The 72,089-nt window shown below is 39.6% G+C and overlaps 2 protein-coding genes across 2 annotated transcripts; both read left to right on the top strand.

The window, feature by feature from the left end:
* The first annotated feature begins 401 nt into the window (after positions 1-401).
* ltb4r2a (leukotriene B4 receptor 2a) lies at positions 402-22,189 on the top strand. The gene is made up of 5 exons (XM_079807078.1): positions 402-653; positions 14,911-15,543; positions 19,457-19,657; positions 19,734-19,777; positions 19,863-22,189. Exons 2-5 carry the CDS (start codon positions 14,920-14,922, stop codon positions 20,170-20,172), a joined length of 1,179 nt encoding a protein of 392 aa, XP_079663204.1. The 5' UTR covers positions 402-653; positions 14,911-14,919; the 3' UTR covers positions 20,173-22,189.
* A 3,715-nt stretch (positions 22,190-25,904) lies between these two features.
* On the top strand, positions 25,905-37,651 carry ltb4r (leukotriene B4 receptor). Its single transcript, XM_079807087.1, has 4 exons — positions 25,905-26,228; positions 30,058-30,579; positions 33,455-33,728; positions 36,752-37,651. The coding sequence occupies exons 2-4, from the start codon at positions 30,092-30,094 to the stop codon at positions 37,121-37,123; spliced, it is 1,134 nt and encodes a 377-aa protein (XP_079663213.1). The 5' UTR covers positions 25,905-26,228; positions 30,058-30,091; the 3' UTR covers positions 37,124-37,651.
* The last annotated feature ends 34,438 nt before the right edge of the window (positions 37,652-72,089 follow it).

Raw genomic sequence — 72,089 nt, forward strand, 5'->3', positions numbered from 1 at the left:
AATGTATCTATTAATTGTATCTAATTTGCATATTAATGTGTTCTTGGGGCAACATGTAATGACAAAAGAAGTGTATTAATAGAGTAATAATTGGCAACATTTTCATAATATATAATATTTCATAGGAATATTGATCAATCATCTCTCGCTTTTCATTTGTGTCTCCCTAAAATTCCCGTAAACATGCTGTAAGTCCTGGTGTCTTCTACAGGGGACACGTATGCGCTAACACACGTTTGTACAAGCGTCTGTGCGCGTCCAGGATGCTGATTCACAAATTCCTAACATAAATTGCTCTGACCGGTGTGTGTGTGTGTGCGCGCGATGTATTTTCATTGGAGGTGTGTCACTGCCAACTGTATTTCGAAATATATTAGGACACCGATCAAATGATAAGATACGATGACAGCGAAGGCAGGAAAGAGAAACTCCACCTCTCCATGCTTACAGACAGACAGAGAGACAGAGACGCACTGATAACACGCCGAGACACGAGACTGCACAGAATGCAAAAACAGTCCGAGAACTATGTGGACTATTGAGAGAATCAGGAAACACTGAGTTACCTGTGGAGGAACTGAGAAGGAAAGAAAAGAGAACGCATAAACTTCGCTTTCACTGGTAGCTGTTTCAGCCACTGGAAGTCCCAGAAGGTAAGAGATGTTTGAGGCTTTATGCTTGAAGTTCACGTTAATTATTATCATGATTACAGCGACTGAGATGTTGAGAGAGCTGTTCAATTCATCTTCAGTTGCTTCATTTTTATTCACTGTTAATAGCAATGAAGCAATATATCTATATGATGTACCCTATCTGTGTTTTTTAATGCACAATATGATTGTAAATTACTTTAATGAAGTTTACAAAAATGAAGTAGGCTACTTGTATTTGGATTACATTTTAAAATACTCATAAAATAGACACAGTTCTCTGATGTCAGTTAATGGCCATGCAGGTAAACATTTATTTATTTGTATTTAATTAAAACAATATTTTGTAGTAAATTTTTTATTTTGATTGTTTTTATTTTAAAATGACTTAAAGGATTAGTTCACTTTTAAATAAACTTTTGCTGATCAAATTTGATCGTGGTTATAGATATATCGATAGACCTCATTGTACTGATCCGTGCAGTTGCTAATGAGGCATCTACGTATACATGGTAAATGGACTGCATTTATATAGCGCTTTTTAACAGACCAATGGCCATCCAAAGCGCTTTACACATTGCCTCACATTCACCCATTCACACACCGACGGCGGTGTCATCCAGCTCGTCGGGGGCAGCTGGGGTTAGGTGTCTTGCTCATGGACACCTCGACACTTGGTCAGGTGGAGCCGGGGATCGAACCACCAACCTTCCAGTTTGTAGACAACCTACATGAACCACTGAGCCACTGCCGCCCCAAACATCTATGACCACGATCAAATTTGACCTCACTCTCCGGAAGTTATGGCTGAGCTCAGAGACGATCGCGTTCCTCTGTTAAGAGGTAAAATATAGCAAAAATACTGCTGGGTTTCTCGCAGAAACTGATCGTTTCGCTAGATAAGACCCTTATTCATCGTCTGGTATCGTTTAAAGCCCCTTGAAGCTGCACTGAAACTGTCATTTGGACCTTGAACCGTTTGGAGCCCATTGAAGTCCATTATATGGAGAACAATCCTGGAATGTTTTCATCCAAAACCTTAATTTCTTTTGCAAAAACTGCAGACTGCAGAAAGAAAGACATGGACATCTTGGATGACATGGGGGTGAGTAAATTATCAGCAAAAAGTTTATTTAAAAGTGAACTAATCCTTTAATGCACTTCATGTTGTTGACAATAAATACATATTTTCTTTATTTTTGTACTTGTATGTCAATATAGCAGGCCTACAAGATTATCCTATTCAAATCAATGTGATAAATTTTGCACTCCGACTGAGCCTGGTTTCTCCCAAAGTTTATTTTTCTCCATTAGGTCACCTGATGGGTTTGGGTTCCTTGCCACTGTTGCCTTTGGCTTAGCTTGCTCCGTTGGGGACACTACATTTTCAACTAAATATCCAAATAAATTGAATTACTAAACTAAATTAAATACATCAACTATCAAATATAATCAATATATATCAATAATCAAATTCTGTTTAACACTGTGGAGCTGCTTTGAAACAATCTGCATTGTAAAAAGCGCTATATAAATAAAGTTGACTTGACTTGATAAATGAGTTCGGTCAAAAGTAATCCAAAAGTAATCAGAATCTAATCTAGATTACATTCCTAACTACAAATGTTGTCATGTAATTTGGAATCAGTAACTGACTATAATGTGTAAGTAATCTGCCCAGCACTGTACATTTCTGCCTTTACCAGGTGCTTTATCCAAAGCATTCAATGTGTGTGTGTGTGTGTGTGTGTGTGTGTGTGTGTGTGTGTGTGTGTGTGTGTGTGTGTGTGTGTGTGTGTGTGTGTGTGTGTGTGTGTGTGTGTGTGTGTGTGTGTGTGTGTGTGTGTGTGTGTGTGTGTGTGTGTGTGTGTGTTTGGGAATCAAACATATATGATCTTGATGATCACCTACCATACAGAAATCATTCTTAGAGTAAGAGAACTTTATTACTTTATATAGCAATGTTACAGAAGACATGCAAATGTATGTTTACATTCATTTGGATAGAAAATAAAATTCATAGAGTAAGAATTCAATTTGATTTTGAGTGAGCTGCTTGTAGATTGATCAATCTACCCCCCGTTATACATTGAATGTTTTTTGTCTTTTACCTGAAGACTTTAATTAACCCTTAGAGACAGAACATTTTCGGGGCGCCTGACTTGCCTCTACTTTTCTTTGTTTTTCTCACCCATTCTAGCAGTTAGCATCAAGTTAGCATTGAAGTCCCAATATTACATTTATTTAGTCTGAGAATGGACAAAATTATTAGAATTTTAAGAAAAAATGGCAGCAAAAGTGTGGTGGATTTTACTGTGAACTTCATGCAGTTTGGATATTTTCCTTTAGGAAAGTTAGACTTGGTTGTTTTAGACTTCCAGATTACATTTTGTCTACATGTAACAATCCCTCAGCAAGTTACAGCCATTTATTATAATATTATTCTAGGTGTTTTTGAGTGAAAAGAGGTGCATTTTATTCACTGACAATGTAGATGTGTCCAAAAAAGTTCAGGGAGTAAAGTAAATAGAAAGATTGTTATACAATAACAGATCAATGAAGCAAACATTTTTCTTCAGAGAAGTATATTATCATTTGAAAAAGCTTATAGATTATGTTCTGAAACAAATTCTGGATAGCTCTTTTTCCAGTGTGTTAAATAAAACTACAATGTCCAAAATGTCTAAACTGTTAGTACGTCTTGGATTACAACTCTGGTCCTTACAAACTTTAGCTTTAACCCCAATCAAACACCTGAACAAGGTAATCAAGGACTTCAGGATTACTAGAAAGTCACAGGCAGGCGAGTTTGGACAGGTTTGGAGGTATTAACACTGCAAGACTGTGAACTGAGTATATCCAAGTTAAAGGTGCTGTATGTAAGTTTTTCACTTTACTAAAGCATACAAATACCATAATGTGTTTGCAGATATGTAGGAAACATGCTAAATTCACCTACTCGTTTCTCTGAAAGACAATGCTACAGGCAGTTATTCTACTTTGAAATGTGCATTCTGGGTCGTAATACCTGTTTTTGTTTTGGTCTGTGCGATACCACACGCCGCCAGTTTACCCAATAGCATTTCGACACCACAGGTTGCAAGTTGGCGGAAAACCCATTGTATCGCAACCATATAGCCAGATCACAGATTCTCCCTGACCTAAAAAGCCTCAGCATTCATCTAAAAATCTAAAAAATCACATTAAAACGCACCAGCCCCTTTACCCCTTTCCACCAGCATGAACCGGACTGTGGGTGGTGAGATCCATCAGCGCTGAGTAGACCGATCAGCGTATGATATCAAAGTCTTGCAAGAGCGATTCAAAAGCATGAGTCTTATAAGTATGCTCTCGCTGTACTTTGATGTCAATCAAAGCGATCGGTCTGCACAGCGCCGATGCATCGCGAACAAGCCTTCCGCCAACAATGACGAACGTTACGTTACTATTGACGCACATGGCTTTATGTAAGGGTGGATCGCCTACAGTGGTTCAGGCTGCAGGGTTGCCGAATGACTAAAGAAACATTATCAGCAAGATTGTAGGAAACTGTACATGAACATGGGGTAGAAAGAGACAAAGAGAAGGCCCCAAGAAAGAGCCAGAATCAAGAGAGTGGGAGGAACAGTTACAATCTTCTTTTTATCTCTTCCTTGACCATGTGACTGAAACCCTAATGTGAGACATTCAAACTGACAAATCAGAATAATTACATCTTCCCCCACTGTAAAAGTGAGGCACACATTTGGCCTACAGGCCTTCAGCACCTCTTTGTCTTTAGGAATTCCAAATGGCCCTTCTGATAAGACTGATGGGGGTTGAAAACAGGAACGCAAATGTCTTTGTTCAATTTCAAATATCAAATATCTTCGATTATTTTCAATCCTACATTTACGATCCTACAGCGGCATCAAAACACAGCAAACCCAACGCATTCGTGCAGCTCGCCGTAATTTGTAAAGACTGAGATTACAATCGAGACGCTATTAGCTTCATTAGCTGCTATTTCAAAAATGGCGGTCACAAGTTTGTGTTGGTCTTGTTGGTCACGGTAACCCCAGCCCCTGACACAAGCGGTTCTTACTTCTAGACCAGCAATGTTTTGGTGCTACTTATGAACTACTTTTCCTGGTTCGGAGCTGGTGCTTTGGGTGTCGAAAGACAAAGAACCGATTTGAAACTAGGCTCTGACTCCGAACCAGCACTCAAACTGCCTTTGTTGAAAAGGGGTAAGTGTGGCTTTCATTGTCATCCCGTGTGAGCGTCGAGTCTGAGGAGGAGGGAGCGGGGGAAACAATGCCCTCCAATATTTTTAATTTTTAATACATTTCAGTCCTACATACCGCACCTTTAAACGGCTTCTGGAACAAGAAAAAATGTAGGACAGGGCCTGGTTTTGACCATGGGAATTGATTGGGTGGTTGTGGTTTGCCATTGGTGGATGTCATGTGAGTGACAGGTTGCCCCGCCCTCACATCAGTAAACACATCAGAGTAAAGAAGAGATGCTGCAAGAGAGAGGGGAAGTTATTCTTATTCAAGATTACCAGGAACATAGATTTAAAATGATAATGAAGTGCACGAGTATATCACTCATAATAAAACCCTCGACTGCGATTAGGGTTCGATGGGGATTCCTGTGTAAATACATTTACACTCCTGTGTGCTGTAATATAAAGCCTGTAAACACGGTTAATGATATGTCATTAAAAAGAAATGCACCACTCTATATAAACAGTAATAATTAAGTGTAATAAGTTAAACATAATAAAAGTAATGCAAATCAATAGCTGTGCAGACTTGCATCTGATGCATGACAAAATATGCAAAAACAATGCTTTCATGCTACTATTTTGGACATGTGCCAAGTCACTTTTTGAAATATCATAGAACATAGGTTATGAAGCACATCATGATCCATATTTGTGCTATATTTGGACTGTAGTCAAAGTCAATGTTGTTGTTTTTAGTGCGATCACTATCAGCAATCCAGGATAAAGTGTGACTCAAGCCAGCACATATCTAACAGATATTATCAGTGCACATCACTTGAATATTGTCATCTGTGTAAAGCGTGTTACGACATGCTACTTTCTTCTCATTGCTGTGCAGTACAACATCTGCTTAACCTGAACTGCTTGATTTGTTCTGAATAACGTACACTGTAATTATTTTTTGTAAAAGCTGGAATTGCATGTAATCCGTCTGCGGTGTTACACAAAGCCACACATGCGTGTTTATTTGTGTAGTGAGGGTCGAGCACATGCTGTGATTTGATTCAGAGTCAGGTGTGTGTACAGGTGTGTGTACAGGTGTAATCGGCCGCTCATTACTCTAATGTGTTCTCACCGAGGGTGTGTTTGTGTTTGTAGTGGGTGTGAGAGGATTTTCACGTCTGGTTGAGGTGTATGTCTCAGACTGTGTCAAATCTCTGAGTCGTGCGCTTGACAAACACTGCACACAGTCCAAAGACTGGCCACATTCAAATGGGAATGTCACAAAGTCAATCCAAGCGTGTTGAACTTTACTTGAGCAAATCTCGCCATCATCCTACCTTTCTTCCTTCTTATCCCAGTTTTGCTTGGCTTTGGTTTTGTTGGAATAAGGAAATAATTGTGAAAGATTTCTGGAGTACTAGCAGTGTTCATGTCTGGTCTCGCTATAAGGAAGTTACAGTTAAGAATATTGCCAGTAACATTTGTCCCACTTTCCCATGAAACAAAGAAATGACTTGTACGTATGGTTTTGCAATACTGATTTATTGACTGTTTATAGCACATCAAACTGTGATGTAATTTTCTGACTTTTATCTGTAAATGTAAGGGTTTTCTTGAATTTTCATTTCGGTGCATCCCTAGTCCAAATGGTCATGCCTATCTTTGGGGGATGGCAGTAAATGGTTATCAAAGATCTTTGTTGAGGCTGTTTAAATGCAGTTACCTGGCAAATATAAATAGTAAAATCGGGAAACAGAAATGTGCTATATAAATAAACTTGCCTTGCCTTGCCTATTCTGATTTGTTCTACTGATGCGGGAACAAAACCTCTTTACCAGTCGTGCCAAAAGTATTTATATTGAGCACAGATAAACAGCTTGTGGCAGTATCTGTGAGATTTGCATGAGGGCCCTGAGGGGAAGGAGAGGGTGAGATTAGATTGGGCCAGGTGGGGTCTTGTGTTTTCTCTTGTAGATCTCCTTTTCAGATGAGTGAAGTTAGATTTCTTGAGTTCATTCTTACACAACAAATGAAGGTGTTTTTTTTTTTTAATTTACAGCGTATACCTAATCCGTGTAAATTGTTTACAACTGACTCATCGAAACATACAAAACAAATCAAAATTTCTACATACATGTGTTTGTTAGTCAAATCTACAGTACTTTTTGAAAACCGTTTTTATAGGCAAACACATTTAGATGCTGTGTGATTTATAATTTGCTTCTACACGGACATTTTTCTATTTTCTGTTTTCTTCAGTCTTTGTCCTGTCATATTCCTACTTGTCTTTATCAGTGATAATGAATGACCCATTTTGCTCTTTTTTTTCCCTTCTAATAATAAGTAGTGCATCCCCAGTCTCCCATACAAAGACCCGTTTGCTTTTCTTTCTTGTGTGCAACACCATGGAGATCTTTATCTAAGCTGTTTCCCACACAACAAAAGCAGCTGTCGAGCTCATGAAAAGTGAAAACTACATAAACCTTGTGCTTCTTTTCAAGCACACTTTAGTTCAGTTAAAGGGGTCCTTGAGTATGATTTTTTAACTTTAGTTAGTGTGTAATGTTGCTGTTAAACAATGTGAGCCTAAACAACATCTGCAAAGTTGACGACACTCAAAGTTCAAAGCAAAGGGAGATACTTTCTTATTCAGATTGTTTTTTAAGGACTACAACAAACGGCTGGTAGGGACTACAACGAGCTTCTTTACGGGCTAGTGACATCACTAATGTTTGTTCCTCCACAAATCACCATTATGGCGATCAGTGTTTCCTGTAGTTGGGCTCTTGGCCCTTGAATGTTGTTAGATTTTCTCTGGCTGATGTAACAGTGTGTTCAGAAAACACATTACATGTATCAGAAGAACTCAAGACTCCTCTAAAGCTGTGGCTGAAGTCAGTTGTAGTCCTCATGTTTCTCTTTCCTTCAGTGATTCTGCTTATTATCAGAAATTAACAGAATGTTTGGAAAATTAGAACAAAACATGAACTGATTGTAAAGTTGTTTGAATGTGTATGAGATTTGAAAGCTACATTGGATACAGTTTTGTATACATACAGTAAATCCCCACAATCCCCTTTTGTGTTTCACAAAAGTAAGGTTTGAAGAAACACGAGAGTGAGTGAGTAACTGATGACAGCCTTCAAATCTGAGTGAACTGTCGCTCTGATGATTACAATCTTTGTCCTCCTCAAGACTCTTGACTAACCTTGATAATCTCCCCATGGCGTCTTATCATAATAGCTAACCACAAAAGCTTTGCAGCATTAATGCTAGACCAGACAGCTCATCCCTGAACGATGATTAAATACAAACGCTTTTATGACAAACTACACATGCAAAGGTCAGGAGGAAATAAAGTCTGCTTGCACAAGCATCATTTCTACAAAGCTTTTCAGAAATGAAGCCCGTCAGAGTGGGTCGTGTCACATGAATACAGTGATTGATTGAGATCTCTGATGTGGTCTGCTGCAGAGATGAGGCTGGCTGTGAGAATGTCATCTGTAGAGAGTTTCACAACTTTGAAAACACCTGAATGTGTTTTTCATGATCTTTAAGGCCTTTGACTTGCAGGATTCAGTTCAGCTTCGTTAAACTGTTAAACAGAGCCTATTTATCAGACCAAGTCAGTGTTATTAGTATTTAATGGGACATTTGAAGTGCATAGTGGGAATGCATCATGTTCCTCCTTCAGTAGTGTTGGAAAAAAGCATCCCAGAATCAGTTCTTCCCTAGACAGAGATATAAAGGTCAAGCTTCTTTACATCATTCCCATAATTCCCTTTGGTGTTATTTCATAATTTTGATGAATTTACTGTTTGCTATTGTTGCACAGACATGTGAAAATATTATTTATTTGCATTTTGTTGGCAAGGCAAGTTTATCTTTATAGCACACACTGGTAATTCAAAGTGCGTTACAAAAAAAAATACATAAAAAAATAGCAACAATAAAAATTTATGTTATTAGAACATTTAAAAAAATACAATGGTAGTAAGAAGTAAAAAACAAAAAATAATTAAATAGTTAAAATTACATTCATTTTGTAGTACTTTTCAATTTTATGGGCCCCTTATTTTTTTATTTTTTTTAACATCTCCATTGTTAAATTGTTGTTGTTTTTCTATATCATTCTACATTAACTTCTGCCATTTGTTGACATAGAAGAGTATTTGTATCCAAATATATCTCTTGTAATTAAAATTAGGATTTTAAATTATTGTTAATTTGTTATGTCTTTTTGAGCATTATTTTCAAAACAATGCATTTTGATGAGGTGAAGAAGTTCAAATATAAAAGTTTCCAGTTGTGTCACGTATTTGTCATCACATCATTCCCATAATTCCTTGTTTTATTTCATAACTTAATTTACTATTTCTAACAATGTTACACAATGTTTTTTGTATTTATATATCATTTATATATCATTTATATATATATATATATATATATATATATATATATATATATAGTATAAAGAATACTAGTTAAAATGAAGTACATTTGGTAGTACTTTTCAGTTTTACAGGCCTCACAGGTTTTTTGGGGGGGTTTTTTTCATTTAAACTGTCCATTACCAGTTAAATTGTTGTTGTTGTTTTTTCTTTATAATTCTACAGTAACTTCTGTCATTTGTATTGAAAAACTTGTATTCAAATTGTATTGTACTTTTTTTATCCTAATATATCTCTTGAAATTAGGATTTTAAAATATTATTATTATTTTTTATTTATTTTTTATAAAGTCTTTTTGAACATGATTTCCAAACCAATTGCATTTTCATGTATGGGTTGCGTCACATGTTTGTCACCACATCATTCCCATAATTCCTTGTGTTTTTCATAATTTTGATGACTTTACTATTACTAATAATGTTACGCAAAAAATTTGGAAATATTATTTCTTTGTATTTTGTAGTACTTTGTTCAGCTTTTGCTGACCTTACCGCTTATTTCTAACGTTTGAGCTGTCCATTACTGATTGAATTACCTTTTCTATTTAGGTCTACATTAATTTATATGTCTCAAATAGAATATCTCTTGTAATTAAAAATGAGTACTTAGAAATATTACACTCTAAAAAATTCTGGGTTATTTTAACCCAAATGCGGGTCAAATATGCACAAAGCCAGCCATTGGGTTACATTTTTACATTACATTTTTAATCCAAAGTTTGGGTTTGTCCATATTTGACCCAAATTTGGGTTAAAGGTGCACTATGTACAAATTTTTCAATAAAATATCCAAAAACCACTGTTATATATTTTGTTCAGTTGAGTACTACAATATCCCAAATGTTTCCAACTATTTATAAATCGTGAAAACCGGGACGTGTGAGGGCGTCGCCTGTAAATTGCGTCATATCTGCGTTACCCTCGGTTTCCGGGTTTTGCAGAAGCGCTTTACTCTTACTACAGTGTGTAACAAGTGTCATAGCAGCCGCCGAGCGAACACACAGAGTAACGTCATAACATCATTTTCAACACACTCAGATGTATCTAATATGATAAACAGAGCTGCGTTACCTCATACTCATGACCGGAAAAGTGGAAATGGTGCCGGCGGCTGTGGCATAATAAAGGTCCCGCTGCTCGCGAGGCTTGTGTTGCGCTCTTCTTATTAACAATCGCTCCTGCTTCTGCTTCATTCTACAGTAACGTTAATAATCATCACATCCATGAACATGATTTCTGCCCGAGTCCTATCCCGATTCTTTCCCACTGGCTGTAAGGTGAAGTCCACATGTCAAAAGATTCTGCGCTCAAAGTTGGCGTCATCAAACTACGCCTTTGTTTTGAATAGGCGACCTCTAGCGGACGGAAAAGTTACATAGTGTAGCTTTAAAACAACCCAACGTTTTTTAGAGTGTATAGTCTTTCCTAGCATGATTTCCAAAGTCATTAGCAAATGTGTGCAGTTGATTTAATGTTCAGCAAGGCCTCAGAAACTACATTTCACCAAAAATGTGTTTGCTTTAGAACAATTCACAGGAAAATGTGTTTTTGGTTGCAGTATTAACTGATTTTAATTATAGAGGTTAAGTATAATTTAGATTTATCTACATCATAACTCAGTATCTTCTAATGGTTATGAGCGTGAAGTCAAAGGCAGCTTTTTGAGATGATGCTTAAATGCTTATGTGTAACCGTATAGTCAAACCCCCCCCAGTCAGCACAAATGTTTCACAAATCATTTCCTGTATGAGCTTCCTGTACTGATGAACACACAGTTTGTGGGCATGTAAGTGGGCCTTCATGCAAACACTCCCACACTGAAGACTTGTTTCCATTGTCAATTCTTCACGTCAGATTCACTTTGCCTTTATAGCTTTCTAGACATTTCCTTCCCTCGATCTGCGTCTCTTGTCTTCCCTGTCCCCGAGGGCCTCTAATGGACGTGGAGTTTATCTGTGTTCTGCTCATCTGTGTTCTTTCACTCTGTGTCCCGCGCTGGTGCCTCTTGAACGGATGGTTTGCGGTCATATTGAATTTGTCCGATGCGATGCGGAGATCTGGTGTGATGAGATAATGATCACGTTACGCAGACCCCTGAAATCACTTCAGCAAAATAATGTTTTTGTAATGCATCAGGGAGCCTGTCAACATATGCCGTGTGCTAATGCGTTCACTAATGTACACTGAGTGGCTTTGGGAAAGTGATTTTTTTTTTAGTCTGCTTTTTTGCCGGCCGCCACTGTTATCTAAAGACCACAGACATAATTTACGGTGGTGCACTCCCTCTTTATGAGAGCCTAGTATCTAAAGCATCTCCAAAATGCAAACAAATGTGTTTGCTCTCGATATACATCCACTGATGTTCAACTGCAATATTTGGTTTTCTAACCCCTCTTGTTCGAACCGCCTGGGTCCACCGGCATGAGAGTCGGACGCTCTAACAAGGAGGCTAAAGGCTGCAACCTCTAGCGTCAGTCACTAGAGCGTCTCTTGAGATCAGAGGAGTGAGGTTTACTCGCACAGCAACTACTAGCTGGCCTCCGTTACATTTTATCAAAATTAAATGTTGTATTAGGGCGGGATTGAACCTGGAACAACTTCACCAACGAGTCATCCATCATATGCAGTTATTTCCTCCATAAGTCTAGAGAAATTGTATAAACCTTTCAAGACAGACCAACCATGACCTCTGAGGTTATTCATTCTTGTTCTATGCTTCTCTTCAAATCCATTTGTCAACTTTCATTTGGTCAAGAGAAGTCTCTCTAAACTCTCAAACTACTTCTATATGTTTGTATAGGATATATGAATATTGTGCAAGAAATTTAAAATGCAACTAAAAACCATGACTGACACTTTCATATTGTACAGTTGTTTCTTATTCAGTAATGCCATGTGCAATCCTTCAGTTAATTCCTGCAGAAAACATAAAGTGCCTTTTTTTGTATAATTTTGTAAAGCCGTGATTAGTCTCAGAGCTGGTTGATTGGGTTAATTACTTAAAATCTCATTTATTGAAGGTTTTTTTTACCAACATTTTCTGGTGGTAAATTTTTTTCTCCCTTTTCTTCCACTCCAGATACGGTTATACTATATATATATATATAAGATTATTATTTATTTTATTTTTTTTCACCTACAAATATATTCATTTAATTTCTGTGTTATTCTATATATATATAATTTTTTTTTTATTATTCACCTACAAATATTTTAATTAAATTTCTGTAAAGCACTTTGAATTGCCTCTGTGTATGAAATGTGCTATACAAATAAACTTGCCTTGCCTTAATCGCAATTAATGGGAAAATTGAACCAAAATGGCTGTAAAGTGTCATTGCTCAACTACGCTTTTATCTACTGACTTACAAAACCTTAGATTGAACGGATGTCATTATCAAATTAAATTAAACATTTTAAGAAGTTCATTCGAGCATATCATTTGATCAGTAAAATGATGCTCTATCAAATTACTGAGTAATGAGGGAAACAATTCTGAAAAATGACTGTGTGCTATTGAACATGTTTTGGGGCATTTCAATTTGATTATGCAATCCGTCTGATTTGTCATATTTCTTTGCGACTGTATTATGTGAGCACAGCTGAACTCGAATAACATCTGATATTATAGTCAGTTCTTAAGAATGTATATTTGTAAAATGAACAAGGGACAGAAATGTTACTTGTAAATTAACAGCCATAGCAGGAGATGACATCACCTTCAATAAGCAATATAATTAGAGCTTCATCTTCAAAGTTTTGAGAAATATTTAAATATTATATCACGCTTTTACTTTTATATATTCATTAATTCATGTTATTGAAAGAAGTTTATAAAAAAAGCAAGTGTTCAGCAAGAACACATTTAAATGTAATGATTAAATTCCTTATTACTTTAGACCACATGGTGGCGCTGTTACCAAATTGATGTTGTGCGGTCAGTTTGAGGAGACAATGACACATACAGAGTTTGGTGTCATTATGCCGAAATTTTGTACAGCCTCAGAATCAGCTTGGCACCATGCCATGAAATGTGTTGAGGCATTTTATCGAGAGTGGTTTAGTCAATCAAAAAGCTTTTAATAAATTTTTGCTGGCATGGTCTGAAGATGTTCCGAGCCAATTTTGGTAAACATCAGACTAACGGTCTAGGAAGAGTTAGAAAAAATAGGTTTTCAAAGAAATTAAAAAATGGCGGACAGCAATTTTGATCTAATATGGCATAACTGGTGACATTGTTCTCTGTATTACTCAAGGAATCTATAAAGAGCAGTTTTTGATTAAAATAGGCAAAATAAATCAAAAGCTATTAGCATTTTATAAATTTCATTATACATTTTGACCGGAAGGTATGCCACAATATGCTAATGCAGTGGCCAAATTCAGCATTTTATGATCAAATTCAAAATGGCCGATATGGGAAAATATGGGTTCATTTGACTCGGTATGCTGCACTGAGGGCGCGTGTCCAATGTAAAATATTTGCTCTGGCTCTTGTTTTAAATGATTTTGTTCTGTTATTATGCTGCTTGTTTTCATCTGTTGACGTTGTACAAGCAGAATGAATGTGGCGGTTGGTTGGTGTTGTATTTGTCCCACCCCTCCTCCACTGTGATTGAACGCCTGGGTGAAAAGTGACAGTGATGAGCACTGCGTTTTGCTCAAAGTTGAACATTCTTCAACTCTCGCGACCAGTATAAAACGCAGAGCGGCCAGCGTTTGAGCGTGAAATACTCGCTCAGCGCCTCGTTACACTCATGAAGTTCTAAAAACGTGGCGCTCCCTTTGAAAACAATTGAATACGCCAGTCATCCGCGTGAAAAACGTTTTGGTGGACACACGGCCTTAATCAAAAGAGCCGTTAAGAAATTAAAAGCAAAAATAGCATGTTTTTCATATCTTCTCACCAGTAGGTGGCGCTTTGCCAAAGAGCTTCATGTAACCTCAGGTCTTGCTTGTGGTGATACGTACCAAAACCCGTCTCGTATATAGCCTCGTATCCAACTCGTTTGTGCGTTATCCGAGAACGGTTGGGTTTATCAAAAAGCTTTTAAGAAATTTTTGCCAGCATGGTCTGAAGACGGCGTGTGCCAATTTTGGTGGGTTTTCATTGCTTGGCCCCTAAATATATTCAAATAGAGTTATTAGAAATTGTAATAATATTTTCATTTGTACAGTATTTCTGATCTAAGGAATAGAGCCTTGGTGAGCATAAGAGACTTCTTTCAAAAAACTCCAAACTTTTGAATGAACTTGTGTGATGCCACAACCAGTATGTGTGTATACATTATGTTTTATTAACAAAGTTTGAGAGGAACACTATGCAATCAGTACAAGAGGAGGCCTATACATGCAGCCGAGTCGCCTATGTTCCTGAACGGTTTTCAGCATCCCTACTCCACCCCATCTCTCACCTGGTTACTATCCTGACCAGATATATGTGGAGAGTACTCGGAGCCCTCCCCTTTGGACTGGACAGCCACCAAATATGCATACTTTTACTCTATCTGATTATTTGAACTTGTGCAACAGTGTTTAAAACAAGCAAGACAGCGACTTTACTGACAAAATGCTCTTCTTTTCCTCTTCAGATTGCCGAGATGGCCTTGAACCACAGCGAGTTCTCCTTCTCCTCTCCTTTCCCAGGTGTCACTCCGTCCCTAATCCCAGTTACCATTACCAGTCCGTCTCTGAGCACGTCATCACAGAATTCAACCAACTCCAACATGACTGGCAACATCTTGAGCAACAGCATCGGTGTGATTGGCGGCGCGACCATCCTCAGCCTCGTGTTCCTCCTCGGCGTTCCCGGGAACATCTTCATCGTCTGGAGCATCCTGGCCAGAGCACGCCGGCGCTCCGTCACCACCCTCCTGATCCTAAACCTGGCCTTCGCCGACGGGTTCCTCATGCTGCTGACGCCCTTCTTCATGGTTTATTTGATTCAGCGCAGTTGGATTTTCGGTCTGGCGTTGTGCAAGGTGCTGTTCTACCTCTGCTGCACCAACATGTACGCTTCCATATTCCTGATCATGCTGATGAGTTTGCACAGGCTGGTGGCGATAGTGTGGCCGAAGCGCGTGGCTGCGCTGACCGACCGCAGGGCGCTCACACGGGTGCTGGTGGGACTCTGGGTTCTCGCTCTGGGACTCTCAGCGCCGGTTTTGGTTTTCAGGACCACTGACTCAAAGACGTGCAGCTGCGAACACCCACAACCACAATACGTGAGTCTGTGCTGCACTAATATTTCAATATTACACACATATTAAAGAAGTGCCTTTGGATTCAGAACTTTCTATTCATAAAGGAATCATGAAAAATACAAATATATTGTGGTTTCCACAAAACTATGAAGCAGCAATAATCATAAATGTTTCTTGAGCATCAAATCATCATATTATAATGATTTCTGAATGATCATGTGACACTGAAGACTGGAGTTATGATGAAGAAAATGTACAGTTTTTACAAATACAAATACAGTTATTTTACATTGAAAAAACATTTGACAATATTACAGTTTTGACTGTATTTTTTTATCAAATAAATGCAGCCTTAGTGTGCATAAAAGACATTTAAATCTTAAAATATCACTTCTCCTCATGTGAAAATAAACTTGTTTTTATCATAATACATAAACATTCACCTCAGCAACAATAACCGAGTGTAATACACACATTGAAATTTGCTGTAGTTGCTGAAAAGTGCTGTATTTCGTCATTGTTATATTGTGGTTCATGCTCTTTCGCAAGTGTTATTCACCCTACCTAACATTTCCACATTTTCTAGTTTTACAACAAGGAATTATTGGATTTGATTTATATAACATGTTTGAATGTGCAAAATATTGTTTTGGTGTGACCTAAAAGTTAATTTAGCCTTAAGCAGCATTTGCTGGCTGAATATGCATCAGTTCTTGTATCTTTGGCTGCAGCTCAGCGCGTTCTGGGAATGTTATCAGTTTTGCTCACTTTTTGGTCTGGGAATTTTCCTTGGAAGAAGGGCTCAGGCTCTGTCAGGTTGGAAGGGCCTGCGACTGCAGTCTGGTTGCGCTTTAACTGGGCACTTCTGCTTTTAGATCATTCTCATGCAGATTTGGCCGTTTGAACGTTCATGTCTGTGAAGAGCTTCTCCATATCATGACACTGTCACGCTACATGAAGTTCCTTCCAAAAATAGTTGTGTGCCAAAGACATGGCAGAGAACTATTTGTATGTTTGTAGTGTGTCCAACAAACCTTTCGGCAAATATTTTTTATAACCAAACCCAAGATGACGCCTCACTAAAAATATTCCAGACTTGAGCCAACAAAACTCTTATTTTTTTAAACAGTAAAACTTTTGTGCTTGTCATGTTGTCTAAGTCAAATAATAAAACACCATTTATCTTGACTGTAGTGCAACAAGTGCAGTTTGCCTGGACTGTTTTATATACATTACTGTTAAGAGGTTTGGGGAGGGGTACATGTTTTTTTTTTAATGTTTTGAAAGTCACAGCAAGGCTGCATTTATTTGATCAAAAATACAGTAAAACAGTAATATTTTAAAGTATTATTACATCACTATTATGTCACATATTATTTCACATCACTAAAATAACCGTTTTCTGTGTGGATATATTTTAAACTGTAATTTATTCCTGTGATCAAAGCTGAATTTATCATCATTACTCCAGTCTTCAGTGTCACATGACCCTTCAGAAATCATTCTAATATGATGATTTGATGCTCAAGAAACATTTATGAGTATTATGAATGTTGAAAACTGTGATACTTTTTTCATGATTCCTTGATGAATAGAAAGTTAAAAAGAACAGCATTTATTTGAAATCTTATTTTAAATTTGTTTTAAATCAGTTATTAGAAAAAAGAAAAAAAAAATATATATATATATATATATATATATATACACATTGGTCAGGCATAACATTATGATGTTGGTCCCGCTTTTGTTGCCAAAACAGCCCTGACCCGTCGAGGCATGGACTCCACTAGACCCCTGAAGGTGTGCTGTGGTATCTGGCACCAAGATGTCAGCAGCAGATCATTTAAGTCCTGTAAGTTACGAGGTGGGGCCTCCATGGATCGGACTTGGTTATTCAGCACATCCCACAGATGCTCGATTGAACGTGATTCATCAGACCAGGCCACCTTCTTCCATTGCTCCGTGGTCCAGTTCTGATGCTCACATGCCACTGTTGGTGCTTTGGGCTGTGGACAGGCTGTGCCCCCCCTTACACAACAAACTGAGATGCTCTGTGTATTCTGACACCTTTCTATCAGAACCAGCATTAACTTCTTGAGCAGTTTGAGCTCCAGTAGCTCGTCTGTTTGATCGGACCACACGGGCCAGCCTTCGCTCCACATGTGCATCAATGAGCCTTGGCCGCCCATGACCCTGTGGCCGGTTCTCCACTGGTCCTTCATGACCCTGTGGCCGGTTCTCCACTGGTCCTTCATGACCCTGTGGCCGGTTCTCCACTGGTCCTTCATGACCCTGTGGCCAGTTCTCCACTGTTCCTTCATGACCCTGTGGCCAGTTCTCCACTGTTCCTTCATGACCCTGTGGCCAGTTCTCCACTGTTCCTTCATGACCCTGTGGCTGGTTCTCCACTGGTCCTTCATGACCCTGTGGCCGGTTCTCCACTGGTCCTTCATGACCCTGTGGCCGGTTCTCCACTCCACTGGTCCTTCATGACCCTGTGGCCGGTTCTCCACTGGTCCTTCATGACCCTGTGGCCGGTTCTCCACTGGTCCTTCATGACCCTGTGGCCGGTTCTCCACTGGTCCTCCATGACCCTGTGGCCGGTTCTCCACTGGTCCTCCATGACCCTGTGGCCGGTTCTCCACTGTTCCTTCATGACCCTGTGGCCGGTTCTCCACTGGTCCTCCATGACCCTGTGGCCGGTTCTCCACTGGTCCTTCATGACCCTGTGGCCGGTTCTCCACTGTTCCTTCATGACCCTGTGGCCGGTTCTCCACTGGTCCTTCATGACCCTGTGGCCGGTTCTCCACTGGTCCTTCATGACCCTGTGGCCGGTTCTCCACTGGTCCTTCATGACCCTGTGGCCGGTTCTCCACTGTTCCTTCATGACCCTGTGGCCGGTTCTCCACTGGTCCTTCATGACCCTGTGGCCGGTTCTCTACTGGTCCTTCATGACCCTGTGGCCGGTTCTCCACTGTTCCTTCATGACCCTGTGGCCGGTTCTCCACTGTTCCTCCATGACCCTGTGGCCGGTTCTCCACTGGTCCTTCATGACCCTGTGGCCGGTTCTCCACTGGTCCTTCATGACCCTGTGGCCGGTTCTCCGCTGTTCCTTCATGACCCTGTGGCCGGTTCTCCACTGGTCCTTCATGACCCTGTGGCCGGTTCTCCGCTGGTCCTTCATGACCCTGTGGTCGGTTCTCCGCTGGTCCTTCATGACCCTGTGGCCGGTTCTCCGCTGTTCCTTCATGACCCTGTGGCCGGTTCTCCACTGGTCCTTCATGACCCTGTGGCCGGTTCTCCACTGGTCCTTCATGACCCTGTGGCCGGTTCTCCACTGGTCCTTCATGACCCTGTGGCCGGTTCTCCACTGGTCCTTCATGACCCTGTGGCCGGTTCTCCACTGTTCCTTCATGACCCTGTGGCCGGTTCTCCACTGTTCCTTCATGACCCTGTGGCCGGTTCTCCACTGTTCCTTCATGACCCTGTGGCCGGTTCTCCACTGGTCCTCCATGACCCTGTGGCTGGTTCTCCACTGTTCCTTCCTTGGAGCACTTTTGATAGAGACTGACCACTGCAGACCGGGAACACCCCACAAGAGCTGCAGTTTTGGAGATGCTCCGATCCAGTCGTCTAGCCGTCACAATCTGGCCTTTGTCAAACTCGCTCAAATCCTTACGCTTGCCCATTTTCCTCCTTCTTACACATTAACTTTGAGTACAAAATGTTCACTTGCTGCCTAATATATCCCACCCACTAACAGGTGCTGTGATAAAGAGACTATCAGTGTTATTCACTTCACCTGTCATAATGTTATGCCTGATTGGTATATAAAAATGTGCACATTTCAAGAACAAAAATCAAATATAATTTGTAGTTTCTTCAATCTCTGTTGTGGCTGTGATATCTCATGACCGTTATTGTCCATCTGTAGGTGGTGATGCAGTACTGTATGGAAACGGTGCTGGCCTTCTTGTTGCCGTACAGTGTGATCATAGGCAGTTACATATGCATCTTGCGCAAAATCCGCAAGACGCGCTTTCGCAGACGCATGCGCAGCGAGAAACTCATCCTGGCAATCCTTGTCACCTTCGGACTGTTCTGGCTGCCGTACCACATCGTGAACATGGTGCAGGTGTGTGCTATACGTCAAATGCTTATTCAGAAGTGTCTCAAATGTGAAAGCACCTTAAAATGTTTTCCTCACACAGGTGGCTGCTGCTTTACATAAAGAAACTTCTGATGCAAAAAAGTGGTGAGTAACTTTAAGAAAACACTCACACTGGTACCTCAGTAACAACAGTTAATTTACAAACTAATTTCTGTGCTTCCTCCGACAGGCTTGATAAGGCCTGGACGTCGCTGCGAGTGCTCACCTCCACTGTGGCCTTCGTCAGCAGCTGCATCAACCCAGTCCTCTACACCTTTGCCGGAAAGTCGTACATCCGGAAGGAGGGCCTGGCTTTCATGGCGCGGCTGTTTGAGGGAACAGCACTGGATTCGACTCGTAAGATCCGAAAGAGCAATCAGAACAGCCGAGAGAAGGAGACAGATGAAGGAGAAAGTCTCAAAGACAAAGACTACGATTCCACTACCACCCCTAACCTGAGCTCAATTATTAAAGTTGTGCCACAGAAAAACGGAAAGTGAGCGTATGGCTGTGAAATTCAATTTACAGTGAGAGTTGTGCTGTACTTTGTTCCAGTGTTGCATTTTGGGTTACTCAAGACAGCTTGTGCTTTTGAAACAGATGAAAGTGAAACCAAGTTTCTTTCATAAAATCAAAACTCTGCGCCAATTTGTGTACTAAAAAACACAAGAGAACAAGGAGACCAGTGCCTAACTCAAACCATCACCTGATGCAGCCACAGGGTCTTTACTTTTCAAACAAGGAACAGGTTCAGACACAAAAATCCACAGAAAGCTGCATTTATTCCAGTCCTTTCAAAGATGTTTGAAGATGCTTCATGTCTTTGGCCAGTAGAGGGCGTCACACAACTGAGAGACAGGTGAACGTTATAGAAAGAGTCTGCTTGCTCATCACCGCTAACGGTTTGCATGGTTGTAAATAGTGATCATAATTATTCATTTTGAACAAATCTTTATCATGACTCGGGAACATTGAATCTGACCTCACATGCGCAACATCCCATAGGTTCTGTACAGCAAACAGAAATGATTAATTCATCTCCCAAGACTTTGTGAATTTATGTCATGATTGTTCTTTTCCATAAATCGCGATGAACGAAACACTCAGACCCCAAGACTCGAGAGGTGAACTGATCATTTCTGTTTCCGGTACAGACTGTATAGCTTCAGACTTGGGATGTGACATGACAAAAGAACAAAGGACTCGGATCGGGAGGTGAGGTGAACTAACGACCCAGCTAAGCTCATAATTTGGACTTTTTTTCTTTCCTAAATGTGACATTTTCTTAAGGAGATGTGTTGGGGAATTTGTCTATTAACATGTAGCATTTCAATTATATTCTGCTAAAATGAACTAAATGGCTTGAAAACAAGATTTGTTCATTTTACTGAACGGAACTCAGTAAATGATCCGAACTTTCCATCACTAGTAAACAAAGATTCAAGACTGACCAATGAGACAAGTTTGGTTCACTACTGAAATTTGAGAGGGAGCTCTTTCATTAGAGCTCGACATGGACATGGAGTCCCTTTTTTCTTTCAAAATGTATTTTCATGTCTTTTCCGTGAAATTTCCAGTGCTGTATGGTTGTTGTTTTTTTGTTTTGTTTTTATTATTATATTTTGACAAAGATTGCACTCATTTGTGTACAAATAAATACTTCACAACTGAGAATTAGTAGAAAATATAGAGAGTTTGATGACATTTAATATTCCCAGATAGTTTCCTCAGGCCCATTTGAAATATGATGACTGTAAAAGAGGGTGTAATCAAGAAATTAGGGTTTAATTGAGACCATGTTGTCATGGCAACAATTAATGAGATAAGTTTGAGGATTTATGTGTTTGTCCGAATCACTGAACAAATGTTTACACTTTTCATTTGTAATTATATATAACAGCATAATTCATATTAAATGATGCACTGATGTTTTGTGAGCTTAGCTGAGAGATGAAATGAGAAACTGAAGCACTTCAACTATGACCAGGCTAACACATTTTTGTTCTGTTTTATGGAAATGTTAAAACGTCCAGTTTCATTAATGTTGATTGAACGGCATTTAATGATTAGTAGGATGTTCCTGTTAACCAGCAGAATCACTGAAGGAAAGAGAAACAAGAAGAACACAAACTACAAATGACCGCCAGCCACAGCCTTAGATCAAATCAACTGAAGACAAAAGAAGACTTACATTTCCAAAGATCTCACCAGAGGACGATTAAACTACTGCAAAAACAGCATTACCAGTTTCATTTATTACAAACTTTATTTCTCTCATAGAAAGTTACAGAATACATCTATGTATTTAGTTATTTTTGAAAATTAACAGAGGTTTAGATGATGTTTGGTTGAAAATGTTTCATTTGAAGTCACCATTATGGTGATCCGTGTATTTCTTTTGTTGGGCTCTTGACTCTTGCTAGTTTATTTCTCTTTCAGCAATTTCAGGTGTTTTCAACATGTATGTTTTAATGTCAAATGACTGCATTAAAGTGGTTTAAACAACTGGCTTAATTTACTATGGAGTTGAAGCATTGATGAAAAAAGTAATAATCAAGTTCAGCCGTTGATACAAACTCTTGTGTAATAGTTGAGGCACACTAAGACAACAACAGAGACATTCACTTGCATAATTTATTTGTGCTGCAATGCATGCTGGGAGCCATGAAGGAGATTTGTATGCTGGGATGAAGCATATTTGCATGTCATATACTGATTGTTTATGTCTGTGTTTATGTCTGTGAGTGTATAAATAGCACTGTAGTTAATAACTTCCTACACCCAACATGTTTTTCACAATAGTATCACAATATTTAAATTCCCCCTGTAGTCAATAATTTTATCCCTTGAAACTCGAAACTTTGATCATCAAAATGACATTTAAACGTATTTTTTTCATGTGAAAAACAATTCCTCATGCCTTAAAATAGCTTAAAAAAACCTTGATTCTTTTAGTATATGCAAATTAGCCCCGCCTCCACTCACTCACACCAGCTCCAAGATCCACTCTGCCAAATTTACTGTAGTAATTACTTAATTATCCATATATGTTTGAACCAGAAACTGATTCAGAAGTGGAAGAGTGAATTATACATGCTCATATACAAGTCCATGTATCAGAATAGTTAGCCTTTGGCTTGACTATGTTATCAAACAGCTAATAATGTGTTGCTAATGTTACACAAACCATGTTCCTGTTCGACATCTCAGAGTCAAACAGCGACCTTCTAAAAATCAGCATCCTTAGAAATGCTTTGAACAACTTAGAACGTCAGTGAAGAAAGACATATAGTTCATTATAACATTGTAATATACATCATCCATAATTCACCCTCTATATTGCTAAATGTACCTGATTTTTCATATCAACAGCAAAATATACCTGTATAACCTGACTTCCCTTGAGGCTCCCCTGCTTCGCAGCATAGTAATGGCATGCTAAAACCCGTCCGCTCATTGACGTGATCGGTTACAACGTAGTAGATCTTATAGAGTGCGTAGGCTAAAATTCAAGCCAACTTTCATATTTTATAAAAAAAATATTTAACGTGGAAAAGTGCTTAGCACCACGTCAACGCAGACTTTTCTTTGTGACTGAGAGTCAGAGGTATTTGCTTGCCATTCTCAAGTAAAGGATTTGGATATTGACTTGTGCTCTTTTACATTAATTAGGTGGTGTTTACAAAGCAGAGATTGGAAACCATTCAGATGTGCACAATTTTAAGATCATTAGCGAATTATAAATTTCACTTCTGGAAGAGAGGCACACAATTGAGAAATGATTGTAATATGAAATGTTGGACAGTATTAATGAGGCCCCAGATAACGTTAAACAAACATTATATTAACATTATTCAAAGAATGTTTGTTCATAACTTTGAGAACCTTGCCAGAATGTTCTGAGAATGTTCCCTGTTTGCTGGGTATTGGATGTTAATGTGTGAATATCAGTCATGTGGTTTAATATCTGTCAGATTCATGTAGCATTTTGTGTGTTTGTGAACTGTAAATCTTATTGAAAAATCAACCGTTCAAATTATTATTGTGTCCAGATTGTAATATAAAGATGATAAACAGTGATTTGTAAATTTCTGAAAATGAGGATTATCACGCCTGTCTGAGATTAATATTTTGTAAACTGGTAAAAAAAAAAAAAAAATTGTGCAAACAAAGCCCTCGTGCTGCTTTAAACCACTGGAGTCACATGGATTACTTGAATAAGGCTTGAAAGTGGTAGTTGCATAGCTGTCAATGGAGGGACAGAAACCTCTTAGATTTAATCAAAAAGACCTTCATTTTTGTTCTGAAGATGAATGAAAATCTTATGGGTTTGGAACGACATTATAAATAATCAAATATAGTAAAATAGTATGCATATTTGACATGCGGTTTGAGGAGAGGGCTCCCGTATTTTGGCCCAAACCCAGAGTACTCCTCCCGCATTCCTGGCTGTGATGGGAACCAGCCAAGAGTGAGGAGTCGGGGTGCCGGAGGGATGCAGAAAACTGTTGAGGAACGTAGGTGTGTATATATAGGCCTCCTTTGGTGCTGATTGGATAGTTCATTTGAATGTTTTCCTCACAAATTGTATTAGTAAAACATAATTTAACGTGTTTACACTTAATAATCAAATAAGAGTATGCATTCTGGCGTGCTGTCCAAGGAGAGGGCTCGAGCTCTGTATACTGGCTGGAACTTACGAGTACTACCCTCAAAAAGTTGCAAAACCAATGCAGAACAGCAGCCAGGAAGTGATACTGATATAGGAGATATCACTGCTGCGGCCATGAAAGCAAGTTGGACGGAGAAACGGAGCTTCTGTGGGAGCGGAGGAGATAACACTGCTGCGGCCATGAAAGCAAGTTGGACGGAGAAACGGAGCTTCTGTGGGAGCGGAGGAGATAACACTGCTGTGGCCATGAAAGCAAGTTGGACGGAGAAACGGAGCTTCTGTGGGAGCGGAGGAGATAACACTGCTGCGGCCATGAAAGCAAGTTGGATGGAGAAACGGAGCTTCTGTGGGAGCGGAAGAAATAACACTGCTGCGGCCATGAAAGCAAGTTGGATGGAGAAACAGAGCTCCTGACTTCTTTGCTCGCTGTTTTGCTATTATTCTTGTGCATTGGCTCATTCACTAATCTGAACAGCCAATCAGAGTTCTCTCTCTCACCGACGGTATTTCTACATGATGAATACTCCCAAAAAAACAGATGCCGTCTGACTAGAACCACCATTGTGGAACACTCCGGAAAAACTAAGTCGGCCGATGCTCAAAAACGGCCCAAAAGGTTCGGTCGATTGTCGGCTTGGTGTGTCTGGGGCTTTAGGCGGAGAGGAATCGGCAAGATTCCTTGAGGACAAAATATTCTTCATCGGACGGGAAGAGCTTGTTGTTGGGATGTTGGGATGTCTGCCAAATGCAGAAAACCGTTGAGGAACAGTGAGTCAGCTGCGTAACAAGTCCTACTCTACCTGCTCTGAGCGAGATTAGAACAAGGGTCTCCGGCGTAGGAGGCGGACACGTTAAAAAGGGCGCTAAAGACTGCAGCCGCTAACGTCATCCGCTAACACGCCTCTTGAGGCCAGGGGAATGAGGTTTACATGCTTAGTTCTTACTGGCCCATGTCCGTTACATATAGGCCTCTTCTCATGCTGATTGGATAGATCATTTAGATCAATGGATAGATGTTAATAAAATATCAATTTGTGATAATTTACTTTTGTTAAAGACTACGTTTTTTGAGCATATAGAGGAAATAAAAGTATTAAAGCAATGACATGACAACAGATTAAACGCACAAGTCTTGCAAAAGCAGGGTTGTCTTTCTCTGAGGCCGTTTGAATGATGACACCTATGTAGAATTCAGAATTAGGAGGATGGAATTATGTCAATCTGATCTTAAAGGGAACCAGGATCAGTTTGTGTTTGTAATATACAACCGCAAAGAAAAAGCCTGGTCGGTTTCATTCAGATCTTATAAAGCCAAAATCCAGTAAACTGCAGATTCAAACAAAACCCTTCAGAACTGGTAAATCAGTGAAAATTAATCCACTTCTCAGAAATCACCTGCATTTGTTTAATGTTGCGTGTGAAACGTCCTGCACTGATTACGACAGTCTGTGTAAACGGTCACTCTCCACTGTTATGAAAACAATGTGAGTCGTTTGGAAATCGATGTATACACTGCAGTTATCAGTGATCACATGACTCCTCTAAATGCATTCAAAACAGGGAGAAAGAGGGATAGAGCAAAAAAAAGATGGAAACTGGGAGGACATGCAACGGAAGGAAAAAACACCAAAATAATAAATGAAACAGTAATGACATTTTGTATGTGTGTTAAGTGTTCTTTTCTCTTTCCTGTCTGAGGCAATTGGTTGTTTCTCAAGTAGCGCATGTGAAGAGGAAGCGATGATGAAAAAACAAAAAAACACTATTTAAAAGATGTTAATGATAAGGAAACCTCTGAGACACCAGTTAGAACTGATTCTAAACTGATTACTACCACGCTAAAGTCCTACAAGTCCATGTGATTATACGCTCTCTCTCATTGAGGTAAGGCTTTTTGATGTCTATATACTGTTTTGTGTACATCTATATATATTAGTTACGTTAATTACATTTCTCATGTTTACGCTTAAAATGTTCTTCTGTAAGAACATTACAACATTTAGCGTTGCTACACGAGCAGAGCATCTTAAAATGCACATAAATGTGTCTAAAACATGGATACACAAAATACCTATAACACCAGCTTTAACCAAAATCTAGGTCACTATAAAGATCACAAAAGTGCAAGAGCTGTAATGATAAGCATATTTCAATTGAGCAACGGTACCAGTGGAGCAGACTGTGGTGTGCTGAGTTGGGAAATAAAGTGCTAATAAACAACATGTAGGGTGAATTCAGGTTGAATGGGACACTTTTTCCAAGTCATCTCAATTGTAAAAAATGTCAGAGTACTTCAGCCTCTCGAGCTACTAGTTTCTCCAATTTGAATGTTGTTATTCGTCCCAATGTAATTCCCAATAGTGTGTAATGAGCAAACACTTTTTTTTTTTATAATACCGTATAGCAGCCATTTCCAGGTTATCAGCTTATCAGGCATAAGAGAAAGAGCGAATGTTTGTGAATATAAAAGATTCATATTATTCTTACTGTGAATACCCTGGTTTCCAAGTAGACTTGACAAATAGACTGTGAGTAATTTCACTTGTGTAATACAATGATTCATAAAAAAATGGGGAGTTAACATCCTCAGAAAGAACATAGCAAGACTTGTGGCTTTCCCTCAAGTGTGTGTCATTGTTAGGACAGTGTCAAATAAAATTAAATATTAAAACGGTCCTTTTATGGAAAAGAGCTGTGTGAAAATTATATTTGCCACGTACACCAGGAAAGACTAGGCAAATTATAACAAAGTGTGCCTTGTATCATGTATTAATGTAAATGATAAGCACAACAAAGACTTAAAACACATCTCCAAACCCCTGCATTGTGTTGTTGTGCTGTACTCGAAGCAAGGATTATGCTTCAACTCTGCCTGTTTGATGAAAAGTATTTTGCAGGAAATAAAAAAAGGAATTGCTCCTTGCGTTGAGCAATATTATCACCACTACTGCAAACACGGCAAAAGACCATTTATACAGATGATGGATGGATGGTTGGATGGATCTTAGATACCAACATTGTGTCTGCCCAGATCCAGCCCACACCTGGCACTTGTGGACTGATGATCTGGCCCACATACCGCATGAATGATAGCATATGAGCGGTCCGCGCCTGTTTGCCAGTTCCGGACCATAGCAAAAGCCACATGTCAGCCAAGAGCAAAGAAATAAACCAGAACTGGGCCACTAAATCTGTATATTGCCATCTCAGCCTTAACAAGCCTATTGTGCTGTGTGTGGAGAGGTTTAATCCTCCTCTGCTGAGATCTTCAGAGATTTAATGTCTGCTTTTATCTTCAGTTGATTTCATCTAAAGCTGAGGCTGAAGTCAGTTGTAGTTCTTGTTTTTCTGCTCGTCTCTTTTGTATGTTCCTTTTTTTATTCAGTTATTCTGCTTGTCAACAGACTTGTTGATGTCTATATATATGTGACATATTATACCCAACAATTCTTCATACAGTGACTACCAGTAAAATTGATAAACAAACTGGGACCAAAATGATTCAAACACTTTGAGCTGACCATGTTCTGCTTAAGTGTTTTTTCTTTAATTGCTAATGCGACCTTTGACACCACAAACTGAACAAAAATCCTTGCTTGGTCATTGGTTGAGCTAAATTGGTATTATCTAATTGTGTACTTAAATTTAACAGCTGATTAGTTGATTGTAATCCATTACACACCTTTCTATCAAAGTTATCTGAAATTATCAAGATGAATTTGTTTTGACACAGTTTAACTCTTGAGTTCTTGTCATATTTTTTTTGACATTTTCTAAACTATTGCAAGTAAACTGTGATAATGTGAGAAAATGCTGAAGGTGTCTGAATACATTTTGGTTTGAGTGCCAAGTGTGGGCCGGACACAATGTTGCCATCTGGGATGGATAGAACCAGTGACAATCAAATAATTCACGTCATATTTTCAAATATGTAATCACATGGCAGTATACGTTTACTGGAACGCTTTAGTCCATATCCAGTTTAACCCTTGTGCACTGTTCGATTTCTGGTTACACTCGTTATGGTCCGGGTCAAATTGACCCTAATTGAATTCAATACAATTCCCCAAAAATCACTAAATGAAAAAACACATATAATCAGGTACAAACAATTCACTTTTAATATCAATACTTTTCACACATTACAAAGAATAAATCACTGAATTTACGATTTAAAAAATACTTTTAACCACTATTTTTAAGATTGGTCCTTAGGACACTTGACTTTACATTTAGAACAATAATATCTTAGTCTAAACCTAAAGAAATCTTGACCAACTATATAGCATTTTAAAGCTTTCAGACTCTAATTTTCATATTTGGTGACTGATTTTCAAAAGAGATGACAGAGCAGTTGATAAATAGTGATAGATTCGTCATTTGTGATGCGGTGCCAAACTATAACGCACGCTCTGACTCTTATTTTTTTCATATGCATTTTAGAGATTGAATTCAAATCAAATATTTACATTACTGCCCAAACTTCTTCTGAATAGGATGTCTACTTCATAGATATTTTGAAAAGTATGAAAATATAATGTTCAGATCACTCAAACCATATATGAAAATCGAAGAGTCTACATGTCATCTAGTGGAAAACGTTGGTACTGCGCACAAATTTTTTTTTTTTTTTTGAGATGTCAACCTAAAATTTGGCACAGAATTTGTTCAGATATTTAGCTTTGATTTCCTTGAGGTTTTAGAATTGAACATTGTTTTGTAAAATGTATATTATATATATATATATATATATATATATATATATATATATATATATATATATATATATATATATATATATATATATATATATATATATATATTACATGTTCATAAACTTCTATAACTTGTTTTAAACTTTACTTTTACGACTTATATGGTGATGACCGATTTCAAAACATTGCTTCATGTAGTTGTTAATAGTTGAAGAGCTCTGAGATACAACAAAGTGTTTTGTATTTTGTGTCTGTACAGTTGCTTTTGAATAGCTGTCCTATATGGGTCAAATTGACCCACAAACAGCAAGAGTGTATACAATTTTGATATATGCACATTTCACAACATATCATGTTGAAACTTTGCATGCATGTTAATGACCCTAAATGAGAAAAAGTCACACAAGTTCAAGAAAAACAATGTAGGTTAGATAGTATTTCAGATAAATTGAAAAAAAAAAATTATAGCTAATTTTTACCATTTGTGGCATACAAAAAAATATTTCTGTATTGAAATAAATGGGGAAAAGCTATTTTTTTTACCTTCATAGGTTAGTAAAAAACTAAAATAACAAAATATAACCAAGACATTTTATTATTTTGGGTCTCTACAGTTGCCTTAGAACATTAAACTATGACCCGTGAACATCACGAACGTAACAGTACTTTTGTGTGTATATGTCAAAACACATCAGCGTGTTGAAACTTTGCATGCATGTTCATGACCCTAAATGAGAAAAAGTCACAAAATTTAAAGAAAAAAAAAAACATAGGTTAACTGATATTTCTGACAACTTAAAAATCAAATGGGTCAAATTGACCCGCAACATAACACAAGGGTTAAACACGTTTAAAAACGAACTGTATTTATAAGCTACATAAATATTTTTCTTAGTGTATTTTCCATATGTGCATTTGTTTATCATTTCTTTGTAGGCACAATGGAAAGTGATCTTGGCTTTATTTAGAATTTCTTTCTGTCGGTTTACTTTCCACAGCACACACGAGAAGCAACAGTCAACTTTGAATCAAATGGCCACTCTTGAGACCCCCGTCCTGTCTGGAGCACCTCCCATCCAGCCTTCCTCACTACCCTTCTCCCATCAGATCGGGATTGCCATCCTTGTCATCGCCTTCGTGTTTGGTTTCCCCGGCAATATGTTCGTGGTGTGGTCGGTCCTGTGTCGGGTCCGTGTCCGCTCCGTCACCTGTCTGCTGATTCTGAATCTGGCCGTGGCTGATGCACTGGTGCTCCTCAGCGCACCGCTGTTCCTCAGGTACCTGGCGGGAAATAAAGGTTGGGAGTTTGGTGCCGCCGTCTGTAAGACAGTCCATTACCTGTGTTGCGTCAACATGTATGCCTCAATCTACCTGATCTGTCTGATGAGCATGGACCGCTGGCTGGCCGTCACAAAGCCGTTTCTGTCTCAGAGATTGAGGACCAAGAAAAGACTCCTGTCTGTCATGTTGGCCATCTGGGTGATGGCTTTTCTGATGGCTTTGCCCATGCCATTCTATCGGTGAGTCCGAGAGATTTTTCCATTCACGCTACAACACAAATCACACTTTGGATTAAGCAATAACAAGAAGCCATGGTATTGTAAATTTCACAAGCAAGGACCACACCACAACCATGAATGTTGCAGAATCATGTATTTAAGACGTTTAGGATGAATAGGGAGATGATGAAGGGGAAGAGAGAAAGGGATGGTAGTCAGGCTGATCTGGTGTTGGCGGCCGGGAGACTCAAAGCATCATCTCAGTTAAATGTAGGCCGAATGATTAGGACCCCCCGATACAACCTGAGAGGGAAGAGAACACGGGATGGTAAAGATGGTTGAATGGATGAGAGAGGGAGGGGAAGGGAGGGTTCGAGAGAACGAGACAAACAGTACTGTAAGGGGCGGCCCGATATAAGAAGGTTTTGAGAAGTAAGGTGATTGGTTGAGGCGTGGCCCCGCTCCCGAACATCAGTTAACTCCATATAAAAGGAGCTGCATGATACTCAGCACAGCAGATTCATAATACAGCACAATATTAAACTGATAGATCTGATTGGTCCAACCCTGAAGTGGACATTCTCACTTCCAGGCCCGGTTTCACAAACAGGGTTTAGGGTAAACTAGGATTAGGCATTAGTTCAATTAGGACTTTTAAGGAACTTTTATAAACGTGCGCTAGAAAAAAACATTACTGATATGCATCTTGAGACAAAACAATAGCACTGACATATTTTAAGATATATCAGTGCAAGTTTCTTTCAGTTAAAACAACTCAAACATGCATTTTAGTCTAGGACTAGCTTAAGCCTTGTCTGTGAAACCGGGGGCCAATGTGTTAAAAACTGAAGCATGGTCAAGGGATATTAAGACACTAGGCATAACTATATTGTCAAACCAGGAACGCCATTGATTCCAACCGCTTGCCTCATGCATCAGATCAAGATGCATTTAATTCTTTGCATACATTTGTAAAAGCAGAATATATATCCGGATGCAGGTGCTCATGTGGCAGTATGCGATCAAAGGTTTAATACCATGCAAATTACGGCACTAATTCGACTACGGGACCCATCAAGTACACAAAGCACACAGATACGTAGTGGCTGAGTCAGTTATCAGACAACGATGAATGTTTCATACAATTTATTCGACAACACCATATGTTAAAAATACAAAACTGGTAATTAATGTAGAAACATTAAAATATATATACATCAACCATAAAACACACACTCATAGCCGCACAACGTTACCACTTCAGAACCTGGGGGTTTATCCTGCCTATCAAATCACAGCAACCACTCGTGCTCTCTCATAACACACCACCCGTAGTGAACACTGCAGACTGTCAGTCGAACCACCACCACACCCAGGCTAGTACTGGTACCTCAGATTCTGAAGGGAAGAGAAACACAATATGAGGCACAACATACAAACACATACACGTTCCACGTACTAGTATGTGAAGTAAAACACTCTTTACATGCTGGCAGAAGGAACCAGCCTGTCGCTCAATACATGGCAACCGCTCACTGACTGGTGTTCATTGTTGGCCTGCAAAGTGTCCCTCAATTCTAGTACACCAAAACACTCAAAACACAAAGAAACATCACTTCCAGGACCCCTGAAGATTGCCCTCTGCTAGACGTCAACCTCGTCTCCTTTTATATCCGCGGAACAGACCATATTTAGCCCTTATACATGTAATGGCTGATCATGTCACCACACTATGAATTAATGAAATATTCAAAAAAAACTTTTCAACCATATAAAACATGTAACAGGCAGACAAAAGTACAGTTGCAAGGATTTATTGCAAAAACTGACCCAAAAAAACACAACACAGGCAGTCAACCTGTGGTTTTTTAAAGTTTCTGCCAAAAAAGCATTCTTTTATCTACATTGACCAAATTCAATCGTATTATCTGTATTATCTTCATACTTCACACCTTCTTCAAAACTGCTCATGTTGTCAGAAATGCACAAAATAGGTCACAGAAGTGATTACTTGACTATTTGCTTCCTGTGTTCAAAGCACGTTTGGATGACAGGAACAGCTCTTCTGTTGTTACCGTAACCAAGCCTTACTGAAATCAGGAGACTTACCAGTATCCTACCAACCAGACTCACCAATTTCAACCAGTTCACCAATTTGGACTGAACCGCCTGAATTTAATATATATATACTTTTTTGAACCAGTTCCAGTGGACTGAACTGTCTGAAAGAAGAAGTCCAGATTGAACTTCCATAATTAATAAGCAATTTAACACTTGCTCACATGCTAAGTGTAACTTTTGAAGTATGAAGATATATTTAGAAAGTAAACTATTTCTGCTGCATGGCAACAACACAGTTGCTTATAAAGAGCAACATACAGCATAGTTGCATTTAATGTGGCCACAAAGCCCAACCACACTCTCTACTCTTCAGCACATTGTAACCACAAAAACCAACACCTGGCGGAAAGGTTTTGACATGTCAGTTAAATCCACAGTCTAGTTTCACTAAATGCAACAAAACTCATTCATGTTGTCCAAAGACAAATGGATTAAGTTAACTGACGTCATAAAATTGAGGGCAATCTTAAGTACAAATTTAAGATTTGTGTTGTTTTAGCTCATTTTAATTAAGTATATTGAGCAAACAGATTTTTCTTAGCTGAGTGGTTTGACCTATTTTGGGGACGGACAAAATTAACCTTTAAAATTGGTCAGAGCTATAGAAATGTTTCTTCATATTTACAAGTAAAGCTTCTTCTCTACACAAACAAAGCCTTCTTTAGTATCGGTTTTACACTTAGTCGTACTGTAAATCATCTCCTTTGACTTATCTCTCTCTCTATTTATGTTGACCTCTTTCATCATGCTTTTCATTTCTTTTTTGCACCGGCAGTTCCTTGATGCCACTCCGTCCGGGTGTGCCCATCTATTTGTGTAATCCATACCACTGGGAGAGCACCTCTCATCAAATCTTTCAGTACCTGTGTGAAACTCTGTTGGGATTCCTGCTGCCCTTCACCTTCATCCTGTTCTGCTACATCTCAGTGATCTGTCGGCTGCGTAGTGCCATGTTCCAGCGCAAAGGAAGAGGGAACTTCCTCATCCTCCTCATCATCGCTGCGTTTACTGTCTTTTGGCTGCCGTATCACCTAATCAACATTCTGCAGGTGAGTAACACTGTACCCAGACAGCAACACAGTGTCGACCCAGATCCGGCCCATATCTGGTACGTGTTTCATCCACATGTACCAGATGTGGCCCGGATATGAGCCCACACTATGTTGCTGTCTGGGTATGATGCCATGTAGTTCACTAGTTAAAAATTGGACATGAATGCCCTCTCAAGTCACATTTACCACTGGGAAGCTTTGGGATAATAATATCATTTTAGCATAATCAAATTTTCCTATTAAATAATAAAGTGGTGTCCTCCATGATTCCTGTTTGTTTCTGACAGTGAAGCATGTGAATGCGACAAGCTCGTAATCTCGACTTCAGAAGTGGGAAGTAAGACAATTTCGATAGAGGTCGACCAATAGTGGATTTTACCGAAAAACAATAACTAGGTTGGACCGTACTGGCCGATAACCAATTAATATTTTTTTGAATGGATACTGAATGAAAACAAACAAAATACTCCAAGTAAGTGAGAGTGCTGCCTCCAAGCACTCCCTCCACAACGATAAAGTAGGAGTTACTCAAGGTGGTGACTTGTGCAGTGGCCAGATTACAGCGAGACTGGCCATAGGCGCAAGAGACTATGCACTCAAAGTTAGCGCAGATTTTTGTCCGGTGGCCAATGGGAGGGGGCTCAGCAATGATCTCTATCCTTCTTTGAGGACCTCTATGACGAGGTAACTTGATAATGGGGGAAACTTGATTCTTCACGTGTCTTTGTGCCCTCGACATAGATTTATTTGAGTATCGTGGGTGCGAGGACACGTGATTATAAGATGATGCCCCAGGTGGAAGAGACACTCATGGGCTATCTCTCCCCTGGGAGCCTCCCTACCAAACCGTGCAGAACAACATCTACGCTGATGGGGAAAGTTTTTCAGTCAGCGGGTCAGGCTGGTGGTGCTCTGCACACTATGGCAGTGTTACAGGCACACCAGACTGACCTGCTGAAATATCTGAGACTTCACAACATCCTTGTTCCATCCCGCCATCTTCCGTGTTTCTAGAGGCAGTGGTTTCCAGAGTGCTCATTTGCTTCCTGCTATCTCCCAGAACATAGAAGATTTAACATCCCCCAACAAGACGAAGAATCGAAATGAGTGCCCCTTTGAGAGAAGTTGGCAGCCCCCACTACGGTGAAACCGGAGCTGGTGCATTTGCTGTCACATAAGCTGCAAACTATTCTGAGTGTCTTGAGTGTTCACACCCAAGCAATTTCCACTGGCGCTTTTACGCCTGGCGTTTTACGCGTCGGTGTGAACACTCACGTTGGCTCCCATTGTTTAGTCACGAGGCGTTAAACGTCGGCGATAAACGCGTGCGAAAATCGTCCCGGTGTGAACAGGCCTTCAGGGTATTTGTGGCTGCCATATCGGCTTGCGTATGGCATTTGAGAATGCAACATCTCATTCCTGCTTCTTTCGGGGGAACAGGGTTACAGTCAACTCCACTATTGCAACATTGCAACATATAGTCAACAAATTAAGTACTTTATAATTATACAATAGCTCTCCTCGGCTATCCTGGTGAACTTCTATCGCTGCGCAATAGAAAGCATCCTGACCAACTGTGTGGCAGTGTGGTATGGGAGCTGCTCTGTTGCGGAGCGCAAGGCACTGCAGCGGGTGGTGAAAACCGCCCAGCGCATCACAGGGACTCCACTACCTGCCATCGAGCACATCCAGAGGAAACGCTGCCTGCATCGAGCTCGCAGCATCCTCAAGGACTCCTCTCACCCAGCCCACAGACTGTTTACTCTCCTGCCCTCCGGCAGGCGTTTCAGGATCCACCGGACCAGGACCAGCAGACTAAAGAACAGTTTTTTCCCCAGAGCTGTCTCTTTACTGAACTCAAACCCCCGCTGATCCACTTCCCTCATAAACTGATAACTCTCCCCCCTCACATCCGCCTTCACTTTGTTATTTGCACTACCGACTGTTTATTACAGTAACAACTGTTTACTTATGTATATTGCACTACCATACCTTAACTGGATTATGCTCATTTGCACTGCCGACTGTTATTTACAGTACCAACTGTTTACATCTGTATTTTGCACCGTACTTCTAACTGTAATATGCAACCACTTTCCACTGCACTTTACACTTTCTCGGATAGCTTCTGTCCATAATTTATTGCACTACCTTAATCCACTGCTATATTCCTCATTTAGCCTAACATATCATTGTATACTTCTATCTGTAAAATTCTGTTTATAGTAATAGCCATCTGTATACTTATTCACTGTACATATTCACCTGTAAATTCTGTTTATAGTAATTACCATCTATCTATCTATTTATATATATTTATATATATTCAGTACATATCCATGTCCTGCAACCGTTGTATATCCTGCACTTGCTGCTATTGCACTTCTGGTTAGACCTAAACTGCATTGCTTTGCCTTGTACTTGTATAATGACAATAAAGTTGAATCTAATCTAATCTAATCTAATCTAATCTAATCTAATCTATTATAAAAACATGTAGTGTTCTGTAAACATATTGTTTTGTTGCCTAGTTTTTAAATCTGCATATGTCCCGCACTGTGCAGCGCGCAGTCTCACGTGTCAAAGAGTGATTTCGTCTCTAGAGGTCGCTCTTGTATGACAGCTGACCCTTCTCAGCTGCTCCAGCAATGGACCCAAGCATAAACATTTTTATGGATTTATTGCAGATAACCGATTGTTCCAGCAATCGGTGCCAATTAATAGGCAAAACCAATAAATTGGTCAACCTCTAATATCTCAATACTATAGCCTATATCATGTGACCTGATAAGATTTTTTTTACATTAAATGCATTTGCGTAATGCAAATTAGATGATGAAACAGCATTTACTTTAATCACTTTTAATACATTATTGAGGAGGCTCAGCCTCCCTGACATTCTCAGCCTTCCTTGCCAATGGTTTTCTAATGTGTGAAATATAAAGTATGTACAATAAGGGTACATTTTCTCACATTTTATGTCTGGCCATTTCTCTTTTTTTGTTGGTCTGTTCTCACAGGTGATTGGTATGATCCAGGACTCCTCTTCTCTTTTAAATGCGGCAGAAGCGGCCCGTCCCAACGTGACAGCATTTGCATTCATGAGCAGCAGCGTCAACCCCGTCCTGTACGTGTTTACCGGCAGCTCTCACATCCGTCAGGCTGGTCTAGGCTTCATGGCCAAACTCTTTGAAGGAACCAACTCTGAGTCGGGCTCTGGCCGCACCAGGTCCAGCCGCGGATCTAATACAGAGAGCTCAGTTTTCACCAAGCTGTCCGTCAAGCTGAGTCGCAAAGGGGACGGGGCAAGAGCTGAGACCCCTGGTGGTGAGGAGGGGAACGCAGACATGCACAACAGAGACGAGATGAAGACTCTGACCACCCTGCATTAAAGTGCTTGTGTCATGCTTTAATTCCCCTGAAGTCCATTTATAATGTTAGACTCTCATTATCCCACTAAAATAATAACATCATATTCTGCTGCTGCTTCAGAATAAACATAGCTTTATTTCTTCTGTCTAAATACGTGGTTGTGATTGGCTGGAATGCAGACATTAAAACATTGTTACATTTTTTAGAATTAGTTTTTTTTCTCTTCATATTCCTGCTGTTTACTGTTTGTTTATTTATTTATAAAACATGAACACATTTGCATGCAAACACATCCTCGTCACTCATTTGTTTATGTCCATGCCACATTTAGACGTTCAGGGTGGACAATATTTACATCTCTGACGTGAAACAGGAGAAACAGTGAGGGTTATTGTTCTAGTTGGTCTCATTATTCATCACATTTCATTCTGCCTTATCTGTTTTATTTCTTGACTTCGTAAATATACAAAAAAGGTCTGAAATATTTCATGGGAAGCAAACTGTACATTTTTGCAATAATAAATATAGAAAAAATGTTTAATTGAGTTTATTTGAGCTGTTGTTGTTGACACGTTCTTTTATGTTAAGCACAATAAGATATTTTACACTCAACCTTCACTCCTTTAAGAAAAAAAAATATTCCATTTAGCTGAGACACATAATGTTGGTGCTCATTGATTCACATTCATATAGTCATTTCTAATCTAAAGACATGATTAATACATGAAACTCAATATAAGAGAGAGAAGAAGCCACAACAGCATACAGAGATCCTTAAAACACAAATGAGGAATTTACAAAACTCACACCATACTCTTCAGTTACATGAATTATATCATGATAAAACAGAAAACAGTATAAATGTATATCTAATGATGAGTATATGATCCCCTTTGACCCCTCACAAAAATCAATTAATTCTGAAGTTAAAGGGTTAGTTCACCCAAAAATGAAAATTAGCCCATGATTTACTCATCCTAAATCATCCGAGGTGTATATGACATTCTTCTTTTATAGTTATATTAAAAAAGTCCTGGCTAATCCAAGCTTTATAATGGCAGTAGTTGAAACGCTGTTTTTGAAGTCCATAAAAATGCATCTGTCTGTCAAATAACTGCTCCACACGGCTCTGTGGGGTTAATAAAGGCCTTCTGAAGCGAATCGATGCGTTTGTGTAAGAAAAATATAAATATTTAAAACTTTATAAAGTAAAGTTTCGGCCGATCACCTTCCGTATTCAATTTATGGGAAAAGTGTTGAAAGTGCCTCTGCAGTTCAAAAGGCTTATGATACCAGTTACACTCGCCAGACGATTTGCTTCAGATGGCCTTTATTAACCCCCAGAGCCATGTGGAGCAGTTATTTGACGGACAGAATTTTTATGGACTAAAAAAACAGAGCCACAATCACTGCCATTATAAAGCGTGGATTAGCCAGGACTTTTGTAATATAATATTGGTCTGAAAGAAGAATGTCATACACACCTAGGATGACTTGAGGATGAGTAAATCATGGGCTAATTTAAATTTTTTGGTGAACTATCCCTTTAACACAAAACTGACAAAAAGAGTTTGTAGAAGCAAACAGCGATTCTGCCAGCAAAACAGAGCAAACAGACCCACAGGAATCACACTTTTAACAGAAATACAGACCCTCAAAATAACAATTTAGATAAATTACACCTCAATAACAGTTTAGTTAAGAAAACATGTGAACTATTTAAACAAACATCTGAGCAGAATATTTCTGCCCTTTAACCCTCAGGTAGTGATGGGAGAAATTCAGCTTTCTGAAACTTTGAACCAATTGCTTCGCAAAATGATTCTCTACAAAATGAACACCGGTGACGCCTGCTGGTCAGAACGGTGTAAATGCAAAAACATGCATAAAACACCTTTTACAAACCAATTACAAATGTTGTGTTGACAGGCTATAGTAATCTATTCAATGAAATTAACAAATTATCTAATACCATTAAATATAAAACTACTTTATAATATGTGTTATTTTATGAATAGTTTGGTTAATCGAGACAATAAAATGTTCTTTTATTATATAAATGTGCCATTAAATGTCTATAAATGTATAAAACTGATCCAAGATCAGATAAAAAACATATCGACACTGGTTCATGGGTTCACAAAGATCATAGCGGCGAACCGGTGACATTTCAAACTGTTTCGAAACAGATCTAACAAAGTCTTGTTTACTGAAATCACGTGACTTAGGCAGTTTAGGTGCGATGTCATAATTACATCTCAAAAGCATTCACATCCTCATAGAACTCGTGATTAGAATTTATAAACTGGGAATTTTTTGAGAGCTCATACTTGTACCACCTGACCACTGCAGATTCAATTAGGCGTTGATAGTGTTGCCACAGACATGCATAATTCCCAATCAGAGGATGTGAACAGCTCAAAGTAGTCACATGTTTCATCTGTTAATTACGGTAATTACGACTTGGCACGAATGCAGCACTTGATACATATTCTGAATCACTGGTTCAAAACAAATGATTTAGTTTTGAAAGCGCCCATCACTACCTTCAGGTACATCTGCCTACTGAGGTCGAAATAAATGTGTAAAATTATTCAAAACCAAGTGATAAATGATAATTAAGAAAGTGAACACACGTGTGTTATCTTACATGAAAGGTCTCCATTCTCTAATGATTGCTGCAGAGGAAGTTGAGTGTGTGAGTCTCAGGACGGCTGATCCAGCGCTGATCTCCTCCAGGCTGAACTGCTCCAGATCTCACTGTATTCTCACAGTCCTCGTCTCCTGTGCCGTTCCCTGGAGCCCATTTCTGATAGCACACGGTCTCTCCGCTCACCCAGAACCAGAGTCCCACAGTGCAGGAGTGACGTAAACCCAACCACACCTCCTCAGTAGACGCCCCTTTAACCACATTCATCACACGACGCTGCATCTCGTCTGAATGAACCGAGACCAGATCCACATGATTCTGTCTGCAGTATCTCAGAGCTTCAGACCACGTCCGGTTCTCTTTGATCAGAATCAGTTTATCTGGACACAAAACAAACCACAAGCAAAAACTAGAGAGAGACTGATCAAAAACAACATGCAGAACAAACACTGTGGAGGAATCTGTCATGTCAGACATGTAGCGTGAACTTTAAGATATCTGGAGCTGATGATGGATTGTGTGTGTTTTTTGAGGATCTGCTCACCTTCATGACACACAAAAGGATATGGGTTGTTGCAAGAGTAGTCACCCCATTGTCCCAGAGCGTCCTTTTCGATCCCTGTACAGTTTTCTCCAGTATTACCAGGTTGAGTAGGATGCCAGTATCTGAATGAGGAGTAACTCTGATCTGACCACTGCCATGAGTCTCTGAACAGGCCGATCCAGACATCATTAGATATGTCACTATCACTGATGAACTTCTGAATCTGTTGATTCTCATTCTGGTTCCTCACACTGACCAGATCAGTGTGATTCTGTCTGCAGTAACTCTGAGCGTCTCTCCAGTTCTTCATCTGATTGACAAAGACGAGTCCTGTGCTCATTTTAAGAAAAACACATGGAAACAGATTCAGAGTCAGTTTGTTCATTATTCTTACACTGATTTATGGTTTGGATGTGAATAAGAGCAGCGGTGGAGCATCAGAAACACGTGTCATTCAGAGACTGATTCTACAGCTGATGATATTCAGAATATGATTTTGCTGCTACAACATTAGTGATTTTTTTTTGATAATTTTATTGCGACTTTATATTTCTCCATTATGTTTTGTTACATGTTTCTCTGGAATATCGGATAATACTAATGATGTAAATAATGATAATAATGATAAAAATAATGATGAAGCCAATCAGTAAATGGGGATGATTAGGAGGCCATAATGGACAGAGGTCAATAGGTAAATTGGGATTTTTAATGACCACAGAGTGTCAGGTCCTTGGTTTAATGTCTCATCCGAAGGACGGTGCTTGTGACAGTATAGTGTCCCCATCACTATAGTGGGTGTGTTAGGACCCACACAGACCACATCCTCACTAACATCTCTTCCAGCAGAAGCCTAGTTTTCCCAGTTGGTCTCAGATCCTGGTACTGACCAGGCTCAGCCCTGCTTAGCTTCAGTGGGAAACCAGTCTTGGGCTACAGGGTGATGTGGCTGCTGGATTCATTTAACGATCTCTTTATGAAACTTTTGAAGCGTCAAATTAGCAGTCTGTGGATGGTCAGAAAGCTCTCAGATTTCATAAAAAGTATAATTTGTTTTCCGAAGATGAACGAAAGTCTTCCGGTTTTGGAACGACATGAGAGTGAGTATAGAATTTATATTTTTGGGTGAACACTTTAAATTTGATGTTTTTACAGGTTTGTGTTGAGATCCAGCAATATCACACAGCTCTAGGCGTTCAGATGGTTTATCACATTTACTAAAAAACTATTTTACAAAAATTACAATCTTCAAAAAAAAAGACTATATCATATGTTTGTAATACGGGTAACAAGTGAACACAATAAAATCACATTGACAAGACGAGAACTGAACTTTGTTGATTTTGGTGGATATTATGTCATAAATATCAAGATGGAGCAAGTTGTCTTTTATATGTTGAGATTGTATGCATTAATTAATTCATTACAATTCATGTTATCCAGAACAATGGTTTGATATGTTTGAATACATTATGAATTTTGTTGAAAAAAAAAAAACTCTATAGGCTTTCTAATGGCAGATTCCCAAAGATATTAACATGCATTACCACATTAAACAGTAGCAGCATTTAGTATTGCATTGTTTTGTACAGTATATGGTGTATCTTTTTATAAATAAATGTTTGTCACTGTCACTAAATTATTGTCACTGTATGGAGCTGCACTTACTGTTGTTAGATGAACTGCAGATGAAAGTCAGGCTGTTAATACATGGCCAATCATCCCATTGTCCATTTCTCATAAAAGCACACTCGCCTCTGCCTTCAGGTTGTCCAGATCCCCAGTTCAGATCGAGCGCAGGTTCACCTGAAGACCACTGCCATTTATCAACACCCGTCTTCTGCAGCCCAATCAAGGCATTCGCAACACCTTCATCATTCACACACTTCTTCAGCTCATTCATGTCGTTCATGTTGTCAACGGTGGCCAGATCTGTGTAATTCTCTCTGCAGTAACTCTGAGCTTCAGTCCAGGTCTTCTTCACGTTTATAAAGTGATACTGACGCTGAACACATTCAGATACGGAGCAGAGAGCTGTGAAAGAGAGGGTTTGATTTAATGCTTTTCATAACAGGGTCAAACCTGATGAAACTATAAACCATAAATAAAACAACAAACACACTCACCAATGAGAAGAAGAACGAAATATAGAGTTTGGTCCATTTCTGAGGAAGAAAACACAAAGACTCACATATTTGTCTTGGAGCAAAAAAAAAGTAGCATAACACAATTCACAATAATTATTAACATCTCAAAGTCTAATTGTGTCTGAAGAATGAACATGTGAGTTGTTCTTACTTTAGAGGTTGTGTGTTTCTGTCGTGAGTCTGATGTTTCTGTCTGCAGCTTTAAACTACGTGATTATTATATCTGCTCTCATCCCTCAGGGCATCACATCATTTGTTTATTTCTCTAGAAAGCCCTTTGTCATATTATACTTCCTCTATATTTGTGTATGTGTCCATCTTTCCCCTTATTTGCATCTTGACATCTGTGTCAGTATCAGTCAATATGAATATAGATCTTAACAAATGTACATACAGTATTAACATTAAAGCTACACTGTGTAACTTTTTTAGTCTATTCTTAGCTAAAAACACTTAGTTCTTTCAAAAATATATGTGCTCATTAATGTATATTTACTTCTTTCAAGTAATAAAGTATTCTCGTAAGTTTATAATATGCCATTGAAAATACATAAGGTAATGGGATCTAACGGTGGTCGCCATGTTGCCCCTCCATCTTGAAAGTACATTAGCCAAAGAGGGACATACCCGTAAATTCAAGCTTCGCTTTTCGCGTTTTAACCGGTTTTAATACTCGATGGCACTGTACAAAATTCTCTGCCTCGCGCATGTGCGCGTCAACTTGTTCAGACTTGTCTGGTGCATGCGCAGAGAGTTTTCATCTCAGCAGCTCCAGTAACAGAGTTATACGGAGTTTTCCTGGCTTGTTTATTCCTCAAAAGTCTGTTTTTCCTTGTGTGGTATTTCTGTGCGTTAATAACTCCGTAAGTAATAATAGTTATTGTCGTTGTAGATGTGTTTCAGAGTGTGTCATCGCGTAATTCAGTTGATGTCACCTCAGAAGTATTTTTGTGTCAACATACAATAGCGTAATGCTCACCTATTTGAATAATCATTCAGTTATTTTGTTATCAACAATGTTTATTCGTTTATAGAAAATATTTGCTTGTAATGTATGTTGATGGAAATATGTATCAGGTCTGATCGGCATATTAACAATTGTTATACAGAGCGCACTGCAGTGCTAACGTTAAAGCGCCGCACACACTTTTGTAATCCGACACCGCTTGTTAGCAGCAGCAGCGGCAGCTCCGCTCCTTTTAATGCAGCTGCATTTAGCGCCTATATATGGTACAATAAGCTCTGGTTTACGGTTACATTATACAAATGTAACTTATAAGTATAGTTATACAGTTCTTAACTGTGTATGTATATTTACCATCCTTATTTGTTCTCTCACAGAAACCACATTTATGTACATATCCACGCAAACCTGTTTATGCCTTGCAATTGGATGACTGAATAAACATTACTATCATCAAAGTTCACTCTGGATTAGCTGCAGTTCTTTCTAGCCGAATAATTAGGCCAGTTGAGTTCCAACCATCCCACTGCGCACAGAATATCCCACAGGCACCGTGTCGAATGTGGACGAGGTCGAACTGGAAGCCATGTTAATCTTGGACTAAATCGGCCACCGTAGGAGTTGAAACGAAATCGGAATTGAGAGGAACAGAAACTAAAATTCGCTGGATGGTCATATACCTTTTCACCACTAGATGGGGGAAAATATCACACAGTGTAGCTTTAATAATAATTTATATTGTGACGTTCATAACTACACAGCTGATCTAATCTTACTGCTGGACTGTGTAACTCGTGTTAAACCCCTGTTCAATATGATATCTATGTTTGTATTTCAGTCTGGACCACTTTTGTTAAATGTATATTTATTATAATGATAATGCAGATAGAGTTGGCGATTATGGTTATTTTCTGGGCAAACTCCACGCACCGGTCCATACAGTGATCCAGATAGCAAGCAATCATTGAAGAAATGTTGCTCGACCAATGTTACAGTGTTTCTAAACCACTTTTGTTGAAACACTGAAAATAAGACTAAAATACAACTGACCTGTAACGTCAACATAAAACAATGTTGCGATCTGATTTAATGATGAAACAACATTAATATTTCAACTACACTTCAGAGGTATGTCAGCAAATTCCGGACCATTTCAAAGTTTGGGTAAAAATGTTTAAAATATAAACGACACCTTTCCAGCAGGTGAGTCAATTTATTTGACACAATCAATGACAAAAAGCTATGAGAGATAATTTGTTAAAAAAACTAAAGAAGAAAAAAAAAAAAGAGAACAAAAAGGTATTACAAAAAAAAAGCATTAAAATCTTTAAAAATTAGTTTCTAATGTTGTTATAACTAAAGGTGGTTCAACTGTTCAGGTTTGCATCAGAATACTGGAATACTCCTTTGGATTTGATGAAATTTTGAAAAATAAAGCATGCGCCACCAAAACCAGAAGAGGAGACACACTGGATCAAGGAACTGGCGTTTATTGAACCGATAGATATATAAATCACAACACAGAAGATGTCAGACAAAATGTCAGAAGGTGGAAGTCAACACTAAATAGAGTCTCTGTTGCAGGCAGACAAGGATCAACACTGAACACAGATGAAGAAGATGATTGCAGAAGATGACGTCTACAAAGGGAAGTATTGTCTTGGCATGAAGGGAGCTCACGCTGAGGTAAGGAAGAGACCAGACACTGAACTAAGGCTGAGTGGAGGCTTATATGGGAGTCCTTGACTGGATGCAGCAGGTGTGTAGAATCAGCCTCACCGATGAGATAACAAATGAAAAATAGAGTTTGGTCCATTTCTGAAGAAAAACATTCAAAACTCAAAAACTCACAATATTCATCTTGGAGTAAAACATGATCATGTAAGGCCACGTCTACATTAATCCAGATACATTTGAAAACGGAGTTTTCGTTTCAAAACACTCTCCGTCCACACTAACGTTTTCCAAAAGTTTCTCATCCACACTGAAACGTCAGTAAACGCCAAATTCAACTAACTGCACATGCGTAAAAGCTCACTGAGATGATACAGACATCATGAAGTTATCACACAACTCTTCTGGCAGGATCATTTTTATTTAGCAAAATATCTCCCCATTCACTGATGCGTCCAGATCGCACTCGGTCAACCATTAGTTTGGTCTAAAACGCAATTCCACTCGTGTTTTCCCACAGGACAGTAGATGCGAGTCATCCTTGCAGGACTGTGATATGAAGTGTGCAAAGTAACAAAGTGAATAGCACATAACTGGCACAATAGCGGTATAAATATACGTATCTGTTGGTACAATATGCGTCACATGACTAAACATGCATCATCGTTTTCAAATAGCTCTGTCTTCACAGTCCACACTACGACACGAAGACGCCATTTTCAAATGTATCTAGCAACGAAAGCTACCATCTCAGTGTGGACGGAAGGCCAAAGCGGTGAGAAAAAGATGCGTTTTCAAACAAAAACATATTAGTGTGGACATGGCCTAATAAAAACATCTGGCAACACTTTAGAATACTGCTCCGTCATTAATGAATAATTACACAGGAACTACTAAGAACTACTGTATACAAGTTCAAAATTAACATGAATAATGCATAATGTATAATTAATTTTAAAGTGAACTTACCCACTATTAATCACTCAAGTATTACCAAATCCTTTAGAAGTAATTATTAATTATTCAAAAGTGAAAAACACGCTAACTCTCTAGTAATGACTGAACTTATGAATGACAAGAGCATGGTGTGTAATGCACTGTCAAGATCATGTAACATACCAGTAGTGCTGCATTGGGACAGACCTACAAGCTTCCTGGCCTTTGTTCTCAGGTCAGCAAGTCCAGGAATCTGATCTAGCGCCTTTTTACCATAACATTGAGCACATGTGCAGTACAGATGGAGTGTTTTACGTTGAGCTCCCTGGCACAGGCCACTATATTGGCTGCAGCATCTGTAACTAGACATGTTACTGTGTGCCTAATTCCCCATTCCTCCATGATAGCTGCCTCGGCTGCTGCCACATTTGCAGCAGTGTTGGCTTGGGGAAATTTCTGCATTCCTAAAAGCACAGTATAAATTGACCCCTCAAGTAAGAAATGGCATGCGAGACCGTATTCATTGAGGTCCACACGTCTGCTGTCAGGCCGACTGCCCACAGCTTTCATGACTTGGGCCTTGGCTTCCTCCTTGGACTTTTTGAGCTTTTCTGACATCATTGTTTTTAAATCTTGAGGAAATGAGATGCATTGAATAAAATCTGTTGAAAAATCTATTTTATGTACATACCAATGATCACATGCATGGCCACAGGAACTAGAGGAGCTGAGGGTGCTGCAGCACCCCCTTCTGACAGCAGAGGAATTACAAGTAAAATAACTAATTGAAATGACTTGAAATCAAGTTTTTAATTTTAAACATGTTTTCCAAGATTCCCTTCAGTCATCTGCCCCCAAAAATGTAAATCAGCCACTTGTTGTAGGGGTTGATTTACTCACCCTCAAGTCATCCTAGGTGTATATGACATTCTTCTTTCAGACGAATGCAATCAGAGTTATATTAAAAATGTCCTGGCTCTTCCAAGCTTTATTATGGCAGTGAATGGCTGTTTCTGTTTTGAAAAAAAAAAAAAAAAAGTGCATCCATTTATCATAAAAGTGCTCCACACGGCTCCGGGTGTTAATACAGGCCTTCTGAAGCGAAGTGATGCGTTTGTGTGAGAAAAATATCGAAAGTACATGTCAAGTCAAGTCAACTTTATTTATATTGCGCTTTTTACAATGCCGATTGTTTCAAAGCAGCTTCACAGTGTTAAACAGGAGAATAATGCAACAATGTCCCCAAACTGAGCAAGCCAAGCCAAAGGCTACAGTGTGTTTCATATGTGATGAAAGTATATCATGTGACACCCCATTTATTTGCGTTAAAGTAATTTTTCGACTAAATTTATTTCCAGCCGTAGCTGCCCAAGGAAAAAAATCCACAGCATAATTTTGGTTGCATCCACCCAACTATACCTGGCAAAGTGGTGGTAATTCTACCTCCACTCCAGGGCAGGGGGTCTAGTTCTCCTAATCTCTAAAGAAAGGAAGCAAAAGCAAAAAAATTATACAGCAGTCAATAAATTGATTCACTCGCGGCAAGTCAGGCCACCTCCCAAGCCAATCCTCAGAGTGTCTAATGCTGGAAATAACACACTGGTAAAAGCATGAAGGGTTCCTCAGTCCACACACACAAACACTCCCGTGTCGGAAGTCCGATGACGCAACCAGCAACCATGGGAATGTACATTCTTAGGGCATCTACGGCTGCCTTTATAGGCCAACTAATTCAGCAAAATAAAACACGCTCTTATCATTCTTATCACTTCAGCAAGCTGTAAAGTGAGTCCCCTTTCAGTCGGTCATGTTTGAAGTAAGTCAGAAGTGAACAGACGAATTTGGGATATCGCATGAGAGCCCTATTACCTTCAAGTGTGTACAAAACTATGGAGGACGAGAAATGACTTAAGTATAAATAAATAAATTAATAAATACATAAATGCAGAATTAAATAAATAAATGTATAAATACATAAATAAATGAATAAATAATTAAATGCTGAAATAAATAAAAAATAAATGTATAAATAAATAAATATATGAAGAAATAAATATAGAAATACATAAATAAATGAATCAATAATTACATTCTCAAATGAATAAATAAATGCATGAATAAATAAATAAATAATTTTGTCAAAAGTATCATTTTGAATTGTGCTATTTTTCTATCATGTGTATTATACAAAAGATGTAATTCATTTGTAATTTTTCTACACTTATTTATGTATTTCTACATTGATTTATTTGTACATTTATTTGTTTATTAATATGTCAGATTTGGAATATAGATGTGATGATCACTCACAGGATACAGTCAGAGCCACTCCAACACTCCAGTCTGAGTAGAATAATCCTGATCCTGATCCTCTAAAGCCGATACACAAGCACATCTGTGTGTGATCTGCAGTGATCTTGAGCTCTTTCTCATTAGAGTCGTGATCTTTACCATCACACACCCATCTGTATGTCCATCCTTCCCCCTGTACGGCACATGTGAGAGTGACAGTCTCTCCTCTGAATATCTGTGATGGTTTAGGCTCTACAGTCAGATCAGCTTTAGGTTTCTCTGTTAGAACTGCACAAACAGAAGTTATGGTTAAACATCTCACAAAATCAAATGAAGTGACTCAACCTTTCCAAAACCCTGCATAAATGTCACTGCACAACAGAAGATATGTTGAAGAGCAGATTCTAGAGAGCGTTTGATTGGACAGAAGATCTGATGAGAAGCTGAAGTGCAGAGTGATGTCATCAACATCACTGATCCTCATTGGCTGAAGTGAGAGACTGTAAGTTTTGATCACTTATATCTTCTACATGTGAATTTTGTCATTGTTGTGGAGCAACACTAGCGTATAGATAACACTGAGACTCACATATTCATACTAGAAGACCAACAACTTCCATTCTGAGTTCATGTGGACATTAAACAGTTCATTAACACTTAAAAAGAGCACAATAATGAAAACACATACTTTTTTATGGAATAAATGGGAAATATTAATTTAAAAAAAATTTAGTTCTCAACGCCAAGCCCCCTCCCCTATGCCCCAATCTAACACTACCTCTGGTGACCATCAGGGAGTGCTACTTCAAGAATAGGCTGGAGGACCTGAGGATTATGTTAAGGGCTTCCCCATTTTTGTGCAGAATATCATCCTGTAACATCACAGGGCTACTGTAAACAATAATATAAAATTAACACATCACCCACTTAATCATCAACATCGAGAGAAGCAATCGAACTTCAGGGAGAACAACTAGTCTGTGAGTACTGTTTACATTTTCTTAAGTGATCTGTAGTTCAGCTGTTAGTCAGAACGTTGTCTGTGTGCTGTAGTTGGTTGTCTGTTTGGTGAAAGTTTGTTAGTCACGTGACCTCACGCGAGCCGAACGCGTTTCACTGGGAGTAGCCATCTGTATTCAATAAGGACAATTAACGTGAGTATAAGTGAGCGGTTCTCCGCGGCAGCCCTCATCGTGTGAAGACCGAGGAGTGTAAAGACCATCGACTCTACTCTGCGCGACTCCACTCGAGCAAAGACACGACAAGGCACTTGAGTATAGCTTTCCTTCTACTTTGTCCACTTTTGTGTTTTGCTTGTTTTGCTTGTTGTTATCTGTTTGGTTCTCTGACCCATATTCACGATGTGCTTCCAAATCGCTACTATTACCTCAAACACCCTCAAGTCACGCTCAGCACGTTCTAGACGCCGTAATCCTAATAATCTGCGCAGTGTACCTATTTCCTCTACTACATTAATGTCCATTCCAATTGGTCTGTGGAATTGCCAGTCTGCTGTAAACAAAGCAGACTTTATTTCATCTTTTTCCACTCATTCACATCTCAGTCTCATGGCTCTAACTGAAACCTGGATCAAACCAGAAGACACTGCCACTCCTGCAGCTCTCTCAAATAATTTCACTTTTTCACACACCCCTCGCCCGATTGGGAGGGGCGGAGGTACTGGTTTGCTGATCTCAAATGGTTGGAAATTTGAGCCCATTCCTTCTCTATCTGGCAACCGCTCTTTTGAATCACACTCAATCACTATCACTCATCCGGCTAAAATCCATGTTGTAGTTATTTATCGCCCTCCAGGTCAACTGGGTAACTTCTTAGAGGAATTGGATATTTTCCTCTCTCACTTCCCTGAGGATGGCACTCCTCTGGTACTGCTTGGTGACTTCAACATCCACCTTGATAAACCCCAGGCTGCTGACTTCACCACTCTTCTGACCTCATTTGACCTCAAGCGAGTATCTACTACAGCTACTCACAAATCAGGTAACCATCTGGACCTTATCTACACATGCTACTGCTCCACAGACAACACTTTAGTTACTCCACTGCACACCTCAGATCACTTTCTCATCACTCTTAACCTCACACTGACTCCTGACACAACACACACTCCCCCACAGATCACCTTTCGGCGTAATCTACGCTCGCTCTCTCCCTCCCGTCTATCCACTATGGTTTCATCCTCACTCCCTCCACCTGCTCAGTTCTCAGCACTAGACGCTAACAGTGCTACTGACACTCTTTGCTCCACTCTAACATCTTGCTTAGACAACCTCTGTCCCCTTTCATCCAGGCCAGCCCGCACCACTCCCTCTGCCCCCTGGCTGTCTGATGTTCTCCGCGAACATCGCTCTGGACTCCGGGCGGCAGAGAGGAAGTGGCGCAAAACTAAAAACGCCACTGACCTAACCCTGTATCAGTCTCTTCTTGCTTCATTCTCTACTAATGTCTCCACTGCTAAAACTACATACTACCACAACAAAATCAACAACTGCTCTGACTCTCGTGCACTTTACAAAACATTCTCTTGGCTCCTTTGTCCTCCTCCCCCCCCTCCTTCATCAACTCTTACAGCTGATGACTTTGCAACATTTTTCACAAACAAAACCTCCTCCATCAGCAGCCAATTCTCCACACCACAAACTGACACACACATCTCAACAACCATCACACACACGCTCCCCTCCTTCTCTCTGCTCTCTGAAGCAGATGTCTCCAAACTCATCCTATCCAATCATCCCACTACATGTCCGCTTGATCCTATCCCCACCCACCTCCTTCAGGCCATTTCTTCTTCTGTTACTCCTGCACTCACTCACATTGTCAACACCTCTCTTCACACCGGGACCTTCCCCACAGCATTTAAGCAGGCTCGGGTAACCCCACTGCTTAAGAAACCCTCTCTAAACCCAGCACTTTTAGAAAACTACAGACCGGTATCCCTTCTTCCTTTCATTGCAAAGACACTTGAGCGAGTGGTGTTTAGAGACATTAATCACCCTGCAAACTCTCACTTCACCCTGCTGCCATCTGGTAAGCGCTTCCGTAGCCTGATGGCAAAGACTGAAAGACTCAGGAGGAGTTTCTTCCCCCAGGCCATCAGACTCCTGAACTCAGTCACATGACTTCACTTCACCCCGCACTCGCATAAACATCCAGTTTTTTAACATTAACATCCACATACTGCCATTGCACTGCACTTTACGTTCCTATTGTTACTGCGTAACAACCTGTAATAAACCTGTTTGCACATCATACTCCTGTTTACACATCCATTATACTTCTTTATATATTTATATATATATATTTTATGTTAACCACTTATTTTTAAGTCTACAGTTTATCTCACTTATCATATCCACTTATTTTATATTTTTATATTTTTATATTTTTATTTTTATCTTATTTCCTATTTTTATCCTTTACTTGATTTATTTATAATTCTACTTATGTTAATACTTTTTATTCTAATTTTATTCTATTTCTATTTCAATTTCCCCTTGTGTTTCTTGTAACTTATTTGCACTGTCCATGGAGCGGACCTGTTTACATTTCACTGCCAGTTGTATATTGTGTATATAACTGTGTATGTGACAAATAAAACTCTTGAATCTTGAATCTTGAATCTTGAATCTTGAATCTTGAATCTTGAATCTAACCAGCTGTCTACGTTTCTTGAACAGAACAACCTCCTGGACATCAACCAATTCAGCTTTAAAAGTGGCCACTCAACTGAGACTGCCCTGCTCTCGGTTACGGAGGGACTCAGACAGGCAAGAGCAGCTTCCAAATCCACAGTACTTATCTTACTGGATTTGTCTGCTGCTTTTGACACAGTTAACCACCAGATCCTCCTGTCAACTCTCATGAAGATGGGCATCTCAGGAACAGCTCTCCAGTGGTTCAAGTCTTACCTCTCAGGTAGGTCCTTCAGGGTGTCATGGAGAGGTGAAGTGTCTAAGTCACATCATCTAGCCACTGGAGTTCCCCAGGGCTCAGTGCTTGGGCCACTTCTCTTCTCCATCTACATGTCATCACTGGGATCGGTCATTCAGAAACATGGCTTTTCCTATCACTGCTATGCCGACGACACTCAACTCTACTTCTCATTTCAACCAGATGATCCATCGGTTGGTGTTCGTATCGCTGCCTGCCTAACAGACATCTCAGCCTGGATGAAGGAACATCACCTTCAACTTAACCTTGCAAAGACAGAACTTCTTGTTGTCTCTGCCAACCCAGCATTTCACCAGAATCTCTCCATTCAGCTAAGTTCATCAACCATAACTCCGTCCAGGACAGCCAGGAACCTTGGAGTTGTGATTGATGATCAGCTAAAATTCACTGACCACATTACTGCAACAACCCGATCCTGTAGATTTGCATTATACAACATTAGGAAGATTAGACCCTTCCTATCAGAGCATGCCACACAACTACTGGTCCAAGCTCTTGTTCTCTCCAGACTGGACTACTGTAATGCTCTTCTAGCGGGCCTTCCGGCATGCACTATCAAACCCTTGCAACTGATCCAGAATGCAGCGGCGAGGTTGGTCTTTAATGAGCCGAAGAGAGCGCACGTCACGCCTCTCTTCATCAGTCTGCACTGGCTGCCAATAGCTGCTCGCATCAAATTCAAGGCACTGGTGCTCGCCTTCAAAGCAACCACTGGCTCTGCACCAATATACCTAAACTCGCTCATTCTGACTTACACACCCTCCAGGAACTTACGTTCTGCTAGTGAACGACGCCTTGTGGTGCCATACCAGAGAGGCATGAAATCGCTCTCACGGAGCTTTTCCTGGGCTGTTCCCACCTGGTGGAATGACCTGCCTATCTCAATTCGTGCGGCCGAGTCGGTAACCATTTTCAAAAAACGCCTAAAGACACATCTCTTCCAGCAGCACCTGACCAATCAAGAATAGCACTTATCATTCTATTCATTTTCTGTCTGTCTAATTTATTTAATAAAAAATAAAAAAACTGTCCTGTGTGTTCTGAGCTAGATTAACTGAGACTTGTTACAGCACTTGCATACTGTTGCCCTTGACTGTTCTAGTTGCTTCTTTTGCTCTCATTTGTAAGTCACTTTGGATAAAAGCGTCTGCTAAATGACTAAATGTAAATGTAAATGTAATCAGAGATTGGGCTCAGAATGACATCAGTTCACCATCAGTTGCTTGTTAAAAAGTCAAAACACTGCATAATGGTGTCCTAAACATAATTACTCATCATCAGTTCTTCATTACTAATGGTCAATCATCACACAATTAATCTCTTAATTATCTCATTAACTTTAACACTGCTTCACTGTTAATTTAACACTCTTGAGTGTGGACTCAAATAAACTCTGAGGAGTGTTCATTTAACACTAGGTTTTTTGCTGTTCTCATTCAGCATATCACATCAGTTGTTTATTTCTTTAAAAAATATAAACACATGTCACTTCCTCTGTATTTGTACATATCTCTTACATCAAAGTAGGAAATATTATATCCCGATACTCCCCTTATTTGCGTTAGTAAATCTCTCTACATCACAGCAAAATCCCCAGAGTTAAATCAACATTGCCCAGAGCACATATGGCCCCACTCTACAGAGTGTTAAAGCAACACTGAAGAAGTGTTACAGTAAATGAGATAATTAAGAGATGAATTAAGTGATGATTGAGCATTATTGTGACACCTGATGATAATGAGCAGAATCACTGAAGAAAGATGAACAACAAGAACTACAACTGACATCAGCCACAGTCTTAGGCCTAGTCCACAAGTATACAGGTGTTTTTATAAACAGAGTTTTTCCTCCTCTGTTAAAAAAAATCGCATCCACATGAAAATGAACAGAAAAAACACATTATGAAGCGCTGTCAAGAGCATGCAAACCAACAGGTGGCAATATAACCCTAACCGTAAAGCCATGTTGGCCAATCAGAAACCAGGAAAAAAGGTTATTGCCGGTTCCGGTTCTGATACAACAAGCCAAAATCTCTGTGAAAACACGAAAAGTAAACTTTAAAATTTCAAATTTTCAAACTTTTAATTCAATATTTTGTCTATGTCTCAGTTGGTGGCTAATTCTTTAAATTAGGGTCTGTAATGGGGTCTGGGGGTAATGGGGTAATGGGGTAATGGGTAATGGGGTCTGCAATGGGGTCTGTGAATATTGGAGCGATTGACATTGTGCTCAGCTTATTAATTATCTGTTAATCTTCTGTTAATTCTCAATACGAACTTTTGTCGATGCATGGCATAAAGGTTTCAGTGTCCACACGACACCACTGCAACCAGAGTATCTCAAAATCTTAACCCTGGCAGGAGTTTTCAAAAAAGTTTGCTTTCAGTGATACTGCATTTGCCTGTGGACGGACGGCCAAACTGCAAAAAAGCCACGGTTTGTGTGGACAGGGCCAGATGAAATCAACTGAAGAAGACATTAACCCCCGGTTTCACAGACAAGGCTTAAGCTAGTCATAGACTAAAATGCATATTTGAGTTGTTTTAACGGAAATCAACTTGCACTGATAAATCTTCAAATATATCAGTGCAATTGTTTGACACCAGTAATGCTTTTTTCTGAGGTACGTTTATAACAAGCTACTTAAATGGCCTAATTGAACTAAGGACTAATCCTGGGTTAATCTAAGCCCTGTTTATGAAACCGGGCCTAAATCTCTGACATTCCATCAGAGGAGGATTAAACAACTCCACAAACAGCATCACCAGCTTCACACATTACTAACCAGACTGACTTTATTTCTGTCAGACGTCTATTGAAGCTCATATTGAGAATTAAAATTAAGGTTTAGATGTTGATGTTTTATTTAAAATAGTGTTTCTTTTAGTTGGGAAGTTTGACTCTTGGCTTTTATGTGAGTTTGTGGTCTTTGTAACAGTGTTTACTAAAACACATTATTTGTTGCCAAGAAAGCCAGCAATGAAAATTATCAGCTGGTATCATTTTCAGCATCATAAAACAGGAACACCAAAAGTGTTAATTGATAATATTTAGTGATGTTACACCTGATATTTCCTGCCGGAGCTTTGATGCTTTTATTGTTTTAGTGAAATGACGTCACCGGTGATGTTTGAAGACTTGTTGGATTGCAGTGCTTTGAGAAGGGGTTCATTTTTCACATGTTTCACAATGTAACATATTTTTGGCCTGTCACACTCCTGACAATTTTATTCCTGCACCATATTTCCATTGACCAGCAGGTGTGCATTACTTTGCTGTGACATCAGTAGTGAACAGCCAATCACACGCTGTGGATCCACTTCTCTCTTTTGCAGAATATTACATGATTGAAAAATATTAAGAATTTAAACAAATTTTAAACAAAGCCACTGATTGATCTGCTCCCAGGAGTCCTGGCCAAGGTCTGTAAACAAGGGTCTTGCCTCTTATTGATAGCACCTCATTGGCTGACCAAAGTTTGGGTCTCTGAGATAATATCTCACATGTCAAAATAAACACGTGATTTCGTCTCTAGAGGCCGCTCTTGTATGACAGTGGACCCTTCTCAGCTGCTCCAGCAATGGACCCAAGCATAAAAATGTATTTATATAGTATGGATTTATTGCAGATAACCGATTGTTCCAGCAATCAGTGCCAATTAATAGGCAAAACCGATCAATTGGTCAACCTCTAATATATCAATACTATAGCTTATATCATGTGACCTCACAGGTAAACATCACATCAGGTAAACATTCAAACTATACGTTTACCTTATATTACACTACATTGGACCTGAAGCGCATAATAAACGCAACTATACAAACTGATCACGAAACAGCGCTTTAAATTCCCAGGAGCATTCAGGAAGTGTCTGTGTTGTGTCTGGTCTTCACGTGTTTTTAATTCCTTTTAAATAGTTTTATCTCAACAATATTTTGCCTCAATTTGAAACTTTTCCTAATAGCACTCATACGTCACAGAGATGTCGATTTTATGTGTGTGTTTTCATCTGGAAGATGTATTTTTGTAAATACATTTAAAAAATGTCTCTAAGATGTGTGATTATGTGTATAGTGATTTATTAAATGGTTATGCATTTGAAAGGAAGCAAATCATTTAGAAATATATATATATATATTTTTAAAATATATTTGTGAGGTCAGTTTACTAATGAGATCTGCTGTCAAATCACTTCATAAAAGTGTTTTTTTCATTTTCCCTCCTATTATCTTTGGGGTCAATTTGACCCCATTCAATATTAAACACGATTGACATCATTTGTTTTGCTTTAGATTGAATGACTTTTCCTAATTTAATGGGGACAACTCTGTAAACATAAAATTAACATGATGATATTTTTCCAATGTCCTGTACACATTTTGTAGCATCTGTGTTCTTTGGGGTCAATTTGACCCCAGGCTCTTTTAGCTGTGTAAAATTTTACACCCATTTATTTAGGTTGTTTTATTGAGGTCACTATAACATGCTATACTTTTATATATTCAATGTAACATTCAAACAACTTCCCTCTGATTTAGGGCTCTAATCTAACCTAACCAAACCATACCTGTAGTATTGCGAGAACCACTAGTAGTTCACGTTATTATGGTCCTGCCCCCCCACGTGAATGACAGGATAGCCATAGTGCTTAATGTCAACAAAATGGTTCCAGGGCCCACCAGATATGCTGTCAGACATAAATGACCTGAGACATAAACCTTTGTAAAGAAAAAAAAAAAATCATATTCTGGAGGTTTAAATTGCTGGGGTCAAATTGACCCCAGTGGGTAACAAATGTTACTAGATTTGAGGGTAACAGGAGAGTTAAATGCATTTGTGTAATGCAAATTAATGGATGGATTGTTGAAAACAGCATTTACTTTGTACACTTTTAATACATTCTCACATTCTCATGGTTTTCTAATGTGTGAAATATAAAGTATGTACAATAAGGGTCAATTTTCTCACATTTTATGTGTGCCCATTTCTCTTTTTTTGTTGGTCTGTTCTCACAGGTGATTGGTATGATCCAGGACTCCTCTTCTCTTTTAAATGCGGCAGAAGTGGCCCGTCCCAACGTGACAGCATTTGCATTCATGAGCAGCAGCGTCAACCCCATCCTGTACGTGTTTACCGGCAGCTCTCACATCCGTCAGGCTGGTCTAGGCTTCATGGCCAAACTCTTTGAAGGAACCAACTCTGAGTCGGGCTCTGGCCGCACCAGGTCCAGCCGCGGATCTAATACAGAGAGCTCAGTTTTCACCAAGCTGTCCGTCAAGCTGAGTCGCAAAGGGGACGGGGCAAGAGCTGAGACCCCTGGTGGTGAGGAGGGGAACGCAGACATGCACAACAGAGACGAGATGAAGACTCTGACCACCCTGCATTAAAGTGCTTGTGTCATGCTTTAATTCCCCTGAAGTCCATTTATAATGTTAGACTCTCATTATCCCACTAAAATAATAACATCATATTCTGCTGCTGCTTCAGAATAAACATAGCTTTATTTCTTCTGTCTAAATACGTGGTTGTGATTGGCTGGAATGCAGACATTAAAACATTGTTACATTTTTTTAGAATTGTTTTTTTTTCTCTTCATATTCTTGCTCTTTACTGTTTGTTTATTTATTTATAAAACATGAACACATTTGCATGCAAACACATCCTTGTCACTCATTTGTTTATGTCCCGCCACATGTAGACGTTCAGGGTGGACAATATTTACATCTCTGACGTGAAACAGGAGAAACAGTGAGGGTTATTGTTCTAGTTGGTCTCATTATTCATCACATTTTATTCTGTCTTATCTGTTTTATTTCTTGACTTCGAAAATATACAAAACAGGGCTGTCTGAAATATTTCATGGGAAGCAAACTGTACATTTTATGCAATAATAAATGTAGAAAATCAATGTTTAATTGAGTTTATTTGAGCTGTTGTTGTTGACACGTTCTTTTATGTTAAGCACACTAAGATATTTTACACTCAACCTTCACTCCTTTAAGAATAAACAATATTTCATTTAGCTGAGGCACATAATGTTGGTGCTCATTGATTCACATTCATATAGTCATTTCTAATCTAAAGACATGATTAATACATGAAACTCAATATAAGAGAGAGAAGAAGCCACAACAGCATACAGAGATCCTTAAAACACAAATGAGGAATTTACAAAACTCACACCATACTCTTCAGTTACATGAATTATATCATAAAACAAAGAGAAAACAGTATAAATGTATATCTAATGATGAGTATATGATCCCCTTTGACCCCTCACAAAAATCAATGAATTCTGAAGTTAAAGGGTTAGTTCACCCAAAAATGAAAATTAGCCCATGATTTACTCATCCTAAGTCATCCTAGGTGTGTATGACATTCTTCTTTCAGACGAATCAAATCTGAAAGAAGTTATATTAAAAAAGTCCTGGCTAATCCAAGCTTTATAATGGCAGTAGTTGAAACGCTGTTTTTGAAGTCCATAAAAGTGCATCTGTCTGTCAAATAACTGCTCCACACGGCTCTCTGTGGGTTATTAAAGGCCTTCTGAAGCGAATCGATGCGTTTGTGTAAGAAAAATATAAATATTTAAAACTTTATAAAGTAAAGTTTTGGCCGATCACTTTCCGTATTCAATTTATGGGAAAAGTGTTGAAAGTGCCTCTGCAGTTCAAAAGGCTTACGCTACCAGTTACACTCGCCAGACGTCACGTACGCATCTTGAATTGCGAGAAGGCACTTTCAACAATTTTTCCAGTGTTGGAAAAGGCGATCGGCCGGAACTTTACTTTATAAAGTTTAAAATATGGATATTATTCTCACACAAACGCATCGATTCGCTTCAGAAGGCCTTTATTAAAGGGGCTATATGCAACTTTTTCCCAAAAATAAACGTAACAATAGCCTTTTTATTTTACCATTTATGACTCAAACATCTCCTGATGAGCATACTGACACCTTGTCCGCTCACAGTGGGTGCACCTATAAGCCTGTATCCTATTTTTCCTATTTTCTGGCGGGTCGTCTTTTCCCGCGCTGTCTGCGGATGTGACGTCACCACCGCTGCGAGAGCGAGCAGAAAATAAGAGCAGTTCTGTTTTTTGGCCACAGGTGTCAGTCGCGAGTTTAAATTTCAGAAAAACGCATATAGCCCCTTTAACCCCCAGAGCCGTGTGGAGCAGTTATTTGATGGACAGATTTTTTATGGACTTAAAAAACAGAGCCACAATCACTGCCATTATAAAGCGTGGATTAGCCAGGACTTTTGTAATATAATTTTGGTCTGAAAGAAGAATGTCATACACACCTAGAATGGCTTGAGGGTGAGTAAATCATGGGCTAATTTTAATTTTTTGGTGAACTATCCCTTTAACACAAAACTGACAAAAAGAGTTTGTAGAAGCAAACAGCGATTCTGCCAGCAAAACAGAGCAAACAGACCCACAGGAATCACACTTTTAACAGAAATACAGACCCTCAAAATAACAATTTAGATAAATTACACCTCAATAGCAGTTTAGTTAAGAAAACATGTGAACTATTTAAACATACATCTGAGCAGAAGATTTCTGCCCTTTAACCCTCAGGTAGTGATGGGAGAAATTCAGCTTTCTGAAACTTTGAACCAATTGCTTCGCAAAATTATTCTCTACAAAATGAACACCGGTGACGCCTGCTGGTCAGAACGCTGTAAATGCAAAAACATGCATACAACACCTTTTTACAAACCAATTACAAATGTTGTGTTGACAGGCTATAGTAAACTATTCAATGAAATTAACAAATTATCTAATACCATTAAATATAAAACTACTTTATAATATGTGATATGTGTTATTTTATGATCAAGATCAGATAAAAACCATACAGACACTGGTTCATGGTTTCTCAAAGATCATAGCGGCGAACCATTGACATTTCAAACTGTTTCGAAACAGATCTAACAAAGTCTTGTTTACTGAAATCACGTGACTTAGGCAGTTTAGGTGCGATGTCATAATTACGTCTCAAAAAGCGTTCGCATCCTCATAGAACTCGTAATTACAACTTAGAAACTGGGAATTTTTTGAGAGCTCATACTTGTACCACCTGACCACTGCAGATTCAATTAGGCGTTGATAGTGTTGCCACAGACATGCATAATTCCCAATCAGAGGATGTGAACAGCTCAAAGTAGTCACATGTTTTCATCTGTTAATTACGGTAATTAGGACATGGCACGAATGCAGCACTTGATACATATTCCGAATCACTGGTTCAAAACAAATGATTTAGTTTTGAAAGCGCCCATCACTACCTTCAGGTACATCTGCCTACTGAGGTCGAAATAAATGTGTAAAATTATTCAAAACCAAGTGATAAATGATAATTAAGAAAGTGAACACACATGTGTTATCTTACATGAAAGGTCTCCATTCTCTAATGATTTCTGCAGAGGAAGTTGAGTGTGTGAGTCTCAGGACGGCTGATCCAGCGCTGATCTCCTCCAGACTGAACTGCTCCAGATCTCACTGTATTCTCACAGTCCTCGTCTCCTGTGCCGTTCCCTGGAGCCCAGTTCTGATAGCACACGGTGTCTCCGCTCACCCAGAACCAGAGTCCCACAGTGCAGGAGTGACGTAAACCCAACCACACCTCCTCAGTAGACGCCCCTTTAACCACATTCATCACACGACGCTGCATCTCGACTGAATGAACCGAGACCAGATCCACATGATTCTCTCTGCAGTATCTCAGAGCTTCAGACCACGTCCGGTTCTCTTTGATCAGAATCAGTTTATCTGGACACAAAACAAACCACAAGCAAAAACTAGAGAGAGACGGATCAAAAACAACATGCAGAACAAACACTGTGGAGGAATCTGTCATGTCAGACATGTAGCGTGAACTTTAAGATATCTGGAGCTGATGATGGAGTGTGTGTGTTTTGAGAGGATCTGCTCACCTTCATGACACACAAAAGGATATTCTCGGATGCAAAAGAAGTCACTCCATTGTCTCAGAGCATCCTTTTCGATCCCTGCACAGTTTTCTCCAGTATTACCAGGTTGATTAGGATACCAGTCTCTGAAGGAGGAGTAACTCTGATCTGACCACTGCCATGAGTCTCTGAACAGGCCGATCCAGACATCATTAGATATGTGACTATCACTGATGAACTTCTGAATCTGTTGATTCTCATTCTGGTTCCTCACACTGACCAGATCAATGTGATTCTGTCTGCAGTAACTCTGAGCGTCTCTCCACTTCTTCGTCTGATTGACAAAGACGAGTCCTGTGCTCACTTTAAGAAAAACACATGGAAACAGATTCAGAGTCAGTTTGTTCATTATTCTTACACTGATTTATGGTTTGGATGTGAATAAGAGCAGCGGTGGAGCATCAGAAACACGTCATTCAGAGACTGATTCTACAGCTGATGATATATTAAATATTCTGAATATGATTTTGGTGCTACAACATTTGTGAATTTTTGTAATAATTTTATTGCAACTTCATATTTCTCCACTATGTTTTGTTACATGTTTCTCTGGAATACTGGATAATAATAATAATAATAATGATGTAAATAATGATGAATAATGATGAAGCCAATCAGTAAATGGGGATGATTAGGAGGCCATGATGGACAGAGGCCAATGGGCAAATTTTGGCCAGAATGCCGGGGTTACACCACTACTCTTTATCGAAGGACGTCCTGGGATTTTTAATGACCACAGAGAGTCAGGTCCTCGGTTTAACGTCTCATTCGAAGGACGGTGCTTGTGACAGTATAGTGTCCCCATCACTAAAGTGGGGTGTTAGGACCCACACAGACCACAGGGTGAGCGCCCCCTGTGCCTATAACATGTGAGATGGTGGTCCAGTGGGTTAAACCATGGAACTGATACGCAGAAGGTTGCTGGTTCAATCCCAGCGGTCACCAACAGTGTGTCCTTTAGCAAGGCACTTTACTCCATGTTTCTCCAGGGGGATTGTCCCTGTAATAAGGGCACTGTAAGTCGCTTTGGATAAAAGCGTCTGCCAAATGCATAAATGTAAATGCTGGCCTCACTAACACCTCTACCAGCAGAAGCCTAGCTTTCCCAGTTGGTCTCAGATCCTGGTACTGACCAGGCTCAGCCCTGCTTAGCTTCAGTGGGAAACCAGTCTTGGGCTACAGGGTGATGTGGCTGCTGGATTCATTTAACGATCTCTTTATGAAATTTTTGAAGCGTCAAATTAGCAGTCTATGGAGGGTCAGAAAGCTCTCAGATTTCATAAAAAATATAATTTGTGTTCCGAAGATGAACGAAAGTCTTCCGGTTTTGGAACGACATGAGAGTGAGTAATTGATGACAGAATTTATATTTTTGGGTGAACACTTTAAACTCTATGTTTTTACAGGTTTGTGTTGAGATCCAGCAATCCAGCAATTTCACACAGCTCTAGGCGTTCAGATTCTATCACATCTACTTAAAAAAAAATATATATACAATTTCCAAAAACAATATGACTATCATAGTGTAACATGTTCTAAATGTTATTGTGTTGCAGAAGACAAGGAGTTTAATGTTTATGTTGCACTTTCTTCATTTTTGTGTTGGGGGACTGCATTATCTGTTATTGGATGTTTGGGTTAAATATGCAAAGAGACTGCACCCCTGGGCAGGTTTTGGGGAAAAGCGGGGAGAAGGGGGGCAGAAGAGTGCCTTGCTGTTTCAAGTGTGGTTTTCTGTTCAAGTCGGTGTGTGTACGGTGTCGGTTGCGCCCAAATAAACAGCCCAAATAAACACCCCTTTTCACTACTACGTCTCGTTATTGCCTGAGAACGCTACAATATTTTTGTAATACGGGTAACAAGTGAACACAATAAAATCTCACTAACAAGACGAGAACTGAACTTTGTTGATTTTGGTGGATATTATGTCATAAATATCAAGATGGGGCAGGTTGTCTATTATATGTTGAGATGCATTCATTAATTTATTGCAATTTATGTTATTCAAAACAATGATTTTATATTTTTGAATTCATAATTTACATTATGAATTTTACTGAAAAAAAAACTCTAGGCTTTCTAATGGCAGATTCCCAAAGATATTAACATGTGTTTAATTATTTACCACATTAAACAGTAGCAGCATTTAGTATTGCATTGTTTTGTACAGTATATGGTTCAATAAATGAACCATATACTGTATATGTATATACAGTATACATTGGTTCTTTTAATAAATGAATGTTTGTTGTCATTGTATGGAGCTGCACTTACTGTTGTTAGAGGAACTGCAGATGAAAGTCAGTTGGTGATCACATGACCAATCCTCCCATTGTCCATCTTTCATAAAAGCACACCTCTCATCGCTGTTATTTGGATGATTAGATCTCCAGTTCAGCTCGAGCGCAGGATCACCTGAAGACCAGTGCCATTTATCAACACCCGTCTTATTCAGCCCAATCCAGACATATGAAAGACCTCCATCATTCACACACTTCTTCAGCTCGTTCATGTCGTTCATGTTGTCAACGGTGGCCAGATCTGTGTAATTCTCTCTGCAGTATCTCTGAGCTTCAGTCCAGGTCTTGTTCACGTTTATAAAGTGATACTGACGCTGAACACATTCAGATACGGAGCAGAGAGCTGTGAAAGAGAGGGTTTGATTTAATGCTTTTCATAACAGGGTCAAACCTGATGAAACTATAAACCATAAATAAAACAACAAACACACTCACCAATGAGAAGAAGAACGAAATATAGAGTTTGGTCCATTTCTGTGGAAGAAACACAAATACTCACATATTCGTCTTGGAGCAAAAAAAAGTAGCAAAACACAATTCACAATAATTATTAACATCTCAAAGTCTAATTGTGTGTGAAGAATGAACATGTGAGTTGTTCTTACTTTAGAGGTGGTGTGTTTCTGTCCTGAGTCTGATGTTTCTGTCTGCAGCTTTAAACTACGTGATTATTATATCTGCTCTCATCCCTCAGTGCATCACATCATTTGTTTATTTCTCTAGAAAGCCCCTATATCATATTTTACTTCCTCTATACTTGTGTATTTGTCTAACTCTGTCCCCTTATTTGCATCTTGACGTTTGTGTCAGTATCAGTCAATATGAAAATGGACCTTCATCTAGAACAAATGTACATATTAGCATTAATAATAATTTATATTTTAACATTAATAACTAAACAGCTGCTCTAATGTGACTGCTGGACTGTGTAACTCGTGTTAAATCCCTGTTCGAAAGCTACCATCTCAGTGTGGACGGAAGGCCAAAGCGGTGAGAAAAAGATGCGTTTTCAAACAAAAACGTATTAGTGTGGACATGGCCTAATAAAAACATCTGGCAACACTTTAGAATACTGCTCCGTCATTAATGAATAATTACACAGGAACTACTAAGAACTACTGTATACAAGTTCAAAATTAACATGAATAATGAATAATGTATAATTAATTCTAAAGTGAAGTTACCCACTGTTAATTACTCAAGTATTACCAAATCCTTTAGAAGTAATTATTAATTATTCAAAAGTGAAAAACACACTAACTCTCTAGTAATGACTGAACTTATGAATGACAAGAGCATGGTGTGTAATGCACTGTCAAGATCATGTAACATACCAGTAGTGCTGCATTGGGACAGACCTACAAGCTTCCTGGTCTTTGTTCTCAGGTCAGCAAGTCCAGGAATCTGATCTAGTGCCTTTTTACCATAACATTGAGCACATGTGCAGTACAGATGGAGTGTTTTATGTTGAGCTCCCTGGCACAGGCCACCATATTGGCTGCAGCATCTGTAACTAGACATGTTACTGTGTGCCTAATTCCCCATTCCTCCATGATAGCAGCCTTGGCTGCTGCCACATTTGCAGCAGTGTTGGCTTGGGGAAATTTCTGCATTGCTAAAAGCACAGTATAAATTGACCCCTCAAGTAAGAAATGGCATGCGAGACCGTATTCATTGAGGTCCACACGTCTGCTGTCAGGCCGACTGCCCACAGCTTTCATGACTTGGGCCTTGGCTTCCTCCTTGGACTTTTTGAGCTTTTGACATCATTGTTTTTAAAGCTTGAGGTAATGAAATGCGTTGAATAAAAGCCGTTGAAAAATCTATTTTATGTACATACCAACGATCACATACATGGCCACAGGAACTAGAGGAGCTGAGGGTGCTGCAGCACCCCCTTCTGACAGCAGAGGAATTACAAATAAAATAACTAATTGAAATGACTTGAAATAAAGTTTTTATTTTTAAAATGTTTTCCAAGATTCCCTTCAGTCATCTGCCCCCAGAATGTAAAGGCCTGTACACACCGGCACGAATATCGCGCGCTTATCGCCAGCGTTTTTCGTGACGTTTTTCGGCGCGTCTTGAGTGTTCACACCCAAGCGATTTTCACTGGCGCTGCGCCGAGTGAACGTGCACATTCAGTCGATGCGCTCCCGGTACACAAGATGGTGCTGCGGCACTTTAAGCCTCTGACACTCGCTTGTCACACAGAAGGAGAAGAGAGACAGTATTTACGTGCTTGCCAAAACCATAGACATATTATGTATATGGACAAAACCATTCACACACTTTTTGCTAACTGGCAAGCAGCATTAGCAGTTCATCTTCTTCTTTGTCTACTTACTACTTCTTCGTCGTATCAATGTGTGCTCGGCAAGACCGTTTTGTGCTTGAGCGCCACCAAGTCGTGTTTTACTGTCACTTCAGCAGCTCCAGGCACGTGAACGAAAGCGCCGATCTCATTGGTCGGACAGTTTTTTTCGCGCCGCGTCAAAATAAAAAAACGAACCGAGGCGTTTTTTTAAAAAATGACGCTTTTACGCCTGGCGTTTTGCGCGTCGGTGTGAACACTCACATTGGCGCCCATTGTTTAGTCCCGAGGCGTTAAACGTCGGCGATAAACGCGTGCGAAAATCGTCCCGGTGTGAACAGGCCTTAAATCAGCCACTTGTTGTAGTGGTTGATTTACTCACCCTCCAGTCATCCTAGGTGTATATGACAATCTTCTTTCAGACAAATGCAATCAGAGTTATATTAAAACATGTCCTGGCTCTTCCAAGCTTTATTATGGCAGTGAATGGCTGTTTCTGTTTTGAAGCCCAAAAAAGTGCATCCATTTATCATAAAAGTGCATCCATCCATCATTAAAAGTGCTCCACACGGCTCCGGGTGTTAATACAGGCCTTCTGAAGCGAAGTGATGCGTTTGTGTGAGAAAAATATCGAAAGTATATGTCAAGTCAAGTCAACTTTATTTATATTGCGCTTTTTACAATGCCGATTGTTTCAAAGCAGCTTCACAGTGTTAAACAGGAGAATACTGCAACAATGTCCCCAACTGAGCAAGCCAAGCCAAAGGCTACAGTGTGTTTCATATGTGATGAAAGTATATCATGTGACACCCCATTTATTTGCGTTAAAGCTTTTTTTTCGACAAAGTTAATTTCCAGCCGTAGCTGCCCAAGGAAAAATCCACAGCATAATTCTGGTTGCATCCACCCAACTATACCTGGCAAAGTGGTGGTAATTCTACCTCCACTCCAGGACAGGGGGTCTAGTTCTCCTAATCTCTAAAGAAAGGAAGCAAAAGCAAAAAAAGTATACAGCAGTTGATCAATTTAATCACTCGCGGCAAGTCAGGCCACCTCTCAAGCCGATCCTCAGAGTGTCTAATGCTGGAAATAACACACTGGTAAAAGCATGAAGGGTTCCTCAGTCCACACACACAAACACTCCCGCGTCAGAAGTCCGATGACGCAACCAACAACCATGGGAATGTACATTCTTAGGGCATCTACGGCTGCCTTTATAGGCCAACTAATTCAGCAAAATAAAACACACTCCTATCATTCTTATCACTTCACCAAGCTGTAAAGGGAGTCCCCTATCAGATGGTCATGTTTGACGTACGTCAGAAGTGAACCGACAAATTGGGATATCGCATGAGAGCCCTATTACCTTCAAGTGTGTACAAAACTATGGAGGACGAGAAATGACTTAAGTATAAATAAATAAATGAAGAAATACATAAATGCAGAATTAAATAAATAAATGTATAAATACATAAATAAATGAATAAATAATTAAATGCTGAAATAAATAAATAAATAAATGTTTAAATAAATAAATAAATAATTTTGTCAAAAGTATCATTTTGAATTGTGCTATTTTTGTATCATGTGTATTATACAAAAGATGTAATTCATTTGTAATTTTTCAACACTTATTTATGTATTTCTACATTGATTTATTTGTACATTTATGTATTTATTTGTTTATTAATATGTCAGATTTGGAATATAGATGTGATGATCACTCACCGGATACAGTCAGAGCCACTCCAACACTCCAGTCTGAGTAGAATAATCCTGATCCTGATCCTCTAAAGCCGATACACAAGCACATCTGTGTGTGATCTGCAGTGATCTTGAGCTCTTTCTCATTAGAGTCGTGATCTTTACCATCTGTTACGTCACCATTAAATAAACAAGAGAATGGCACAACATAACATATAATGAGACCATAGAGACGCAATGACGGTGCAACAAATTAATTTAATGAAAGATAAAATTTGACAAACAGAGCATGGTGGGAAAAGTAACAAAAGAAACAACCCTGACTATACATGTCTGCAAAGAAAGATGAAACTTGCCTACCTCCCGTCCAAAACAAAAGACAAGTTGGTTGTGAGTCTTCCGGTTCCTCTAGCTGCTACACTAAACTACCGCTAAAATAAACAACATGAAACCCACCACCAAAATCCCACCAGCTCTCAAAATTACTAATGAACTAGGACAATAATTCATCCCCTTCCAGGAACATAGCGAGATGTATGAGCGGACCTCCCCTGGAGCTTCCGCCCCGTCTACCGAGATGAGCAGGTGTAATCAGAAAGTGAGAGACTTCCGGACATCAAACGGAGCGCCTTTAAAGCGGTGGCCCAACCCACAATCAGCAACCAGCGGACGCAGCGCGGCCTCTAGGGGAAAAAGAAGGAACAGCAGCAACACAACAGCAACAAAGCAGCATAAACACCGTTCACTTCACTCTTTAGCGTAACACCCCCACCCTTAAAAATAAATAAATTGGGGTTTAAATTAACTACATAATTAATAAATATTTTCAAAATAATTTTTTTTACAAACCACTCAGCAACGGCTCCATAACTGTTAAACTGAAACAAAGGGGAAAAAATATATATATTAATGTGCAAACAATACATTTTATATATAAAAGTCCCACAATTTATTTGCAAGGAGGTTTCCCTCAAGCACGAGACAATGCATCTGCAACTACATTATCACGTCCTCGAATGTGCCTAATCTCCAAGCTGTAACCTTGAAGAATCAAACTCCAGCGCATTAAGCGCTGGTTACAATTGCGCATGCGATCAAGAAAAACCAAGGGGTTGTGATCTGTATAAATCACCACCGGGCATGCAGCACCTCCGACATAAACCTCGAAATGCTGGACGGCGAGCACCAGAGCAAGGGCTTCCTTTTCTATGGTCGAATAAGCACGCTGATGACGGTTAAATTTGCGCGAAAAGAAACAGACGGGGTGTTCAAGACCATCCCTGTCATGTTGCAAGAGAACAGCTCCTGCTCCCAAGTCACTCGCATCAACAGCGATGGAAAAAGGCTGGGAAAAATCAGGAGCGGCCAACACAGGCGCAGTAGTCAGCAGAGCTTTAACCGACTCGAAAGCAACTTGACTTCGTGTAGTCCAGTGGTAGATCACTTTCGAACTAAGCAAATCTGTAAGGGGCGAGGCAAAAGTTGAAAAATTCTTGCAAAATGACCGGTAGTAACCTACCATGCCAAGAAAGCGACGGAGCTCGCGACGAGTGGTTGGAGGAGGATAATTCAAAATCGCCTCCACTTTAGACTGGACAGGACGCACCTGCCCACGGCCAACCACTTTACCCAGATATACCACAGTAGCCTGGCCGAACTCACACTTAGCCAGGTTAATGGTTAAATTAGCTCCCGACAGCCTGCGGAATACCGTTGAAAGGTGGGTCATATGCGAAGACCAGGTGGCGCTATAAATCACCAAATCATCCAAATAGGCTTCGCAATTTGGCACACCCTCAAGAACGCCATTGATGAGCCTCTGAAAGGTGGCAGGGGCGTTTCGAAGGCCAAAGGCCATGGCTGTATATTGCAGAAAATGGTCTGGCGTCACGAAGGCAGAAACCTCTTTGGCACGAAGGGTCAGCGGGACTTGCCAGTAACCCTTCAACAGGTCAATTTTACTGACAAACACAGCGGAACCCAGGCGATCAACACAATCGTCAATACGCGGTAATGGGTAACTGTCAGGTTTGGTAACGGCATTCACCCTTCTAAAATCTGTGCAAAAACGCATGGAACCATCACTCTTTGGAACAAGTAAGCAGGGCGAGCTCCACGAGCTATTACTAGATTCTGCAATGCCATTTTCCAACATAAATTTTACCTCACTCTGAATCAACAACCTTTTATATGGGTTTGTGCGATAAGGATGTTGTTTGATTGGGCATGTCGCCCCCACATCAATATCATGTTCAATTACCGTTGTGCGACGAGGCACATCAGGAAACAAACTCTCATGTTGGTTAATCAAGGAGATTAAATCATTACGTTCTAATGTGGACAGCTTAGACAAAAATGAATCAAGGTCATTAAGAATCTCAGAATTCTTCATTCTCCCTTCAATAACTTCAACGGATGGAACTCGACCCTCATCTTCCAACAAGGCACTCGCCACAACACCCTGTTGTACCGACAGAGACGCAGGTTTATCTGGCTTCACCACCACCAGTGAAGAAACAACTTCAGCACCACATGTCTTAGACAGCGCCACTTCCGTAGCACAAGCATCATGTTTGACAACAGAAGTGCCAGGAGATTTGAGCTTAGAAATTGAACCTTCTCGATCACAATACAATTTCAAACGATTAATATGACATAGTGTGGTCTTTCTCCTTCGATCTGGAGTAGAGATGACATAGTTCAAATCATTCAAGCGCCGTTCAACACGATAAGGCCCACTGTAACGAGCCTGTAAAGCAGAACCCATCCCAGGAATCAACACCAGAACTTTATCACCAGGACTGAAGCTTCGAGAAACAGCCTTCTGGTCAAACCTCTGCTTCATCCTCTTTTGACAAAGACCTAGATTATCTTTGGCCAACTGACATGCACGACTAAGCCTATTACGCAAGTTGGACACATAATCATACAAACTGAGACACTCCTTAGGCTCAGCGAGCCACGACTCTTTTAACAGCTTCAAAGGCCCACGAACGGTGTGCCCGAAAACAAGTTCCGACGGGCTAAACCCCAAACTCTCCTGCACTACCTCGCGCACAGCAAAAAGAGCAAGCGGAACACCATCATCCCAATCGCGCTGAAACTCGAGACAAAAACACTTGAGCATATTTTTCAACGTTTGATGGAACCTCTCGAGTGCACCCTGACTTTGCGGACGATATGGGCTGGATGTAACATGGTGGACCGCGAGCTGGCGCATAGCTTGAGCAAATACACGGGACATAAAATTAGTACCGCGATCTGTCTGAATGGTTTTCGGAAGGCCAAAAAGGGAGAAAAAACCCATCAAGGCCTTAATGACGGCAGGAGCTGTGATTTTACGGAGCGGAACGGCCTCTGGAAAACGAGTCACGCTACACATGATGGTAAGTAACCATTGATTCCCAGACTTTGTTCGAGGCAATGGGCCAACACAGTCTAATATAACGTGTTCAAAGGGCTCAGACGTAACCGGAATCGGCTGTAAAGGCGCAGGCGGAATCACCTGGTTAGGTTTACCAATGATCTGACATAAATGACATGTTCGGCAATATCTCACGACATCTCTTTTAATACCTGGCCAAAAAAAGTGGCGTAAAATTCTGTCAGTGGTCTTATTTACGCCAAGATGACCCGCAAAGTGATGGTCATGAGCTAAACTCAAAACCTTATCACGAAAAGAGACTGGAACAACCATTTGCAAGAGAACTCTCCACTCATCTTGCGCTGAGGCCATAAGAGGTCTCCACTTGCGCATTAAGACACCATCTCGTAAAAAATAGCCGTGCGGCGAATGCTCAATGTCTTCTTCAGACTTAGCTTCTGAAAAAAAAGAAGACAGAGATGGGTCAATTTTCTGTTCCTTAATAAGCTGCTCTCGACTCATAGACAAATTAAGAACATCAGAAGGAAACGACAGTGAGGCAGAATTCAAAAGTAAATCACTGTCGCTAGAGAGTGAAGGTCGAGCAATAAAAGTATCACTAAGATTAAGTTGATCCTCAATTTCATTCTCTTTTTCATTTTTCGCCATAGCACGCGTAACCACGCTAGAGGAAAAGACATCGGGGAAGTTAATTGACAAGTCATCAGAACATGTTTTCAGAGATGCATGAGACACTATGGGGCAAGGCAAAACTTTTCCACCACACAAATCGTTACCAAGTAGCACTGCTACATTTTCAATAGGCAAGGAAGGGCGTACGCCCATGGTAACATTGCCAGTCACTAAGTCAGACACAAGAGAAATCTCATGCAAAGGGACATTAACATACCCCATTTCAAATCCACGTACAAGAATACTATCACCAGTAAAAGTCTTTTCACTGAAAGGCAACACATCTTGAACGATAAAACTCTGTGAGGCGCCAGTATCACGCAGAATTTTTACAGGAATTTTTAACCGCTCACCAGACTCACCAGGCAAAGAAACAAAGCCATCCATTATAAAAGGTGCAAAACTGTGATTGTCATTATTAGCATCGTCCCCACTCACAGGCATGT

This window comes from Gobio gobio (genome assembly GCF_949357685.1).
Source record: "Gobio gobio genome assembly, chromosome: 2".
NCBI classification, from domain to species: domain Eukaryota; kingdom Metazoa; phylum Chordata; class Actinopteri; order Cypriniformes; family Gobionidae; genus Gobio; species Gobio gobio.

What these genes read in the sequence shown, in the direction of transcription:
- ltb4r2a (XM_079807078.1), top strand. Translation starts at nt 14,920, where the DNA reads ATGGCCTTGAACCACAGCGAGTTCTCCTTCTCCTCTCCTTTCCCAGGT. An exon ending in AACACCCACAACCACAATAC is followed by an intron (nt 15,544 to 19,456) that starts GTGAGTCTGTGC and finishes GTCCATCTGTAG; the next exon opens with GTGGTGATGCAGTACTGTAT. An exon ending in ACTTCTGATGCAAAAAAGTG is followed by an intron (nt 19,778 to 19,862) that starts GTGAGTAACTTT and finishes TTCCTCCGACAG; the next exon opens with GCTTGATAAGGCCTGGACGT.
- ltb4r (XM_079807087.1), top strand. Translation starts at nt 30,092, where the DNA reads ATGGCCACTCTTGAGACCCCCGTCCTGTCTGGAGCACCTCCCATCCAG. An exon ending in TTGCCCATGCCATTCTATCG is followed by an intron (nt 30,580 to 33,454) that starts GTGAGTCCGAGA and finishes TTGCACCGGCAG; the next exon opens with TTCCTTGATGCCACTCCGTC. An exon ending in ACCTAATCAACATTCTGCAG is followed by an intron (nt 33,729 to 36,751) that starts GTGAGTAACACT and finishes CTGTTCTCACAG; the next exon opens with GTGATTGGTATGATCCAGGA.